Source organism: Moschus berezovskii, chromosome 2 (assembly GCF_049115385.1).
Source record: "Moschus berezovskii isolate FMDL1 chromosome 2, NW_MosBer_1.0, whole genome shotgun sequence".
Taxonomy (NCBI): domain Eukaryota; kingdom Metazoa; phylum Chordata; class Mammalia; order Artiodactyla; family Moschidae; genus Moschus; species Moschus berezovskii.
This window is the reverse complement of record NC_142461.1, coordinates 61,967,898-62,039,986: the sequence shown is the minus strand read 5'-3', so window position 1 is coordinate 62,039,986 and position 72,089 is coordinate 61,967,898. Positions and strand designations below refer to the sequence as shown.

General features: G+C 39.0%; 2 pseudogenes; both read left to right on the top strand.

The window, feature by feature from the left end:
• Positions 1-12,975: 12,975 nt before the first annotated feature.
• LOC148778537 (serpin B6-like) lies at positions 12,976-36,042 on the top strand (annotated as a pseudogene).
• A 265-nt stretch (positions 36,043-36,307) lies between these two features.
• On the top strand, positions 36,308-62,667 carry LOC129538540 (immunoglobulin superfamily DCC subclass member 3-like; annotated as a pseudogene).
• Positions 62,668-72,089: the final 9,422 nt, after the last annotated feature.

Below are 72,089 nucleotides of genomic sequence, written 5' to 3'. Positions count from 1 at the left end.
TCCAGCTTTATTGAGGTATAATTGACAAAATGGTGAGGTATTTAAATTGTGTATCATGATGATTTGATGTACATACACATTGTGGAAGAACTCCTCTTATCTACTTAATTAACACATACATCACCTCAAGTTTTTGTGTGTATATGAAAACATTTAAATTCTACTCTCTAGAAAATATCAATTATAAAATATAATGTTTTCAATTATAGTCTCAATATTTTTTTATTATTTTTATTTTTTTATTTTTTATTGGAGGCTAATTATTTTACAATATTATATTGGTTGGTTTTGCCATACATTGACATGAATCCACCCCGGGTGTACATGAGTTCCCCCTCCTGAACCTCCCTCCCACCTCCCTCCTCCCTTTATCCTCCCTCTGGGTCATCCCCGCACACCAACCCCGAGAATCCTGTAACATGCATCTACTCTGAACTGGCGATTCGTTTCTCATATGATAATATACATGTTTCAATGCCATTCTCCCAAATCAGATTATGTTTCAGAAACTACGATATAAAGGTGCTGATGTCTCAGACTTTGACAGGATATCCAAAAGGTAAAGCAAGTGTGAAGTCTTGCCCATCTGGAAAATGGAGCTGAGATCGTTGCTAACTCCCTGACTCAGTCTACTCAAACCACATGAGGAACTGGAATTGGACTGAATCTGTAAGTAGTTGGGAAAGAGGTATTGACTTGAAGTTCAGGTGGAGATCTTGGGGAAAGAAGACGTGTTTGAAAGAATCTCTGAAATTTAAAATACTGTACTCTTTATGACTAAGGATGCAGAAGCACCTAATCCTTTAAAAATGCAAATGGCAGAAACACTGCCAACACAGAAACTTGAAAACACATTCTAGCAAGAGAAAGAAACCACAGCAAACTAATTCTGCAATATGAAAGCATAATTTTTTAAGAGTGACATTTGCAGGAAGGCTTAACTTTCGGGGATATATCCTGATTTCTCTTGTGAAGAAGCTGTGGTTTGGGGACAGAAGGCAGGTTCCAAAGTCCATTTTTTATTGACTGAATGGTTTTGGGCAACCTGCTTGATTTCTTCAGTCTTCCAGTGATACATGAAATATTTTTTGTACAATGTAATTTATGAATTATAAGAATGATTAATCATAGTATAGGACATGTAGACAGTTTATAAAGTTCACTTGAAATTACTAAACTTTTATCTTATTTTCTAGCTGTATGATATGTCAGTATTTTGAAATGTCAGGAGTTAGGGTACGTAGCCATAGCTACAAGCACAGTGTGAATATATCAGTTCTTCCTTATTTCTTAACACTGAGAAGAGAGAAGATTAAGGACAGACATTTATTTCTCCACATGCCTGATTTTCACAAGGAGTCAATACCATCCTCTAGTGCAGTAATAAAAAGAAAATCAACATGACATTCACAATTTACTAGGCAAGTCAAAATACCTTCCTAGGGGGCTTTCAATAATGAAATACAGCCATTTACTTCATCCATTTCAAAAATCAGATTGAAGGCCTAAGGGAAAATTTCCTTGAAGAATTCACATTTTTCATGTTGCATATATTTAGAATACAATAATTCTGCACGTGGAAGCAATTTTTTCTTGAGTGTCATAAAAAGGGGATGAGAATAAAATGACCATTTTCCAGTTTGTATGAGCCTTAAGAGTTCCAAGTTCAGCATCTTCTAATTCACAGTTTCTAAGGTCTATTTACAAAGACATTCATCTCTCACTGCAAGATAAGTGGCTTTTTAATCTGCTCGTGTGGTGGTTAAAGCTACTTCTAATTATTCCCATCTTGTTAGTCATGGTTGAAAATAGGTTCAAAAACAGGCACTATCATTGTTTTTTCCCTTCATTTGAGTGAGTTCCATGGAGTCCTACACATAGTAGGTATTATCTACATGTCTACCCAAGCTGTGAAACTAGCAACAATAGAAGACAAAAAAATGAACATTCTTTACTATTTCATTCAGTCCTTCTTGTGGAAGATTCAGATCAAATAAGGTGCCTCTGAAGTAACCTGCTTTCACATTCTTTGTTGTTTTGTGTTAATCTCTCAGTCGTGGCTGACTGTGACTGCATGGATGGTAGCCTGCCAGGCTCTTGTCTATGGAAATTTCCAGGGAAGAACACTGGTGTGGGTAGCCATTCCCTTTTCCAGGAGATCTTCCTAACCCAATGATCAAATTTTTTTAGAAAAGGAGAAAGCTTTCTTAGAAAGGGGAAAGCTTCTGTGTTTAAAACTACAAAATCATTGTAGCTGATGTTGGACAACTTCATGTTAGCAGAGAGAGGAAGGAAGATGGCTGTTTTCTTCTTTTCTGGATTTGTTCACAACTGTGCTTTGAAGAAAATTCTGATTTTTGAAATGTTAATCATCATCAAATGTAATGAAAGAAAAAAGTCATGGTGCCTGCCCTTGATATGCTCATCGATATGACTGAATTATCTTGCTTATCCCAGAGTTAAACTATTTTATAATACTATATCTAGAACAAAAGATACACATACACAATCCTGGCATTTTACTGCATGCTAACTTCTGTTATCTGTATGGAAAGAGAACAAAACATATCTAAAATTTGAATTATGATTTTTTTGTCTTTTTTCAGTTAATTTTTTATGGTGATGTCTAAACTGTATTGCAATTATCATTTCTTCACATGCATTCACCATAATCTTACCTATAAACAAGGTCAAAGTAAAAAACCACTCCCTCGCCTCTGACACATGCTTTCTTACTCCTGTGGAGCCTGCTCACACCCTTTTTCATCTCTCTAAGGAGAGTCCTCTTCTCCAGTTAAAAGCCTTAATTCTGAACACATTTAGGTAAAATGAAACGATATAAAAGACTTCAGTCAAAAGAATCCCCCTTCCCTCATCTGTCTGAAAACCCAGATCTGCTCCCCAGAGGTGGCCAGTTTTTATTTTGGAACACTGAATAAATGATTACTAATTTCATTGTGTTTCAAGCATTTCTTCCTTCATTCATTCACTCAGAAATATTACTCAAGTGACAATTACATGGCAGCCATTATGCTAGGCACTAATCATTTGAACCTGAAATAAACCACAGACAGATGGTGACTAAATGCTATAGAGCAGGGTTTTTCTAGCTGCCTCGGGCGAAGGATGAGATGGACTGACACTATTATGTACATTATGCCATGTTGAACTAGAAAAATGAAATTAAAGACATAAAAATTACAAGCAATTATTGAAGTCAACAAACATCCAATCATTCTGTCAGTTTGCTGTGAAAGGTTTTAAATGCTACGGAGCAGGGTTCTAAAGCCTTATTCTCCATTTTTTTTTCCCCTCCAAGACAGGCAACAGGACATTTCTGCACTAGCAAAGGGCAAGAACTACATTTGAGAAGCATTTATATTGGTTCCAGAACATAAACATCTGTTCTGTTCTGTTCTGTTCTGTTCCGTCGCTCAGTCGTGTCCGACTCTGTGCGACCCCGTGGACTGTAGCCTACCAGGCTTCTCCATCCATGGGATTCTCCAGGCAAGAATACTGGAGTGGGTTACCGTTTCCTTCTCCAGGGGATCTTCCCGACCCAGTGGAGGCCAATTTCCTCTATTTCCTCTTACCTGTTAGAGTCAAGGATATTTCTTCCATTGCTCCTCAGGGTGTTGAGGGCTCTCCTCCCTTTAGAAGATAAACTTGCTAGTGGTCTTCCTTGGCTATTAAAAGGAAGGATGTATTCAAATAGGCTTAGCAAGGTCTCCTAGCAAAGCCTAGCATTCAGTTTCTGGGACTTCATAGGCAGTGGAGGTAAACATGTTTAATTAGCTGCAAATAATGTGTTTATGCCTTTATTGGTTTATTCATGAATTTAGCAATTACTTGTGGATTTTCTAACGAAATTTGCTTAAATGTCATCTCCTTTTCCTCAGCTTCCAAATTTGTCTCTGTATCTCCAATCTTTCTTCTTCTTATGGCTTCATTATACTATATACATACACCACCATGCAGATTAGCCACGTATAAATATAATTGTGTATTTCTTATTCTCAGTTTTATATCTCTTAACCTCTTCCTTTATGAATTGATATATTCACAATCTAACCTATTTAAATCCCTATTATTCTCTGCTTCTACCTCTTGACTTTGTCATCTGCATTTTTTTATTTTAAGAATGACATTACTTACTGTAATCATAATTAAATTTTCTGCACTTTTTAAATATTTAATTTGTAACATGAAAATCACTATGTGATGATTTATTGTTATTTTTTTAGAAATAATGTTTATGATAAAGCCAAATATATTCCTAGGGCTGCATTTTCTTTTTCATAAATCCAGTGCACAACCCCTGTGACAATCAGAATATTTGGACTGCCTTTTCCCTCCGCTGAAAATGTGACACAGCTTGGTTTGCTTTACTTGAGCAACAGGTTTCTTGTGTCTTTCTTAGTTTACTTGTTAGTTTCTACCTGAGTTACTTTTTCAACTTTGTTTCTCTTTATTGTTGTTCAGTTGCTAAATCATGTCCGACTCTGCAACCCCAGGCACTGCATCACACCAGACTTTCCTGTCCTTCACTTTCTCCTGGAGTTTGCTCAAACCATATCCGTTGAGTCGAAGATGCCATACAACTCTCTCATCCTCTGTTGCCCCCTTCTCCTTTTGCCCTCAATCTTTCCCAGCCTCAGGGTTTTTCCCAATGAGCTGGTTCTTTGATTCAGGTGGCCCAAATTATTGGAGCTTTAACTTCAGCATCAGTCCTTCCAGTGAATATTCAGGGTTGATTTCCTTTAGGATTGACTGATTTGATCTCCTTGCAGTCCAGGGACTCTCAAGAGTCTTCTCCAGCACCACAGTTCACAAGCATTGATTCTTTGGTGCTTAGCCTTCTTTATGATCCAACTTTCATATCCATACATGAGTACTGGAGAAACCATAGCTTTGACTATATGAACACTTGGCAGCAAAGAGATGTCTCTGCATTCGAATATGCTGTCTAGGTTTGTCATAGCTTTCCTTCTAAGGAGCAAGTATCTTTTAATTTCGTTCCTGCAGTTACTCTCCACAGTGATTTAGGGCATAAGAAAATAAAATCTGTCACCTTTTCCACTTTTTCCCCATCTATTTGCCATGAAGTGATACGATCTTCATTTTTTTTTCAAGAGGGTATTAAATCTTTTATTGATTACACATGATAATGGATGATACACAAGCTTCATTCCCATCTATAACTTTATCTGGTACCATAATTCAATTTAGATATATTGCATATGATGTGCCAACAATCATTAATAACCAAAAAAAGAAAAAACTCCATGACTTTTCATGGGTGACCCTTTTAATGGTGAACTCCAGGTAATGTTGAGTTTTAAGCAGCTTCTTCACTCTCCTCTTTTGCCCTCATCAAGTGGCTTTTTAATTCCTCTTCACTTTCTGCCATTAAAGTGGTATCATCTACAAATCTGAGGTTGTTAATATTTCTCCTGGCAATCTTGATTCCAACTTGTGAGTCATCCAGCCTAGCACTGCCCAAAATTTCCTGTTGGCTCAGATGGTAAAGAAGCTGCCTGAAATGTGGGAGACCCAGTTTTAAGCTCTGGTTTGGAAAGATCCCCTGGAGAAGGGATCGCAACCCACTTCAGTATTCCTGCCTAGAGAATTTCATGGACAGAGGATCCTGGAAGGCTCTAGCCCATGGATTTGCAGAGTTGGACACAACTGTGAGCAACTTTCTCTAACTCACACCCTAGCACAATCTACATATTAGTTTTTTTCTTTTTTTAATTCATCACATAATGGATATCTGGCAACATTAGTTATGTTATATACTTTACTGAAATCATGCCATTTTTATCCTAACAAACATGTTTCATGCAACTCTTTCAATTTGTATCCTGCTGCTGCTAAGTCGCTTCAGTCGTGTCCGACTCTGTGCGACCCCATAGATGGCAACCCACCAGGCTCTACCATCCTTGGGATTCTCCAGGCAAGAACACTGGAGTGGATTACCATTTCCTTCTCCAATGCATAAAAGTGAAAAGTGAAAGTGAAGTCTCTCTGTCGTGTCCGACTCTTCGTGACCCCATGAAGTGCAGCCTACCAGGCTCTTCCATCCACGGGATTCTCCAGGCAAGAGTACTGGAGTGGGGTGCAGTTGCCTTGACCAAATAAGATACTAGCCAGGATTACTGACTCTGGCTACGCTGAGCTCTCCTCACTAAAATCTGTGATTATAACTTACATGTTTCACTTTGTGACAGGTACTTTGGTTAGCTGCATCTTCAAGTATCCTCCTAAGAAAGGGTGCATGAACAGATATATCCTTTGTAATTGCAACATTGTGAATACATATTTTAGGAAGCTTATGCTCAAGTTTACTTTCAAATTTTTTTCCTCAGACTTTCGTAGGCCCTTTATTGCTGGTGGTTTATGGGCAATGGGGACAGAAACTTTTCAATAATTCTAAATGTTATTATTATAATACCTTTGTTTTTCACTCAGAAACTCTAGCAATCTCTTAAGGATTTTCTTGTGAAATTCAGCTCCCAAAGTTATTCATTAGATGTGAGGGCATGTGTGCTAAGTCACTTTGGTTGTGTCCTGCTCTTTGCAACCCTATGTATTGTAGCCCACCAGGCTCCTCTGTCAAGGGATTCTCCAGGCAAGAATACTGAGTGAGTTGCCGTGCCCTCCTCTAGGGTGTCTTCCCCATCCAGGGATCAAACCCACCTCTCCCTCATTGTGGGTGGATTCTTTACCACTGAGATACTGCAGAAGTCCATTCATCAGACATCTTATAACAAATGTTTCACATTCCTCGACCATGCTAAAAGTTTTAGGACATCATTTTATTGTGGTAAATTTCATAGCAATATGTTTAACTGTGGATCATTAAGAAAAAATTTATCCTCACTGGTATTCAGCCCTTTAGATCTGAAGTCTTACCAGTTGAGAAAGACTTATGACAACAGATATATTATTGTATCTACACATGAGTTATTTAAACTACTAGAAATTATATTAATTATTTCCTCTGTGTTTTTTCTTTTATCTCCTCCCCCTTTAAATTCATATGTTGGAGTCATTGCAATCCTTGAATCTCTCCTTTTGTCTCATATTCTGCTTATTTTCTTTTTTTCTAAGTATTTTTGCAAAGACTACTCCTTGTTGTGTGCGTTCACTGAAGTCCCTGTTCTTTAATCCCGTGTTCAGCTAGAGTTTTGGCAGAGATGTCACTCTGTGCCATGCAGCTCAATGGGTATTGACAAATGCATAATGTTGGATGTCTACAATGGTACTGGGGAGAATAGTTTCGCCTCCCTAAAAATCCCTGCCGAGCTATGTATTTTAAATGGTTATACTCAATTTTATCTCTACCCTGATACAAGGTTTGTGTGCTTTTATCTCAGCCTTTTCATATTAATGATTTCCTTCAAACATACATTGAAACTTGTATGTCCACTTTTATGTTATTTTATTTATTTATTTTTAGTGAAGTATGTTGAAGTATATTATTATATGTTACTGGTGTACAGCATAGGGATTCACAGTTTTAAAAGGCTATACTCAATTTATAGTTATAAAATATTTTCTATATTCCCAATGTTGTATAGGTAGCTTATTTTATATGTCCACTTACTCTTTAGAGTGAGAGAGTAGGAATCCTACACATGGAAACTGTGATATGACAGAACACATATGGACTGAGCTTTGGATGAGTGGTTGTTTGTGCAGGGATCCTGGAACTGTCAGAAAATGATGTATCTAAGTTGGGATTACAAAAAATACAGTACCTATTTCAATTTAGGTGGGATGGATCAGTTACCTCCCAGATATAGTCTATTATCAAGCTGGGACTTGTGCTTCCAAATTTTGTTGAAATCTCATCTAATGAGGAACTACTTTCTCATTGTTTCACATATATAAATTTATAAATTTTTAATTATTGCTATTTCAATAGCATCTTGGTAACCATGAGAGAGTTTTATGTGCAAAGTCTGCCATGTAGTAAGTAAAATAATATAGCCTATACCAATTTGCACAATACTTAGCACTCATCGTATGCATCCCGCATTATCGATATGTTTGCTACTATCTTCTATTTTCTACGTGTATTCAAGACTGAAAGTACTTATAAATTAAGACTTGTGGCTTATATATTAAAACTATATTTGTCATCTAGTGAAGGTAAAAATATTATGGGAGTTGTTATCAAGCACCTTTATACACTCTGTCATCTAGAAGTTTACCTTTATGTGGCATGTCTTATTTTTTTAAAATAAATAATTCATTATTAGAATTACTTATCCATATTTTATATGGGAAAGAAGAGTATAATTAGGATGGGATATCTGCTGTTAGTCTTATCAGAGTTTCCATGTACAAAATGAGTGATACTAATCTTGATACTTTCAAAACTTTCTGTTTGTCCTTCAATATGTTACCAATAATGAGTCTAGGTGTATATCTCTTTGGTGTTCATAGAACTCCTTTGTTGTTCAGATTGGTTATTTTTATAAAATTTGAGAAATATTCAGCCATTATGTGTCCAAATATATTTTTTACTTCTTTAATTTCTCCTCTCTTTTTGTGCCCCTATTATGCTTATGTGGATGTCTCTGGTGGTTTTCACATTTCTCTGAGTTTCTGTTCATTTTTCTTCACTTTGTTTTCTTTCTTGTCAACTAAAAATATATTACTCAAAACTTGTAAATAGAGAGTTGTTTTATTTAGTGGGAATGTTAAGGACTCCGAACCCAGAGCGCAACATCTCAGAGCCTGCAGGCATGCCAAGTCTATTCAGTCGTGTCTGACTCTATGGACTCTAGCCCAGCAGCCTCCTCTGTCCAAGGGATTCTCCAGGCAAGAATACTGGAGTAGGTTGCCATGCCCTCCTCCAGGGGATCTCCCAAACTAGGGATTAAATCTGCATGTCTTATATCTCCTGCACTGACAGGTGGGTTCTTTATCACTAGCGGCACCTGAGAAGACCAGCATCACAGTAGCCCAAAGACAACTATTCTCAGGAGGTAAGAGAGGGAGTTAGACTATACACAAGTTTGCAACAAAGGAAGCAGGTAGTCTAAACATTGAAGATTATTGTCAAGTAGTAAGGAAAACAAGGTATCAAGTGAAGGAATTTAGCATTCTATGTATGGGAAGATGGAAGCCTCTGGGCTCACTGAATTCATTCCTTTCATATGCATCTCAGCTATCTGGGGACAAATCCTGTTTCCTGTCACTGTAAGGGGTGGCAGATGTGGTGGATAGGTGCCTCTTACATCCCACACCCCCAGCTCCTTAGCAAGCACCCTGGGGGTAATGGTGGCATTCGCTGGATTGCAGACCTTGTGTTCCCTTTTGGGAGCCCTCATTCACATCAGGGCTTCCCAGGTGGCACTAGTGGTAAAAAACCTGCCTGCCAATGCAGGAGATATAAGAGATGCAGGTTAAATCCCTGGGTTGGGAAGATCCACTGGAGTAGGAAATGACAACCCACTCTAGTGTTCTTGCCTGGGAAGTCCCATGGACAGAGGAGCCTGGTGGGCTACAGTCCATGGAATCGCAAAGAATCAGACATGACTGAAGTGACTTAGCACACATTCACATTAGGAGGCCAGAAATTGAAGATAGCTGTGGCTTTATTTTTGCCTCTTGATATGGCAGGCAGTATTTCATTTCACACTCTGTTCTTCAGAATGTATATTCTAGATCTTCATATTTGCAGACACTCTCTTCTTCCAGCTCAAATATGCTATTGAGCCTCCTAGTGAATTTCCCATTTTGATTAGCATATTGTATTTTTCAACTGCAGATTTTCTATTTGATTCCCTTTGTGATTTCTAGCTCTGTTGCTATTTTCCTTTTTATAAGACATTGTCATCACTTTCATTTAATTACACAAATACAGATTCCTTTATTTCTTTGAATATAGTTGTAAAAGCTGCTTTGACATCTTTGCTAAGTTCTACATTTGACACCCTCAAAGGAAGTCTCTACTGCATGCATTTTGTTTTTCTTATTTATGGATCACAATTTCTTATTCTTTGCATGTCTCTTTATTTTTGTTGAAAACTGGACATTTTCGATAATGGATTGTAGTCACTCTCTAGATTCCACATCCTAGCCCTCATCCCCACCCCAAGGGCTTGTTATTGTTTAAGAACTTGGCTGCAGCAGTTCAGTGAAGCCTATTTCCCTCACACTTTGCAACTTCTGATGGGCTTGTGCACAGTCATCTGACCATCAGGAGTAAGTGTGGTCTTAGTCAAATTCTCTCAAGAGAGTTCTGTCTCTGAACTTCCAGTGAAACTTATAGATGGTCTGCCTGTTTTGGTATGGAAACCCAGCTGTTCCCCTCCACACATTGCTAACTGACTGTCCTATTGTTTTTGAAAACACCCTGGGGATATAAATTGTTCCACAATCTAATCCAATTGAAGTAGCAATTTTGCATGAGCAGAGTGTTGCCTGTCTCTGAGACTTCTTCAGTCTCAGGAGGGGACTTCTTAGCTGTCTCTTTTCCTACTCTCTTTGCATAATTTTGAGCCAGTTTTACTACATCTTGCTTATTGCTAATACTATTTCAGAGCTACTAACATTTTCTTCTCTTCTTACCACTAAAATATTCCTTAAGCATAAACTTTGTAAGCTTTGTTCAAAATAAAGTCTACCCCCTTAAGAAGAGCTACAGAAATCTCTGTTCTTCCAGTACTCCTTGTCCTTGGGCAGAATATCTATGTCATTGCATTGGGTCTGAAGTTCTGGGACAAGGGTCTGCTGCTCCCAAATGGACCTGCTACTCTACAGGTGGAGCATTTCGTGGTGATGGGAGTCCCTGATCTTGGTTTGATCCTTTCATAATAAAACTACTAATGTATTATATAAGCAAGCTGGGGAAAACTGAATAAATTCCAAGTATTCTTAAATGGCTGCACCTGGGTTATAGCTTTTGCCCCATGAATGGGAGTTTAGAGGGTGAGGAAATTTGGATTCTCTTGGTTCTGAGGCAGGAGATAGATGGGCTCCAGGTTAGGCATTTTCAACTAGTCTGCTGTTTGCATTTCCTGAGGCAGGAGGCAAGTGGTCTTCAGACTAGATATTTATGACCAGCCTCCTGTCTGCACTTTGAGATAGAAATAACAACAGGAACAGGATAAATAACTGGACACTTTAAAATAACAGTAATGGCAGGGACAGAGAGATTCTAAACTCTGTTTGAATAAAAGATCAAGAGGTCACATATTTCCCATCCTAGTCTCCTTGGAGGTGAAGAAAGTGGGGGCACCAACCCATAATAGGTGATGCCAAGACCCCTCCCAATAGGCCTCTGAGCTGGACTTCGTCTTGGGAAAATGTTGTGCATGCATGATAGGGAAGATCGTAGGGCAGGGCAGGTGTGGAAAAAGAAACCAGATAATTGGTTAAAGGTAAGAAAGACCCAGAAGAACTGCCCTATATAAATGCCTCAACCATCTCTTTACTGTGATTCTCTTCATTAGGGGGGATTTACACCCTTTCTCTCCAGGTGTGTCTCTCTGCCTTACTTCTGTCTTAACTAAGCAGACTGTTTCTCTGTGTGCTTTCCCACTTGTGCTGTATCTCTAATAATAAACTTTGCCCCTGTTTTCGTTTTTTTTCTCCTTGAGAAATGCATTTTTCACTAGGAGTAAGAGTCAGGGAATTTTCCCTCTAGCTTCTAGCCCCTGATGGACTAGCAACTAGGATTCCTGGTTTTTATCCAGGCTACCCAAATCCAATTCCTGGGCAGGGAACTAAGATCTTGCTTCTAGCCACCACTCACTGCTATTTCTTCTGAGATCAGTCCCACTTACCTAGAATAGAACAATTGCAATATACTGCTGTAGAGAAGAATGAGAGATTTTGGCTGTCTATGCCTCCTGGAGGCAAAACATAGCTCTATATTAGGTGCTGGGAGAACAGGGTGTCCCTGGCCATAGTCAAAGTCATCTAGAGTAGAATTTCCTTCACACTGAGTTGGGTATGGGGGTGGGTGGAGGAGTAGATCATGGCTTAAATTACCCCTCTCTCCCAAACAAATTTTTACAATTCTTACACATATTTAGTAGATTTTCTTGATTAAACATTTCTTCATTTTCTATGTGTCCTTAGGAAAACTTTCAGATACTTTTCATCTTGTACTATAATTTTTACTAATTAAATGGTTGTTTCACTGGGAGAAACAGGGAGAGGGTAGCTCAGATGCTAAAGAATTCATCTGCAATGTGGGAGACCTGGGTTCAATCCTTGGGTCGTGAAGATCCCCCAGGGAAGGGATTCTCAACCCACTGCAGTATTCTTGACTGAAGAATCCCCATGGACAGAGGAACCTGGCAGGCTATAGTACATTGGATCTTAGAGTCAGACATGACTGAGTGACTAACACTTTCACTTTCACTTCACTGCGAGGGAGTTTGCTGAACTACTCACATGTCCATTCTGAAGTGAGAAAGCAAATTTTTGATGAAAGAATTTATTCTAAGGGCAGTGAGATTTTGGAAGAAAAAATAAAACAGATACTTACAGGACAATAGCTACAAAATTCTTTATAAAAGGCTGAGGACTAGAGCAAGTCTTTGAAGATGAGATTATGATATATAGACTACTGAAGTCAGCACACACAAAGGGTCATTAAAGCCCTGGGTACCTGAGTTTCTAAATATTTTCTTATTGGAAACCATTCACAGTTTGTCTTCTACATGTGAACCTTCAAGTTGCAAACTTTCAAAGACGCTAACATGTGTTCAAGTGTCCATTCACGTGTTTGGCTTATATTGTCAAGTATGTGCATCCTTTGCAAGTGGTTGTGCTTTTGTGTACAAGAGGAAGGACAAAGAGAGGCAAGAGGAAGAAGAAGTAACTGATGAACTAAAGAGATTCACCAAGCAGGAAATGGCAAGGAGGTTGTCTTTATTTGAGGAGGTGCTGTTAGTTTTTGAGACCTGACTGTAGAATGGTACGTGAAGCTTGCAACAGCCATTCAGAATGCAATCCGTTGCTACTTGCTACCATGTCACCTATGATGAGAAAAAAGACCCACAATCCAGATATCACCGGGTCATTTTTTTCAAGAGGGTCGATAGAATTGAATCCAGCAAGGAACCAGACAGAATCTGTGTTATCAAATCAGGCGTGAGTGGAATCGCAGCTTACCCTTTATCTCCTGTTTCTCAGAGTCCTTCAGCTCCACCGTCTCCCACCTCCCTCTTCCAGTTGGTAACTCATCTTGCCTGCTCACTTGATGCCAGCCCCTATGCTGGCTATTTTATTGTTCTACTATAATTTTCAAAGTATTTTACCATGAGATTATTTTTTTTTGTTTTTTGTATATTTTCTGTGTGAAAAGTACTATAAATTTATTATAGTATAGTACTATATAGCCAATTATGTTTGTTGGATACCTAGGTTAACACTGTTAGACTTACAAACAAATTAGATTTATGAATATGCTCTTGCAATGGAATATGTTTGTATGTAGGATATTTACCTTATATAAAATATCTGTAATACATCTAGAAGTAATAATTAGAATACTCCTAGAAACTTCAGGATGTTAGTCATAATTATTTTTATAGACTGTGAGAAAAAGGACACGTCATACTTAAACAGTAAGGAATGTATAGAGTACATATTTTATTCACATTTGAAGGTTGAGGATGGTGCACTTAAATAAAAATAGATGTCCATGTCTGACCACAATTCTGAGTTTGTGCGCTCTGTAGAGGTCATGAAAGACAGTGGGTCTCTCAGATAAAAAATGAGTGTAGATTAATTCATTAACATCTCATGATTAAAGGTGTGGAAGAACTCATAATATTTGCTTTCATTTTGATTGCAATACTTAGGATATAATCACCTATTATTTCAGTTACACAGGTGTTTTTCATGATGGTTTTGTATTTTGATTTTGTGAGTTTTCAGTTTGGAATTATCATCTTTTTTAATTTTATTGAAGAATAGTTGATTTACAATGCTGTGTTAATTGCTGTGCAGAAAAGTGATTCATACATATATTCTTTTTTATATTGTTATTTGTTCATCCTATATATAATAGTTTGCATCTGCTAGTCTCAAACCCCCAGTCCTTCCCTCCCCTTCCTCCTCGTTCCCTTTGTCAACCACAAGTCTGCTCTTTGTCTGTGAGATTGTTTCTGTTTCATAGGTAAGTTCATTTGTGTCATATTTTAAATTCCACATATAAGTGGTATTTGTGTTTTCTCTTTCTGACTTACTCAGTGATAATATCAAGGTCCATCCATTGTATTATCTCCTTTATCAGTTTGATAGAATATCTTCCCAAAATTTCTATTCTTTAATTATTACCACTAATTGGACACAAGAAAAGCTGATTTGTCCTACTGTCATGGTTTCTTATTCCTTTCTTTTTTCCTCTGGTAACCCTGCCATTGGCACTGCTGACTATGTGACAGCTGAAACTGAAAACATTCTTGGATGATATTTATTCAGTTCTTTGGATTTGGTTTACTTTTGGCTGAGTCCTGGCATTTTTAGAAATCCCAGTGGGCTTCTTCCACATGACTCCCTGAGGCAACCACAGTTACTGATTCCAAAATACCTACTCCTCTGTGTCAAAATCAATATTTGATTCTTCATCACAGACTCTGCTTCTTCACTAACTCCTATTGACTACTCTACTGCCTTCACTTGCCACTCTCCTAACAACAACAGAAATGCCTCCTGTAGCTACTTTTGAGCACACTAAAAGTAAGATAAATAAAGGCATTCTTTCTGTAGTTTCTTTGCCTGCTTGCAATAGAATTCTCTGGATGGCATCACTGACTCTGTGGACATGAGTTTGAGTGTACTCCGGGAGTTGGTGATGGATAGGGAGGCCTGGCGTGCTGTGATTCATGGGGTCGCGGAGAGTCGGACATGACTGAGCGACTGAACTGAACTGAACTGAACCATCTTATAGCTTTAACTTGTCTAAATTTATTGAGACTGTGAGATGGGACAACTGTAACCTCTCAAAGAACCATTGTCTCTAGATTCTTGACAACTAGAGAAAATGCTTCTTTCCATATGGTAGGACACAATTGATAGGTAGGGCTTTAGGTTCCTATAAGGCCTTCACTGATCAGAAATGTGAAGTGGTATGTTAGTCTTTGCAGATACAGTCTAAAACTTGATTCACATTAACTTTAAAACCTAAAGATGGTATGGACCCAGAATTGAACCAAGATAGCTCTAATTCTACAAGCAAGTGAATTTACTTTCCAATTATAGGAATGGGTTGACTGAAAAAACGAAACAAAAAAACCCAAAATATTTAAATTTACAGATGTCCTGGTAAAGAGCTGATCTCCCATGTGTTATCTTAATCTTCTGGCTTCTGGCAACTGTTGAGACTCTTTCAGCAAACAAAACACTAGACTGTACTCTAATTGAACAAATGGAATTAACTGACTAGCAAGTCTATTTTGGGTTGGTTAACATCCTGGAGAAGCTATACAATCTCCTTCTGGAACTAACTATTCACAAGGTGACATCTTCTGTCAGAGGTAAGAGTCATAACTACATTCCCCCTTCATCCTGCCACCATCCATGCAAGAGGATACAGCCTCACATTTGATCTTTCCTGGATTGGCCTTCTGTTGTTCTGAAGAACTGGGCCTGGGATCACTTCTAATCTTTCTTCTTGGGAAATATATTAGTCAATTCAGTCAATTAGTCAATTCATGAATTTGGTGGCTTAAACCACAGAAATGTATGCCTCAGAGTTCTGGAGGTTAGAAATTCAACATCAAAGTCCCTCCTGGATTGTTTCTGAACATATCTGTTGCAGACGGCCACCTTTGGGATATGTTCATAAAGACCTTTCCCTTGTGTGTAAGTGGGAAAAGGTCTATCTCTTCTTCTTCTGACAAGCATATCAATCCCTTGTTGATTCTGAGCCCACCTCTACTATCTCAATTAATCTTAATTAGTTCTCTCAAGGCCCCATCTTCAAATATTTTCACCTTAATTAGGGCTTCAATATACAGACTTTGAAAGTGAAAGTGTTAGTTGCTCAGTTGTGTTTGACTTTTTTCCACCCCATGGACTATGAGGAATTGTCCCGGAAAGAATACTGGAAGGAGTAGCCATTTCCTTCTCCAGGGGATCTTCCTGACCCAGGGATCAAAGGGGTTTCCTGTATTGCAGGTGGATTCTTTACCATGCAAGCCACCAGAAAAACCCAAAATATGGATTAACCATGCTTGACATGTTCTTTTTAGTGAAAGAAGACCATACATTCCTGCTAAGACACTTCAGTTGTGTACCAGACCCTATGGACTGTAGCCTGCCAGGATCCTCTGTCCGTGAGATTCTCCAGGCAAGAACACTGGACTGGGTTGCCATGCCTTCTTCCAGGGGTTTTTTCCCACCCAGAAATCAAAGTTGTGTGTCTTATGTGTCTCTTGCATTAGCAAGCAGGTTCTTTATCACTAGCGCTACCTGGGAAGCCCATATAGATTTTTTGAGCACACAATTCAATCTGTAGCAGGGTCATTGCCTGCACATGGAGGTTGGCTCATTTCTTCACTTTTCTAGTTTCTAGTCAGGCAGAAAATCACTTAAATCCATCTTTTGATTAATCAAATAACTAAAGGATCTCTCATTCCTGCCTTAATTCCCCTTTCCCAACTTTTATCTGAATTATTTTGCTAGTGCTGAGTAAGCACGTAGAAAAAGGCTGAGGGGAGGAGGTTCACCAACTAAAAGCAGCATGTTACTGCTGAGTAATACATAATCACATTAACAAATGTTGTTAATTCATTTTATTTCCTAGTGTTAGTGTCTGAAGCTATTCACCAGTTTTCTATGTATGGTAATGCAGCATGCTAAAATGCTTTTGTTCAATTTTGTATATCTGAAAATAGCAGTTTGATCATTATCTACAATAGCATCTTGGGTGGAATATAAGCACTTAATGACCAAAAAAAGTGATAACCAGTTTAAAATCTATAAACTCAACCACCCAGTAATATTTTAAATTGCAGTGTATCAAAATTTCAGATCATATTACAAGCAGATTGCATAACCACCATTATATACAAAACTTCTAGTCTTCAACAACACTGTGGAGTGTTCTGGTAACCACAGGAAGACTGGAACACTACACAGTGCTGCCTGCTTTGGCGATCCATAGATCACTACCATAAACAGTGGTAGGTGCTCAAAAGATGGGTATTGATGAGAATGGAACCTGGCATTAATATGTCTCTGATAAGAGAACATGAACTTCAGGTATACTTGGATGTAGGCAATTAAACTGGGAGTATCAACTCATTTCACTCACACATTTATTCAATACCTTGGGAACTGATTTCATTCCATCTACTAAATGTGTCTACTTAGTATCACAGAGCTATAATACAGTTTATTAGTTGGAGTCATTTTTTTGTTTTATTCTATAAATTGTTTTTAATCTCCAGTTTTACATTTTGTTTTAAAATATGCTAGAATTCAGTGATTAGAAATGGAAAATATCAGTAATACAAATGCATAACATTAAAGATGAGCATAAAGTTGATAATTGTGCAAATTTGCCTCAAGATATTCTATAGTTACCTTAGACTCATCTATTTGATCACACAAATTTACTAATTCAGGATGATTCTAGTACTACAAAAATCTGTGCTAAGTAGTGAAAATATAAAGACAATTATGTCTAATTTTTTAATGAGAATGCTATTATCAGACCTATTATATGTTATTTCTAAGCAAATGCTTCTAAAATCAAACAGAATATGTTTATTTTTTATGGTTTATAAAAAGAACTCAAAACACCAAAAAGAGAACTAAAAAAAACTGAAAGCACTTTTTGCCTGTTGGATTAAAGTTCAGTCTATAGATTAATATAAGTTTGGATCTGCATAGCAAAATAGTGGTTTATACTTAAATGCATTTCTTGACAATACATGCTCTTAAAAAAATAAAAAATTCAGTGTAGCACTTATAACTAAACATTGTGTATTTTTCCTTTGCATCAAAAATATTAAGAATTTTATTTAAGTGAATTTTGTAGAAAAATTGTAATATATTTTTCATGCTGCTGCTAAGTCACTTCAGTCGTGTTCGACTCTGTGTGACCCCATAGACGGAAGCCCACTAGGCTCCCCCTTCCCTGGGGTTCTCCAGGCAAGAACACTGGAGTGGGTTGCCATTTCCTTCTCCAATGTGTGAAAGTGAAAAGCGAAAGTGAAGTTGCTCAGTCGTGTCCGACCCTTAGCGACCCCACGGACTGCAGCCTACCAGGCTCCTCCATCCATGGGATTTTCTAGGCAAGAGTACTGGAGTGGCTTGCCATTGCCTTCTCTCTTCTGCCTTATTTTTCATAAGTATTATTTATTTATACAACTTTAACTATGTGAAAGGCATGATTTCATATGCTTTAAAATTTAATAAAATGAATACACTTAATAATATCATAAGACAGGTACCATTTTATTCCCATTTTAAATATGAAAAAAGGCAAACTCAACTTTCCCAGGTATTTCTGTTTCATGAAATAATAATATTTTTAAATCCATGTGATATTTATAAATGGAATAAACTACATTAAAAGCGGTGTGAAGCCACAATTATTAGGGAAAAACCTAGATTTCAGTTCAGTTCAGTTCAGTCGCTCAGTCGTGTCCGACTCTCCGCGACCCCATGAATCACAGCACGCCAGGCCTCCCTGTCCATCACCAAATCCCGGAGTTCACTCAAACTCGTGTCCATAGAGTCGGTGATGCCATCCAGCCATCTCATTCTCGGTCGTCCCCTTCTCCTCCCGCCCCCAACATTTCCCAGCATCAGAGTCTTTTCCAGTGAGTCAACTCGTCGCATGAGGTGGCCAAAGTATTGCAGTTTCAGCTTTAGCTTAAGTCCTTCCAATGAACACCCAGGATTGATCTCCTTTAGAATGGACTGGATCTGCTTGCAGTCCTAGGGACTCTCAAGAGTCTTCTCCAACACCACAGTTCAAAAGCATCAATTCTTCGACGATCAGCTTTCTTCACAGTCCAACAATCACATCCATACATGACCACTGGAAAAACCATAGCCTTGACTAGACGGACCTTGGTTGGCAAAGTAATGTCTCTGCTTTTTAATATACTATCAAGTTTGGTCATAACTTTCCTTCCAAGGAGTAAGCGTCTTTTAATTTCATGGCTGCAATCAGCATCTGCAGTGATTTTGGAGCCAAAAAATATAAAGTCTGACATGGTTTCCACTGTTTTTCCATCTATTTCCCATGCAGTGATGGGACCAGATGCATGATCTTTGTTTTCTGAATGTTGAGCTTCAAGCCAACCTTTTCACTCTCCTCTTGCACTTTCATCAAGAGGCTTTTGAGTTCCTCTTCACTTTCTGCCATAAGGGTAGTGTCATCTGCATATCTGAGGTTATTGATATTTCTCCTTGCAATCTTGAATCCAGCTTGTGCTTCTTCCAGCCCAGCATTCCTCATGATGTACTCCGCATAGAACAGTCTTTGGGACTCTGTGGGAGAGGGTGAGGGTGGGATGATTTGGGAGAATGACATTGAAATACGTATGTTGTCATATGTGAAACGAATCACTAGTTCAGGGTCGATGCATGTTATAGGATGCTCGGGGCTGACATGCGGGGATGACCCAGAGGGAGGATAAAAGGAGGGGGGAGGTGGAAGGGGGATTCAGGAGGGGGAACTTATGTAAACCTGGGGTAAATTCATGTCAATATATGGCAAAACCAACCAATATAATATTGAAAAATAATTTGCCTCCAATAAAAAAGAAATTAATGAAAAAAAGTAAAAAAAAATAAGTTAAATAAGCCGGGTGACAATATACAGCTTTGACATACTCCTTTTCCTATTTGGAACCAGTCTGTTGTTCCATGTACAGTTCTTACTGTTGCTTCCTGATCTGCATACAGGTTTCTCAAGAGGCAGGTCAGGTGGTCTGGGATTCCCATCTCATTCAGAATTTTCCACAGTTTATTGTGATCCACACAGTCAAAGGCTTTGGCATAGTCAATGAAGCAGAAATAGATGTTTTTCTGGAACTCTCTTGCTTTCTCCATGATCCAGCGGATATTGGCAATTTGATCTCTGGTGCCTCTGCCTTACCTGCTTGAACATCTGGGAGTTCACGGTTCACATATTGCTGAAGCCTGGCTTGGAGAATTTTGAGCATGACTTTACTAGCGTGTGAGATGAGTGCAATTGTGTGGTAGTTTGAGCAGTCTTTGGCATTCCCTTTCTTTGGGATTAGAATGAAGACTGACCTTTTCCAGTCCTGTGGCCACTGCTGAGTTTTCCAAATCTGCTGGCATATTGAGTGCAGCACTTTCGCAGCATCATCTTTCAAGATTTGAAGTAGCTCAACTGGAATTCCATCCCCTCCACTAGCTTTGTTCGTAGTGATGCTTTCTAAGGCCCGCTTGACTTCATATTCCAAGATGTCTGGGTCTAGGTCAGTGATCACGTTATCGTGACTATCTTGGTCATGAAGATCATTTTTGTACAGTTTTTCTGTGTATTCTTGCCACCTCTTCTTAATATCTTCTGCTTCTGTTAGGTCCATACCATTTCTGTCCTTTATCGAGCCCATCTTTGCATGAAATGTTGCCTTGGAATCTCTAATTTTCTTGAAGAGATCTCTTGTGTTTCCTATTCTGTTGTTTTCCTCTATTTCTTTGCATTGTTTGCTGAGGAAGGCTTTCTTATCTCTCCTTGCTATTCTTTGGAACTTTGCATTCAGATGCTTATATTTTCCTTTTCTCCTTTGTTTTTCGCTTCTCTTCTTTTCATAGCTATTTGTAAGGCCTCCTCAGACAGCCATTTTGCTTTTTGCATTTCTTTTCCATGGGGATGGTCTTGGTCCCTGTCTCCTGTACAATGTCACGAACCTCTGTCCAGAGTTCATCAGGCACTCTATCTATTAGATCTAGTCCCTTAAATCTATTTCTCACTTCCACTGTATAACCATAAGGGATTTGATTTAGGTCATATCTGAATGATCTAGTAGTTTTCCATACCTTCTTCAATTTAAGTCTTATTTAGATGACCTCAAATACCCATATGTCATTCTTGGATAATTCATGGATTCTCTGAACTTCTCAGCTCCAAGTAAGATAGTGTGAAAAAAAACGAAGCTCTCAGATTTGGCATTCTCTGCTTTCTTCTGGAATGTTAGACATCAGATGGTAGGCATTCAGTTTGTAAGAATATATTTCTGCCCTTTATTTTTAATTGACAGATATTAAATGTGTAAGTGCTATATTTAACTAGAAGGAAGATTTGAGAATGTTCTATGAAGATAAGGAATAGTTGCCATGTCAAAAGAGAATTTCATTCAAGGTACACAGTATACACATCTAATGAGAGTCCTCACTGTTTATGTCCAAGGAATCCACAACAAAAGTAATAACATGCGCACACAAAAACATCCACATACAGAAAAATAGAAATGGTACCTACCACCACAGGACAATAATCCGAAGTTTAAGTTTTCTACTGGCCAGAAAGAGTTGATTTTCCACAAACTATCATCTAGCATCGTAATGATTTAAAAGAGGGACCAAAAAAAAAAAAAAATCAAGCAAAAGGAAAAGACATTTGAAGTTTTATTTGGGGTCTGTGTTTCATTCATATATGGGTTTCCCGGGTAGCTCAAAACAGTAAAGAATCTGCACACAATGTTGGAGACCTGGGTTCCATCCCTGGGTCTGGAAGATCTCCTGGAGAAGGGCATGACAACTCACTCCAGTATTCTTGCCTATAAAATTCCATGGATAGAGGGGCCTGGCAGGCTACAGTCCATGTAGTCACAGATTTGGATACAACTGAACGACTAACACTATGGTCACTATAGTGTTTCATTTAACCAAAAAAGAGCAAATAATACATATGGTGGAGTCTTTAGGGTTTTCTGTGTAGAGGATCATGTCATCAGCAAATAGTGAAAGTTTTACTTTTTCTTTTCCAATTTGTATTCCTTTTATGTCTTTTTCTGCTCTGATTGCTGTAGCCAAAACTTTCAGAACTATGTTGAATAGTAGTGGTGAGAGTGGGCACCCTTGTCTTGTTCCTGACTTTAGGAGAAATGCTTTCAGTTTTTCACCATTAAGGATAATGTTTGCTGTGGGTTTGTCATATATAGCTTTTATTATGTTGAGATATGTCCCTTCTATTCCCACTTTCTGGAGGGTTTTTATCATGAATGGATGTTGTATTTTGTCAAAGGCTTTCTCTGCATCTATTGAGATAATCATATGATTTTTATTTTTCAGTTTGTTAATGTGGTGTATTACTTTGATTGATTTGCGGATATTGAAGAATCCTTGCATTCCTGGGATAAAGCCCACTTGGTCATGATGTATGACCCAATCAAAAAATGGAACAAAGAACTAAACAGACATTTCTCCAAAGAAGACATAAAGATGGCTAACAAACACATGAAAAAATGCTCAACATCCCTCATAATCAGAGAAATGCAAATCAAAACCACAATGAGATCACATTTCACACCAGTCAATGGCCACTATCCAAAAGTCTACATGCAATAAATGCTGGAGAGGGTGTGGAGAAAAGGGAACCCTCTTACACTGTTGGTGGGAATGCAAACTAGTACAGCCACTATGGAGAACAGTGTGGAGATTCCTCAAAAACCTGGAAATAGAACTGCCATATGATCCAGCAATCGCACTCCTGGGCATACACACCAAGGAAACCAGAATTGAAAGAGACACATGTACTCCAATGTTCATTGCAGCACTGTTTATATAGCCAGGACATGGAAGCAACCTAGATGTCCATCTGCAGATGAATGGATAAGAAAGCTTTGGTACATATACACAATGGAGTATTTTTCAGCCATCAAAAAGAATGCATTTGAATCAGTTCTAATGAGGTGGATGAAATTGGAGCCTATTATACAGAGTGAAGTAAGCCAGAAAGAAAAACATCAATACAGTATACTAACGCATATATATGGAATTTAGAAAGATGGTAACCTTAATCCTGTATACGAGACTGCAAAAGAGACATAGGCATATAGAACAGTCTTTGGGACTCTGTGGGAGAGGGTGAAGGTGGGATGATTGGGGAGAACGGCATTGTAGCATGTATATTATCATATGTGAAATGAATCACCAGTCCAGGTTCTACGCATGATATAGGATGCTTGGGGCTGGTGCACGGGGATGACCTGGAGGGAGGATATGGGGAGGAGGGAGGATATGGGGTAGAGGGAGGTGGGAGGGGGGTTCAAGAAAGGGAACACATGTACACCCGGGGCAGATTCGTGTCAATGTATGGCAAAACCAACCAATATATTAATGTAAGGTAATTTGCCTCCAATAAAATAAATAAAAAGAAACAAAACAAACAAAAAACACATATGGTGAACAATGTATGGAACTCTCAAATTATTTTGTCAAGTGATGATATGCTGCAAAACTCTGGTCATACTTCTGTTCCTCCCATTGGTTAACTGCTGGTTTGGATGTTATTTACTTTCACAAAATATACAAAAAATGCTTTTCCACATTTGGGGGATTTTATTAGACAAACAAAAATTTGAAAATTGCTGTCTTAAAAAATGCAGAACAGAACTTAATTAGGAGTAACCCTAATAAGCAGAAGGACAAACTTCTCTCCATTATTAAGTCAGGTTTCTATTTTGACTGAAACTAGTTTGGAAATGATTTAAATTTGTATAGGGAGATGGACATGTTTTGTTTGTTTTTCATATCTGTGTATGTATAATCAACCAATGTATTATATGAGAGATATATATAGGAAATATTTTAAAATTCAAGTCTTCAAGCATTATTTGTTTCCTATCTTGAGCAAATCATTAAGGATACCCATTTTATGCACTGTTCTTGGTAAAATAGAAAGTCCCCATCCTCTGGGAACTTATAACCACACAGATGAAAATCACAGAGATAATTCACTCTAATATTTATCAGGGTATAGTAGACAATGTCTAGTGCATAGATGGTCTGTATTGGGAGACTGTCTTAATTAGTAACTTTGTGATGTCTGAAAACATAGCCTCCACTCCAAACTCATGGGAGAGGAAACTTGAGGATTTTTAAAATATTCTTGAAAAAGGTGAACACTGAGGTGTTAAACTGTTTGTTGATGGATAGGCAGGAGTTAATCAGGTGAATATGAGAGGAAGATGATTTCATGCAAAAGTGAAGAGAACAGACGTGGGTACATGAAGACATTGGCATACACATAATATTACAATGTTATATCACCTATGAATTTCTTTTTACATAGCTAAGCATCTCTCTTTCTTTGAATGTGATCTTATATATATTTGAATCTTTTGAATCTGTCATAATTCACTCATGTTACAACACAGTTTGTGTTAATATCCATTATTCAACTTGACAATCAAAGTATACATATGACTCTCAGAATTCCTCTAAGTTTATCTACTTGGTTGCCTATAAGCCAACTTCAAAAGGAATTGCTTCTCTACCAACAAGATCATTATCATTACTAGCACATACAAAATACTTTTTTTGTGAGAAGTGGCAAGGAAGTACAAGATCAATGATTGGTGTATATATTAAACATAAATATTTATTTATTGATGGTACATCTTATTTTTATATATAAAAATATTCTAGCAACTAACCTATATTTTTAACAATTTAATTCTTACTTCTTCCAGTACACAGGAAAGTAGTTATCAGAAATCAGATAACAATATTTTCCTTTGCCAACACACATCAATTTACTTTTTGGTGAAAGATGCCATGCATAATATAAATTATTACTTAGGAGTTGCTCATACTGTGTGGAGGAGAAATTCTAAAACTCTTAGTTTTCTCTAAGGAGTTAAAAGTTAATAGTGTGGATTTGGACAAAGATAATCTTAAGTTTAAATTTTTCTTCTGATACATTCAAGATGGGTGACATTGGATAACTTAATTTTACTTATCTCAGTTTCTACACTGTATTCCCATCATTAATGATAGTTTTTGTAAGATTTGAACAGTTATAGACATATACAAAGCTTTTAGTTTATAATCTGTATATAGGATAGACTTCACACACTGTGGGCTGTGTGTGGATATGTATAGGCTCATGTATATATATGCTTGCTGCTGCTGCTGCTGCTTAATCAATTCAGTCATGTCCAACTCTGTGTGAACCTATGAACTGCAGCCTTCCAGGCTCCCCTGTCCATGGGATTCTCCAGGCAAGAATACTGGAGTGAGTTGCCAGGCCCTCCTGATCCAGGGATCAAACCTGGGTCTTCTGCATTGTAGACAGATTCCTTACCATTGACCCACCAAGGAAGCACATATATGTGCTTCAGTTCAGTTTCAGTTCAGTTCAGTCGCTCAGTCATGTCCGACTCTTTGCAACCCCATGAACCACAGCACGCCAGGCCTCCCTGTCCATCACCAACTCCCGGAGTTCACTTAAACTCATGTCCACAGAGTCGGTGATGCCATCCAGCCATCTCATTCTCTGTCGTCCCCTTCTCCTCCCGCCCCCAACCTTTCCAAGTATCAGAATCTTTTCCAGTGAGTCAACTCGTCGCATGAGGTGGCCAAAGTATTGCAGTTTCAGCTTTAGCATCAGTCCTTCCAATGAACACCCAGGATTGATCTCCCCTAGAATGGACTGGTTGGATCTCCTTGCAGTCCAAGGGACTCTCAAGAGTCTTCTCCAGCACCACAGTTCAAAAGCATCAATTCTTCGGCGATCATCCTTCTTCACAGTCCAACTCTCACATTAATACATGACCACTGGAAAAACCATAGCCTTGACTAGACGGACCTTGGTTGGCAAAGTAATGTCTCTGCTTTTTAATATACTATCTAGGTTGGTCATAACTTTCCTTCCAAGGAGTAAGCGTCTTTTAATTTCATGGCTGCAATCAGCATCTGCAGTGATTTTGGAGCCCAAAAAATAAAGTCTGACACTGTTTCCACTGTTTTTCCATCTATTTCCCATGAAGTGATGGGACCAGATGCCATGATCTTTGTTTTCTGAATGTTGAGCTTCAAGCCAACCATTTTACTCTCCTCTTTCACTTTCATCAAGAGGCTTTTGAGTTCCTCTTCACTTTCTGCCATAAGGGTGGTGTCATCTGCATATCTGAGGTTACTGATATTTCTCCCCGCAATCTTGATTCTAGCTTGTGCTTCTTCCAGCCCAGCGTTCCTCATGTGTATGTGAACCGTGAACTCCCAGATGTTCAAGCAGGTTTTAGAAAAGGCAGAGGCACCAGAGATCAAATTGCCAATATCCGCTGGATCATGGAGAAAGCAAGAGAGTTCCAGAAAAACATCTATTTCTGCTTCATTGACTATGCCAAAGCCTTTGACTGTGTGGATCACAATAAACTGTGGAAAATTCAGAAAGAGATGGGAATACCAGACCACCTGACCTGCCTCTTGAGAAACCTGTATGCAGGTCAGGAAGCAACAGTCCGAACTGTACATGGAACAGACTGGTTCCAAATAGGAAAAGGAGTACGTCAAGGCTGTATATTGTCACCTTGGTTATTTAACTTATATATGTGCTTACCCATAATATATTAAGAACAGAAAAAAAATGAGAAAAACTATAGAGAAAAGCATGATATAAGGCCTGACAAAGAAACCACCAAATACATATAGAATGAATAATGAATTTAAATCCACAAATAAAATAAGCAACATCAATTTTTAAAAATAAAAATATAAATGAACTAGTGTCTTATAAAAAGAAACAGCAAGAATTTTATCTGTTGTGATTTGTTTGTCCTCTTCTTGTTTAACTTTTCCTTTAATCTCTAATCCAGACTCTACAAATGACATATTACCATTCATGCAAGGAAGGTGTAACTAAAATTTGCAATCTAGATGAAGTGGCATGAAATATGCAAGTGGTAGGGAGTGGAATGTACATTGTCACCATAAACACTAAGTCCATCAAAATTATCAAACTTTGAGTTGTCTGTGATTACTTGTTTGGCAGTTGTGACTATATAATCGTAACTGTTACTCTAATGCTTCTCAGGTGACTCACTGGTAAAGAATCCACCTTCCAGTGCAGGAGATGTGAGTTTGACCCCTGGTTCGGGAAGATCCTCTGAAGAAGGAAATGACAACCCACTCCAGTATTCTTGCCTGGGAAATCCTAAGGACAAAGGAGGCTGGAAGTTTACAGTCCATGGGGTCTCAAAAGAGTTGGACATGACTTAGCCACTAAACAACAACATTGCCATTATTATATATTATTCCATTAATCAGAATATTTCAGTATGTCTGAGGTCTGTTCTTTTAACAATAGTTCCAAATGATTCAATACAAGTCACCAAAGTGACTTGAAAAGTCACTTTCAAAATGATTTGAAGAACAATGATGTAAATTTCATCCAGAAAATAGATCTATAAGTCCTATGTGGTACTAAGGAAAACTATTTTCACAGAATTTGTTAGCTTCAAGCTGTATAAAATAAATTCACTGATATGTAAATTGATTTGTTACAGCAGAGAACAATTTAGAAATCCTGAAGCTGAGTGGAGAGGGACTGCTTGAGGCAGACACATTAAAGAACACACAATGACAGAAAATTTTAAATATTGTAAACTTGTAGTTGAATGGAAATATTCAGCACAGGGACAAACTATCCTGTGTAAATTTGGAGCCCCTGAGAAATTTATTCAATATAACTTTTTACAAGCATGCTTTGTTTTCAAAAATATGCAACTTTCCCATTTTTTATATTTGCTAAAACTTTAATGGAAAGACAATACTTAGCAGTCTCAGCTTTCAAGGTGCTTATAAATTGAGAGGTAAGAGTCATCAACAGTTAATTTGAAAATCAAGCTGCTGATTAGCAGTACAAGACAACAGGAAAACAGATGTCATAAGTAGTAAGTGATTAATTGCCCCTTGAATTACACTGACAGTATTTGATAGAGGACTTCAAAGAAATAAGTTATCTGATGACCTTGAGTCATTCCAAGGTGAACTTGTGCCAAGGGCCTCTTGGTTTTAAAAGTAGGCAGAAGGAAACAGCACTGCAAAGCCCTCCAAAGGTTTCTATAAGATTAAAAAAAAATTAATTCTTTCTATGTGATTGGTGGGGCTTCCCTGGTGGCTCAGACAGTAAAGAATCTAGGTGCAATGTGGTTGGAACTATACTGTATGCTATATACACTACATTATACATGTATACATTTATATACATTTATTTAATCATTACAACCTGGGAATTACATACTAGCACCTAGTTTACAGATGAGAAAAGCAAGATTAACAAAGTAACTAGTTATCCAAAGTCATATAACAACTGAGTACAAGATTTAAATCTTGATTGGTGATTCCAAATCTTGTTCATGGCACATTGCAAATCCTCCTGAAATGCAGGCACTGCAGGAGACAGGCGTTCAATCCCTGGGTACAGAAGATCCCCTGGAGGTGGATATGGCAACCCACTCCAGCATTCTTGCCTGGGAAATTCCATGGACAGAGGAGCCTGGTAGGCTACAGTCCATAGCATCACAGAGTCAGACATGACTGAAGCGACTTAGCATATCTGAATATCAGGTATAATACCTCACTTAATTGGAAGAAATAAGAATGTGGAAACAGGTGATTATGTCAGACCAACAAGTTTTAATTATAATTCCAGTCGGAGTGCATTTTGATACCACCAGTTTTAGGAATTTAGAAGTTTCGATTTTTCTCTCTGTGTCCTGTCTTCTAACAGACTTAGTTTTCTTTTTGGCCACCGATTTTAACTATTGTTGCAGTTACCTAAAGGTTCTATCTGGGTTTAACTTTGCTGAAATGCTTAAGTTATATTTTTGTGGCAAACAATTATGGCATTTCTTTACAACATTACAAGATTACTTGAAATGAAATGAAACAGGGAGACTTACTTAATAGCAACAACAGCAAAAACTTGACTGAAGAAATAAAAATTCATTTTTCATTTTTTTTAAGGTTTTTTATCTGGACCACTTTTTAAAAGTCTTTCAGTTCAGTTCAGCTCAGTCGCTCAGTCGTGTCCGACTCTTAGCGACCCCATGAACCGCAGCACGCCAGGCCTCCCTGTCCATCACCAACTCCTGGAGTTCACTCAAACTCATGTCCATTGAGTCGGTGATGCCATCCAGCCACCTCATTCTCTGTCGTCCCCTTCTCCACCCACCCCCAATCCCTCCCAGCATCAGAGTCTTTTCCAGTGAGTCAATTTGTCGCATGAGGTGGCCAAAGTATTGCAGTTTCAGCTTGAGCATCAGTCCTTCCAATGAATACCCAGGATCAGTCTCCTTTAGAATGGACTGGTTGGATCTCCTTGCAGTCCAAGGGACTCTCAAGAGTCTTCTCCAACACCACAGTTCAAAAGCATCGATTCTTCGGCGATCAGCTTTCTTCACAGTCCAACTCTCACATCCATACATGACCACGGGAAAAACCATTACCTTGACTAGACGGACCTTGGTTGGCAAAGTAATGTCTCTGATTTTTAATATACTATCAAGGTTTGTCATAACTTACCTTCCAAGGAGCAAGCGTCTTTTAATTTCATGGCTGCAATCAGCATCTGCAGTGATTTTGGAGCCCCAAAAAATAAAGTCTGACACGGTTTCCACTGTTTCCCAGTCTATTTCCCAAGAAGTGATGGGACCAGATGCCATGACCTTCGTTTTCTGGATGTTGAGCTTCAACACTCTCCTCTTTCACTTTCATCAAGAGGCTTTTGAGTTCCTCTTTACTTTCTGCCATAAGGGTGGTGTCATCTGCATATCTGAGGTTATTGATATTTCTCCCAGCAGTCTTGATTCCAGCTTGTGCTTCCTCCATCCCAGCGTTCCTCATGATGTGCTCTGCATATAAGTTAAATAAGCAAGGTGACAATATACAACCTTGACGTACTCCTTCTCCTATTTGGAATCAGTCTGTTGTTCCATGTCCAGTTCTAACTGTTGCTTCCTGACCTGAATACAGGTTTCCCAAGAGGCAGGTCAGGTGGTCTGGTATTCCCATCTCTTTCAGAATGTTCCACGGTTTATTGTGATCCACACAGTCAAAGGCTTTGGCATAGTCAATGAAGCAGAAATAGATGTTTTTCTGGAACTGTCTTGCTTTCTCCATAATCCAGCGGATGTTTTCAATTTGATCTCTGGTGCCTCTGCCTTTTCTAAAACCTGCTTGAACATCTGGAAGTTCACGATTCACATATTGCTGAAGCCTGGCTTGGAGAATTTTGAGCATGACTTTACTAGCGTGTGAGATGAGTGCAATTGTGTGGTAGTTTGAGCATTCTTTGTCATTGCCTTTCTTTGGGATTGGAATGAAGACTGAAGACTTTTCCAGTCCTGTGGCCATTGCTGAGTTTTCCAAATTTGCTGACATATTGAGTGCAACACTTTCACAGCATCATCTTTCAGGATTTGAAATAGCTCAATTGGAATTCCATCACCTCCACTAGCTTTGTTGAATTTATTACAATTTTGCTCCTATTTTGTGTTTTTTTTTTTTTTGGTGGGGGGCCATGAGGCACATGGGATTGAACCCACAACCCCATTCATTGGAAGGTGAAGTCTCAATCACTGGGCCCCAAGGGAAGTCTCAAGAATGAATTTTTCTTATTTTCTTTTGTGATTTTACTTAACTTTTTGTGCTGGAAATTATATTTAGTTTTAACAAGCCAGTTTTATCTAGTGTAAGAGAAATGAATGTTTTGGTACTCTAGGACTACAGATTGTGGTCAAAAGTTTAAAACAATGTCCTCAAGTTTCATCCATGCCAAAGACATTAAGCTAAATGAAACAAGCAAGTCAGAGAAGGACAAATACTGCTTGATTCAATTATCTGGGGTATCTAAAATAGCCAAAATCATTAAAACAGAAAGCAGAATGGTCATTTCCCAGGGATGAGGGTGGTGAAGGAAACAGGGAGGTGGATTTCAGTCATGCAAGATGAAAAGTTCTAGAGCTCCATGGAACAACATTGTCTGTATAGTTAACAATATGTTAATGCATGCAGAGTTAATGCATATATTGCGTTCACAACTGCATGGTATTGTTGCAAGCACAGCAATAATGAAACAGGAAGTCAAATGGCCTGAGCACAGCACTTAGCTGTGTATTTGAAGGAATTATCTTGCTTTTCCCTCTAGTGGGAAATTGTGAAATCTTTGACTAAATAAATACCCAAATGGATTTCTGTTTATTGTCTTCTTGGGAGCTCAAATGTGCAGTCTGTTTCTTCTTATCTTCAGCTGCTTTTTTATGTGTTTGTTTAAAGTCATATACAATTTAATGAAAATAAAAATACCTAATTTCAGAACTATGGGGAAGTGTTGCCAGGATGTTTAGTTTAGAATAGTAAAAGCTACAGGCTCAGTACTACAAAGAGAAATGCTGATACTTGTTTTACTTTTCAAAATTTGCCCAATTCTCTTTTCAAATCTAACATTAACTCCAGAAAGTGTAAAAAACAATGTGTCTTTATAGGTTATTATAAAATATTGAGTATAGGTCCCTGTGCTATACAGTAGGTCCTTGTTGTTTATCTATTTTATGTATAGTAGTGTGAGAAGGCAATGGCAAGCCACTCTAGTACTCTTGCCTGGAAAATCCCACTGACGGAGGAGCCTGGTAGGCTGCAGTCCATGGGGTCGCTAGGAGTCGGACACGACTGAGCGACTTCACTTTCACTTTTCACTTTCACACATTGGAGAAGGAAATGGCAACCCACTCCAGTGTTCTTGCCTGGAGAATCCCAGGGACGGGGGAGCCTGGTGGGCTTCCATCTATGGGGTCACACAGAGTCGGACACGACTGAAGCGACTTAGCAGCAGCAGCAGCTGCAGTGTGTATACGCTAATCCCAAACTCCTAATTTAACTCTCCTCTCTTTACCCTTTGGTAACCATAAGTTTGTTCTCTATGTCCATGAATTCGTTTCTGTTTTTTAAATAAATTAATTTGCATAATTTTTTAGATTCCGTATACAACTGATACTATGTGATATTTGTCTTTCTCTTTCTGACTTACTTCACGTACTATAATAATCCCTAAGACCGTGCGTGTTGCTGTAAACAGCAGAGTTGATATAGTTTTAAAAGAAGATAGTCTCAGAATGGGTCTGTAAACCCATTCTAGGTTTATCTCCCAGTTCTTAAGCATATAGTTGGATAAATGTAGTATCTAGCCGAATCCTTACCTTGGCTCCAACTCGTGAAGTGAAGCTACTTAAATTCATAAATGCCATGCTTAAACCTACAGAGCTCTGGCAACCTACAAAGATATTCAATGAAAGAGAAATTACATCACTGGGAAAATAGGGAATAAAAGATTGATGGCAATTCCCAAAGGCTATCTAAGGACCATCATATAGCTAGGAACTTCAGGAATCTATCTATAAAACAATCTAATAGTGCCATAAGATACCAAAAAGATTTCTAGACCAATCTCCTGACTTTTAATTATAAGGAAATGAATGAAACTTTTAACAAAGAGTGTATCCATTCATAATTACTGATTTTATTTCCTGAGAAATGAGTTGGGGCAGGAAATGTTTTAAGAAACGTTCTCACTAGCTCTTTTTTTTAAACGAGTATTTAACTCATATCACAGATCTAATAAGCAGAGAGCTGAGTTTCAAACCCAGGTCTTCTTGACTATGTCTTCATGCAATGCAGGAGACCTGGGTTTGATCCCTAGGTCAGGAAGATCCCTTGAAGAAGGGAATGACAACCCACTCCAGTATTCTTGCCTGGAGAATTCCAAGGACAGAAGGGCCTGGTGGGCTACAGTCCACAGGGTTACAGAGTTGGACAGGACTGAGTGACTAACACTTTGACTCTTTGACTCTAAAAATCTGAGCTTTACAGTGTGAAGCAGTGTGAAGCAAAATAGAAAATTCATTTTTCCTCTTAGTCTGTATTCTTATGTTTGGGGAGTAGGTAAGCATGGCACAGGGATGTACATTCACCCTCTTATGAGCGGGTCAGTGTGGAGTCTTTCAGTTGGACTTCTCCAAGTGTAAATGTGGGTGGGTGGGATGCTGTGGTTTCATCAGGATGTAGGTATGTGTGTTTTGTTGCTGGCATTGGGATGGTCAACAGGTTTCAACCGAGGAATGAGGGGGCAAAAAATAACTAGTATTCATGAAAACAATGATACCAACTAACATTTATTGAACATTTCCTGTGTGCAAAAGGAGAGGAAATCACTTCCTCTCCATATTGTCTGCATTAGTCATAGGTTACATGGCTTAGAAACTCTTAGAAGATAAGAGCCATAAGTAAATTTGTGACTCTAATGGTATTTTAACAGTATTCAGAGAAAGTGATTGTTGAGTTAATTCAGAGTAAGTATAAGAGGCATTCCACAAGACCAAAGCTGAGGATTCACATTTGTACTTATTTTTACTTAATAAAATTCCACTTTTCTTGGATGAATTTTGATTAAATAATAGAAGAATGAAAAGGTAGAAATACATCTCTTTTCCCTTATCTGTGCTCACGAAAGAAGACTCATAGGAGGCAATGTCTGAGAGCATGTGGCACCTATTTGATGTAGCAATTTGCCCCCTGCAATCAGTTGCTATGAAAAGTCAGCTATGATAATCTTTTCTCCTTCTTAGCAGTGTTAAATGCTGAAAAAGCACCTCTGCCTCAGTTCTCAAGACCTAAGGTAAGCCCTTCTTCCTTGTATGTCCTCTTTGAAGTCAGTATGCATTCTGCAAAAAAGAAAAATAATATGAGCTTTGGATTCAGAGAAAAACTGTCGTCTCAGTGGTTTAGTAAGAAAGTCGGCAGTTTGAGGAGGAAAAAATTCCCATGTGGCAGATTCACACGTGGCAAAGTCTGACAGAATGAATGAAAATCATTTCTAGAATTGTTCTACATGTTGATTTAAAAGGGACTTCATTTCACTTTTATTCTAATATAAAATATACTTTAGTGTATTTAGTGGGTAATTAGAATATGAAAAAAAAAAAGACACTGAGGGAAACATCTAAAGATAGAATATTTCTCTTTCTGATAAAAAATGAATTTGGAGGAAAGCTCAAACTCATTAAGAAGTGAATCTTGCTTTTAGGGGTGGGTAGAGGACCCATTCAGAGAAGGCAATGACAAGCCTCTCCAGTACTCTTGCCTAGAAAATCACATGGACAGAGAAGCCTGGTGGGCTGCAGTCCATGGGCTCGCTACTAGTCGGACACGACTGAGCGACTTCACTTTCACACATTGGAGAAGGAAATGGCAACCCACTCCAGTGTTCTTGCCTGGAGAATCCCAGGGACGGGGGAGCCTGGTGGGCTGCCATCAGTGGGGTCACACAGAGTCGGACACGACTGAAGTGACTTAGCAGCAGCAGCAGCAGCAGCAGCAACAGCAGCAGAGGACCCATTGATGATGATCAGCACTTTTAAATGAGTTCACCTTTAGGAGACTTTCTGATTTTCCACTAACCCACTTCCAGGATCTCTTTTTCAATTATCAGTCATGTAAGATAAGCATCTTAGCCTGGAACATGAGCAGGCGGTAGAGAATTTTCTTCTTTAGAATATATGCAGGTTTCCAGTTCAAATGGTAATATCTGCTTTTAAAGTTGTTTTTTCTTTTTTAATAAAGGAAATTACATTCTTGGTGCATATTTTAATACAAAGATTAATTGTATTTAATTTTGTGTTGTGATGGCTAATTTTATGTCAATCTGACAGCCACAGGTCCCCGAGGTTTGGTCAAACAGTACTCTGGATACGTCTATCAGGGTGTTTCTGGATGAGATAAGCATTTCAATCAGTGCACTAAGTAGAGGAGACTGCTCTCTCCACTGTGAGTCTCCTCCTCAACAACAAGACCTGAACAGAGCCAAAAGGGTGAGTAAGAAAAATTCTTTTTGCTCAAATGTTTTCACTGGGAAATCAGTCATTGTCTGTCTTTGCCCTGAAACTGAAACACTGGATCCTTCCCAGTTGGGTCTCCAACCTGCTGGCTTTCAGACTGAAGCAACACCATTAGCTCTCCTGGTTCTATAGCTTGGTGACTGCAATCTGTGGAACTTCTCAACTTCCATAATCATGTGAGTCAATTCCTTATTCCAAAAGAAGAAAAGTACACACACACACACATACTACTGGGTAATAATAATTGCATGTTTATAGAATTATAAGGCACACATTTTTATATACATATGTTAAATGTATATATTTTTATATATAAGTGTATTATAATATATTTTTGACTTGTACTGACACTGAGAAACAAGTTTTTCTCCCCCAAGAGCATCTTTTCTGACCTGGCCATGGTTTTCATGGGAGCAAATAGAAAAACTACAATCCAGGTATTAAGTAAAAGTGGAATCAGAGGTGAATATGTCCACCAGGATTTCTAGTTGCTTCATCAAAGTTCCCAGGACTGATGCACAGTACCTGCTTAGAACTGCCAAAAGGCTCTTTGAAAAAAAGTCTTATTATTTCCTCTCATCTTCCAAAGATTGCTGCTTCAAATTCTACCAAGCAGAGATGGAAGAATGACCTTAGCAACTTTACAGAGAAGTTCAGAAAACACAGACATACCTGGCTTGCCAAGAAATAAAGAGTGAAATTATAGAGTTGTCATCTGCAAATTCAGTTAATTCAGGGACTAATCTGATTCCTATGAAAGCCATCTAAATCACAGGAAACTAAGGTCATCAGTTTAACAAATTTCAGACCAAGGAAAAACCACTGAAAGTCTGCAAGAATGAAGGCAATTATGTGTAAGTGATGTTTGAGGAATCTACCTCTGACAGGACATATATAGAAGAACTATTTACCAAGAATTTAGTGCTTCTCTTAATTGGCAAGAAGCTGAATTGGTATAACAGGCTTCCAGAAAATAAAGACCAATTGTGAAGGGGTGGAAAAATAAGTTACTTATGAGAAATTCATAGAATTGACAAAACCAGATGTGATAGATGAAGAAGGCTTCCTCCTTAGACTTAAGTTAGAGAAGAAACATGACATGGAGGATGCTCTTCACATCCTGGGAAGGACTCATGTGGGGCTTCCCTGTGGTTCAGACAGTAAACAATCTGCCTAGGGAAGATCCTGGTTCTATCCCCTGGGTTGGGAAGATCTCCTGGAGAAAGGAATGGCAACCCACTCCAGTATTCTTGCATGAAGAATTCCATGGTCGGAGGAACTTGGCAAGCTAGAATACACAAGGTCGCAAAGAGTCGAACATGACTGAGCGACTAACACACAGCAGTTAATGATGTTGAGCACCTTTTCCTGTGCTAGTTGGCTGTTTGCATATCTTCTTCAATGGCTGATGCCTTCTAGCAGGCCAAGGCTACTTTTTTTGGATGTCATCAAAAAGAGACCTGTCCAAGGTCTTCTACCTGTCCAAGGTCCTACGTTGGTCCTCTGTGGAGGTCAATGAGGAAGGCATGGAGGCCATGGCCACAACTTCTGCCATATGTAAGAATCATCCCCAGGTTGTGTGCAGACTACCCTTTCTTCTTCTTTGTCCAGCACAGCAAAACTAATGAACTTCTTTACCATGGCTGATTTTCCTCCCTGTAAGAAAATAATTGGTGTAGCTGATAACCATTATCCTGTCTCCTACTGATTCACTTTTCCTCTGATACTTCACAATGTGTCTGCAACCCCAAATGACCTTTGGTGACAATTCAAAAATAAGGAACAAAAAAAATTGTAAATAATTAAATATAGCTGATTTCGTTTCTCTGGAGAGCCTTAATGCATGTGTAGATTCACTTAAAAAATAAATGTGTTTAAGTGTATACAGGTATTTATTTGCACACATTCATATATGCAATGCATTATGCATACCAAAATAAATATTTAAAACCATATCATATATTATATATAGAGGACAGAGCGCTAGAGAAAGGAAGAGATATTAAATGGTAATGACTAAAAAGTCATCAGAATCTGTGACAAAAGTAGAGAAGAAACAGGAACTTTTTAAATTCACCATTGTAGATTCCATTCTTAGTTTCACCTTTACTGGTAATTAAAATCCAGGTACGATGTTGGGAGTTTGGGCAGGGTGGCCGGAAGTATCTGTTTTAATTCTATGTAAGACATTGAAAAGAATTCAAATGTTGGATGATGATAGCACTGGGAAACTGAACAGTGAGAAAATCTTGGACAGTCAACATCAGTCACCATTTCGCCTTGGTGGCAGAATTCACAGAAGGAACAAGCTAGACATAAAAGAAATAAGAATGCAGGGCCTCCCCATCACCCACTGAGGTCAGAATAAGGTTTTGGTTCCAGAGGACTCCAAGATAACCAAAAAGGTTTCCATGCTTTATAATGCTACCTGGGAAGAAGGCAGTCCTGAAGCCTGGAATCAATGTTTGACTATTTGGGAGAATATCTAAAAGTTACATAATGTACTAGATTCCTGTGCTAAGTCGCTTCAGGCATGTCTGACTCTTTGTGACTCCATGGACTGTAGCCTGCCAGACTCCTCTATCCATGGGATTCTCCAGGCAAGAATACTGGTGTGGGTTGCCAATTTCCTACTCCAGGGGATCCTCCCAACCCAGGGATTGAACCCACATCTCTTACATCTCCTGAATTGGCAGGCAGGTTCTTTACCACTAGCAACACCTGGGAAGCCCTCCTGATGTGGCCAATTCAAAGTCATAATTTGACTCATAGTTATTATCTTTTCCATGAAGAAATCTTCTTTAATTCTACTTAGAACTGACCATTTAATTTATTTATTGTTGTTCAGTCAATGTGTCTGACTCTTTGAGACTCCATGACTGCGGCACATTGGACTTCCCTGTCCCTCACCATCTCCTGCAGTTTGCTTAGACTCGTGTCCATTGAGTCAGGGATGCCATCTAACCATCTCATTCCCTGTCGTCCAATTCTCCTCCTGCCCTCAATCTTTCCAGTATCAGGGTATTTTCCAGTGATTTGACTCTGCATCAGGGGGCCGAAGTATTGGAGTTTCAGCTTCAGCATCAGTCTTTCCAATGAATATTCATGGTTGATTTCCTTTAGAAAATAAAAAAATACTGGTTTGATGTCCTTGCTGTCCAAGGAGACTCCCGAGTCTTCTCCAGCACCACAATTGGTAAGCATCAGTTCTTTGGCGCTGAGCCTTCTTTATGGTCCAACTCTTACATCTGTACATGACTACTGGACCTTTGTTGGCAAAGTGATGTCTCTTTTTAACACACTGTCTATTTCTATTTAAGATGTATTAAAATTTTATTTATTTTAGTTAAGATATGCATCTTAGAATTCATATATATGGATTTTTATGTTTTAATAGCTTGTAAGTACTCTGTTGCTGTTATATTACATGTCTCGTGACTCTGACTCTGGAAATGTTTTATTTTTATTTTGCATTTGTTTTCATTACCCTTTCCAACACTTTACTGTAAGTCACAAAGAACAAACATTATCATATATATAATCTTCTTTACCTTAGCTATATGCTTCTAAAATTTTATTTTACAAAGAATTACATGAGTAGCTTAATGAAGCATATGTTGCTGGGCCCCACCTCCAGAGTTTCTGATTAAGTAGGTCTGGGCGATGCAGCTGTGAAACTGACGTTTCTGACTGTTGTCATCTTTGCAGCCATGCATTGAAAATGACTGCCCTATTATAATACCTGACAATTGGTAAGGTCAAAATTGAACTCCTAATAAATGCATAGAGAAATGATAATCTCAATATAACTTGTTCTTTGGATCTAGGCTTAGAAAACAAGATCAGCTTTCATTCTTGAGTAGAGAACCCTAACTTTTAAGATGAAGATATAGCTTTCTACCTTTTATATTTCTGCATGTGCCTTTTAAGAATAAATTCCTACATAACCAAAGGGATATCATCACACTTCTAACATTTCAATTAAATTCTGTTATCACCAAATGTCAATTCCATATTCACATTTCCTCATTTACTCTGAAAGTGGAGTTCAATGTCTTTTTAAAAAATTCAGGATTCAACAAAGGATTATATATTATATTTGATTATTGTCTCTAATCTCTAATTTTAGAACATTCCCCATTTTTCTCATCATATGATTCTTTTAAGGTTTCAAATCAGATCCCATTATTCTGTGTAATCAGTCATATTCTGTATTTGCCAGATTATTTACTCATGATCTATTTTGCATTAAACATTTTTTGACAAAAGAACTCTGCAGAGTTTTCTTTTTGATGTGAAGTACACTTTTTGCATTGTACCAGAAGACATATGATTTCAGATTGCCCCAAAATTGGTGATGCTAAATTTAATAAATTGCTTAAGCTGACAGACACCAGATACCTCCATTTTAAAACTATACTGTACCTTCATAGACTTTCCTGGTGGCTCAGATGTTAAAGAGTCTGCCTGCAATGCAGGAGACCCAGGTTCCATCCCTGGGATGGGAAGATACCCTGGAAAAGGAAATGGCAACACTCCAGTATTCTTGCCTGGAGAATCTCATGGATGGCAAAACCTGGCAGGCTACAGTCCATGGGGTCGCAAAGATTCAGAAACAACTGAGCAACTTCACATTCACACCTTCATAAGTACAATTTGTAAGCAGTTTATGAGGTGATATTTTGAGATAATAATATTGTCTTGTCCCCTAAATACTTTCACCAGATGATTTTGCATGCATGATGATGCTTGCCTAAGTATTACTTTAATCATTACAAAATGATAGCTTTCTTATTTCTGCATATGTTCCTTTTAGGTGTGCTCTCCTTGGTGTTTGGTGACCTGCTTGCTTTCTGGCCAAAATGCTTGAAGCTGGTACTATATTTTTCCTGCCACATACTCAAAATAAGCTACTTTTGCAATGGTTCAGTAACTTTTAGAAGGAAATAGTACTTAGAACAAATAACTGTGTTAGATGAAAATTCTAACATTTCATTGGTTAGAGTTAGATAAAACATGTATTTATTTTTACACTTATAAATATTTGAGTTCATGTTGGCATTTCTAATTCAAATTTGCCACTGGAAGATTTTCCCTTTCTTCACTTTTTAATTTTCTCTTACAGAGGGAATCTTTGTTCCTATGAATATTAATATATTTACCTACTTATTTCATATTACAATGTTCATAAAATAATTTCAGAATTACAATACCAGTATTACTTCTACAAATAAACCACCTAATTGAAGTTTAAGATTTCTCTATAGTTATGTTTGTCCTTAGAGTGTGTCCTTCTAAGGATATAAAATCATTTTGCCATTTAAAAAATTTAGTTGAGAGGAAGTTTTCACCTTCGAAATGTAGAGAGAGAAAGCAAACGCATTGCTATCACCTTTATAATAAGGAAAACCTGGACAAAATGCAAATCAATTTCTTTTCTAGAATCCATCAGAAAAATAAGGTTGAAAGGTATACAACTATCATGAAATCTGGAGAGAGACAGGAACCTTCAGGGAGATACAGGACCTGAAGATTTGCTTGTTTGGGAAAATACTGTCAGACTATGCAAATTTAAAAGGAGATTAAGCTAGAAATTGTTAATAAATAGCTAAAATCTAATTGATGGTTAGCAAAGAGATCTTGAACAAAGAGGAATTTGACCCTCTTATAGGCTTTTCATCACAAGGAAAAGTGGTAATGTTTTGAGAAATATTCTCTCATGATGATGGTTGAGAGTGGATATTGGCTCTGATCAATCTTGTCTCTTTTAACTATGAGCCAAAACCTTTACTTTGTAGAAGAAAGGGAAAATAAAAATGGTAGTTTTTATTTAAGACAGTAATGAGGAAGTTAGAATAAATTCCATGATACTGATTAGAATTAGAAATCAGCATGCAGTCTAGGTTATTTTATCATACATACATAAAGGGAAATAAATATAATTGTGTCTACATGGGTTGTTATACACACAATTTATATGTGTTTTTTCTGTTGTGATGGTCTAGATACAGATAATATAATCAGTCAGTTCAGTCACTAGTCCTGTCCGACTCTTTGCGACCCCATGAATCACAGCACACCAGGCCTCCTGTCCATCACCAACTCCCGGAGTCCACCCAAACCCATGTCCATTGAGTTGGTGATGCCATCCAACCATCTCATCCTCTGTTGTCCCCTTCTCCTGCTCCCCTCAATCTTTCCCAGCATCAGGGTCTTTTCAAATGAGTCAGCTCTTCACATCAGGTGGCCAAAGGATTGGAGTTTCAGGTTCAACATCAGCACTTCGAATGAACACCCAGGACTGATCTCCTTTAGGATGGACTGGTTGGATTTCCTTGCAGTCCAAGGGGCTCTCAAGAGTCTTCTCCAACACCACAGTTCAAAAGCATCAATTCTTCGGCACTCAGTTTTCTTTATAGTCCAACTCTAACATCCATACATGACCACTAGATAATACATAGCCTTATCTAGGCAGACCTTTGTTGGCAAAGTAATGTCTCTGCTTTCTAATATGCTATCCAAGTTGATCATAAGGAGTATGCTTTCCTTCCAAGGAGTAAGCATCTTTTAATTTCATGGCCACAATCAACATCTGCAGTGATTTTGGAGGCCAGAAAAATAAAGTCTGACACTGTTTGCACTCTTTCCCCATCTATTTGCCATGAATTGATGGGACCAGATGCCATGATCTTATTTTTCTGAATGCTGAAGTTTAAGCTAACTTTTTCACTCTCCTCTTTCACTTTCATCAAGAGGCTCTATAGTTCTTCACTGTCTGCCATAAGGGTGGTATCATCTGCATATCTGAGGTTATTGATATTTCTCCCAGCAATCTTGATTCCAGCTTGTGCATCTTCCAGCCTAGCAATTCTCAGGATGTATGCTGCATATAAGTTAAAAAAGCAGGGTGACAATATACAGCTTTGACATACTCCTTTTCCTACTTGGAACCAGTCTGTTGTTCTATGTCCATTTCTAACTGTTGCTTACATACAGGTTTCTCAAGAGGCAGGTCAGGTGGTCTGACATTCCCATCTCTTTCAGAATTTTCCACAGTTTATTGTTATCCACACAGTTAAAGGCTTTGGCATAGTCAATAAAGAAGAAATAGATGTTTATCTGGAACTCTCTTACTTTTTTGTGATCCAGCGTATGTTGGCAATTTGATCACTGGTTCCTCTGCCTTTTCTAAAGTCAGCCTGAACATCTGGAAGTTCAGAGTTCACATATTGCTGAAGCTTGGCTTGCAGAATTTTATGGATCATTTTACTAGTGTGTGAGATGAGTGCAATTGTGCAGTAGTTTAAACATTCTTTGGCATTGCCTTTCTTTGTGATTGGAATGAAAACTGGCCTTTTCCAGTCCTGTGGCCACTGCTGAGTTTTTCAAATTTGCTGGCATGTTGACCGCAAGCTCAACTGGAATTCCATCACCTCCACTAGCTTTGTTCATAGTGATGCTTCCTAAGGCTCACTTGACTTCCCATTCCAGGATGTCTCACTCTAGGTGAGTGATCACACCATCGTGATTATCTTCGTCCTGAAGCTCTTTTTTGTACAGTTCTTCTGTGTATTCTTGCCACCTCTTCTTCATACTTTCCACTTCTCTTAGGTCTCTACCATTTCTGTCCTTTACTGAGCCCATTTTGACATGAAACGTTCTCAGTATTCTTGCCTTTAGAACCAAAAGAACAGTATGAAAAGGCAAAAAGATAGGACATTGAAAGATGAACTCCCCAGGTTGGTAGGTGCCCAATATGCTATTGGAGATCAGTGGAGAAATAACTCCAGAAAGAATGAAGGGATGGAGCCAAAGGAAAAACAACAGCCAGTTGTGGATGAGATTGGTGATAGAAGCAAGGTTTGATGCTGTAAAGAGCAATATTGCATGGGAACCTGGAATGTTAGGTCCATGAATCAAAGCAAATTGGAAGTGGTCAAAGAGGTGATGACAAGAGTGAACATCAACATTCAAGGAATGAGAGAATTAAGATGGACTGGAATGGGTGTATTTAACTCAGATGACCATTATATCTACTACTGTGGGAAGGAATCCCTTAGAAGAAATGGAGTAGCCATCATAGTAAACAAAAGAGTCCAAAATGCAGGATTTGGATGCAATCTCAAAAATGACAGAATGATCTCTATTTGTTTCCAAGACAAACCATTCAATATTATGGTAATCCCAGTCTATGCCCTGACCAGTAATGCTGATGAAGCTGAAGTTGAACAGTTCTATGAAGACCTACAAGACCTTCTAGAATTAACACCCCCCAAAATGACCTTTTCTTTATAGGGCCTGGAATGCAAAAGTAGGAAGTCAAGAAACACCTGGAGTAACAGGCAATTTTGGCCTTGGAGTACAGAATAAAGCAGGGCAAAGGCTAATAAAGTTCTGCCTAGAGAATGCACTGGTCATAGCAAACACTGTCTTCCAACAACACAAGAGAAGACTCTACACATGGACATCACCAGATGGTCGACACCAAAATCTGATTAATTACATTCTTTGCAGCCAAAGATGGAGAAGCTGTATACAGTTAGCAAAAACAAGACCAGGAGCTGACTGTGGCTCAGATCATGAACTCCTTATTGCCAAATTCAGACTGAAATTTAAAAAAGTGAAGAAAACCACTAGACCATTCAGGTATGACCTAAAGCAAATCCCTTATGACTATACAGTGGAAGTGAGAAATAGATTTAAGGGACTAGATCTTATAGAGTGCCTGGTGAACTATGGATGGAGGGTCATGACATTGTACAGGAGACAGGAATCAAGACCATCCTCAAGAGAAATAAATGCAAAAAAGCAAAATGTCTGTCTGAGGAGGCCTTACATATAGCTGTGAAAAGAAAGCAAGTGAAAAGCAAAGGAGATAAGGAAAGATATACCCATTTGAATGAGAGTTCCAAAGAATAGCAAGGAGAGATAAGAAAGCCTTCCTCAGTTATCAATGCAAAGAAATAGAGGAAAACAATAGAATGGGAAAAACTAGAGATCTCTTCAAAAAAATTAGAGATACCAAAGGAACATTTCATGCAAAGATAACACAATAAGAGTGAACAAAACCTGGGTCACAGATTTGGTTTCTAAACACGAAACACTATTCATCATACAGGTAACACTATTCTGAAGTAAGTCAGAAAGAGAAAAACAAATACGTTAACACATATTTGTGGAACCTAGAAAAATGGTATGCTGCTGCTGCTAAGTCACTTCAGTCGTGTCCGACTCTGTGTGACCCCATAGATGGCAGCCCATCACGCTCCCCCGTCCCTGGGATTCTCCAGGCAAGAACACTGGAGTGGGTTGCCATTTCCTTCTCCAATGCATGAAAATGAAAAGTGTAAGTGAAGTCATTCAGTCGTGTTGACTCTTAGCGACCCCATGGACTGCAGCCCACCAGGCTCCTCCGTCCATAAGTGATCTTATTTACAGAAAACAAAAGTATGGACACTAAGGCGAGAAGGGGAGGGTGAAATGAATTGAGAGATTGGGATTGACATATATACATTATTGATAGTATGTATAAAATAGTTTACTAATGTAGCTAATGTTAACCTAGTGTATAGCACAGGGAATTCTACTCAACAGGAAGGAAATCTTAAAACGTGAGCACATATGCACACATATAGCTGATTCTCTTTGTTGTACAGAAGAAACTTAACACAACATTGTAAAGCAACTATAGTGAAAGTGAAAGCCATTCAATCATGTCCGACTCTTTGCAACCCCATGGACTGTCCATGGAATTCTCCAGGCCAGAATATTGGAATACTGGAGTGGGTAGCCTATCCCTTCTCCAGGGGGATCTTCCCAACCCAGGGATCGAACTCAGGTCTCCAGCATTGCAGGTGGATTCTTTACCGGGTAAGCCACAAGCAACTATACTCCAATAAAAATTAATTTTAAAAAAGGAACAGAACTCAACAAAATGGCTAATTCTAGCAATAAAGCTGGAGAAGGCAATGGCAAGCCACTCTAGTACTCTTGCCTAGAAAATCCCATGGATGGAGGAGCCTGGTAGGCTGCAGTCCGTGGGGTCGCTAAGGGTCAGACATGACTGAGCGACTTCACTTTCACACATTGGAGAAGGAAATGGCAACCCACTCCAGTGTTCTTGCCTGGAGAATCCCAGGGACGGGGGAGCCTGGTGGGCTGCCATCAGTGGGGACACACAGAGTCGGACACGACTGAAGTGACTTAGCAGCAGCAGCAGCAGCAATAAAGCAGGAAACACGAGTCAGACACACCTAGTTCTAGAATGTAAGGAAGGAAAAAAAATAAAGAAGGCATGTGAAACAGCTTCCAGTGGCTGAAAATGGAACAGTCTGAGTAGCAACATAAATAATAATAGAAATATGATGAATTACAATCAAAATAACAAAGCAAGTATCAGGGAGTTCATGCTGATATAAATAAATGGTAGCATAAATAAATAAATGAATGGGGAGAGGGGACACATTGCTTACAGAAGAAGTTACAGGATACTCGGGGCTGGTGTGCGGGGATGACCCAGAGGGAGGATAAAGGGAGGAGGGAGGTGAGAGGGGTGTTCAGGAGGGGGAACTCATGTACACCTGGGGCGAATTCATGTCAATGTATGGCAAAACCAACCAATATAATATTGTAAAATAAAAAAAAAATAAATTAAAAAAATAAAAATTAAAAAAATTAAAAAATAAAAGTAAATAAACAAAAAATAATAATAAATAAAACATTCTAAAGCTCTTAAATTTGGGAGGAGGTAGATAAAGATACTGATTAATTTTAGACATTGTTAACTTGTTTGTACATTAAAATATCTAGGGCAGCCACTAAAAGAATAAACATGTAAGACATAATTTTCAAACTGGTGGAGGGAAAAAATGAAAGAATAAATATATTAAAAGTAAAAAAAAAAAAAGAAGAAGAAGTCCAGATTATGAATGGTGAATGAGTGAGGGATACAGAAAGTGATTACAGTTAATGCTGCAGGAAAAAATAATTGTACTGTAAAATAATTGTAAAAAGTGTGGGAAACTATGATAGGACAAAAACTATTTGAATAGAATCCAAATATCTCCTCAAATCATTTGTTTATTGATATACCGACTCAATGGACATGAATTTGAGCAAATTCTGGGAGATGGTGAAGGACAGGAAAGTCTGGTGTGCTGCAGTCCATGGGGTCACAAAGAGTGGACAGTACTGGAAAACAACAATGTTGATTTTAACAGCTAATTATTATGTCCACTTATTGTTTGGTAACCATCCCTCTAAAAGGTGAAATTTAATTCTCTCCCCTTGGATGTCAATTGGATTGTATCTCACTTGTAATAAACAGCTTCTGGCAAGAGAAATAAGGTTTGTTTGTTTGTTTGTTTTTTCAATAGAAAAACTTAGTAAGTACCACTTTGGCCAATAGTCAATGTTAAGATCATCAGAATTAACTCATACTGAGTTCATATACCCCTGTTTGACACAGCGTGGAGGACCCTTAACATTTATTCTTCCTCAAAGTCCATAGACTCAGCTGAATCATGACAAAACCTTAGACAAACCTAAACTGGGGGATATTGTAAAAAATAGATGGCTACTACCTTTCAAAACTGACGAAGTCATGAAAGACAAGGAAAACCAAGAAAGCATCATGTGTCAACCTTGAATATGGAGTTGTAAAGACCAACTGCAATGGATACATGGACTGGGATTTACAGAAAAAGGGCATAAAGAGAAAAACCAGTGAAATTTGAATAAACTTAATAGTATTCTGACAATGTTACTTTCACAGTTTTTGTAAATATACTAACATTATATGAGATAATGTTAGGGTAAGTGGGGCAAAATTAGTACTACTTTTGCAGTTTCTTGGGTTTCCTGGGTGGCTCAGATGGTAAAGAATCTGCCTGCAAGGAGGGAGATCCAGGTTCACAGTCAGTCTACGGGGTCAAAAGAGTCAGACACAACTGAGTGGCTAACACTTTCGTTTTCTTTTCTTTTGCAGCTTCTCTGTAAACCAAAATGATTTCAAAATTAAATGTCTAAAAAAATAGCAAAAACTGTGGTGGGTCACTTTTTTTTTTTCTTTCTGTAGTTAATAATATCTGGGTTATGTACCTAGGTCTCTTATTTTCCAATTTCATTTTCATTTTTGAGATTGTAAATAATTTGTTTCAAAATTCAGAACTACATAAAGCAATAGTGTATACATTGTGTGTTTAGTTCTCTCATTAACTCTGTTCTCATCTATCCCTTCAAAATAATGATTTTTATTCATTTCTAGTTGACCCTTCAAATATTACATTTTTCTTTTAATTACTATTTTGTTTAACTTTCTGGTACCTTGATATTTAGAAAAATCTAATTTTATAGTTTTATGTTTAATTAAAAAATTATTAACTATGCTGGAGCCCAGTTTTTATCAGTTAAGTTCAATCACTGACTCTGTGATCCCATGGACTGCAGCACGCCAAGCCTCCCTGTCCATCACCAACTCCCAGAGCTTACTCAAACTCACGTCCATCGAGTCAGTGATGCCATCCAACCATCTGTCGTCCCCTTCTTCTCCAGCCCTCAATCTTTCCCAACACTGGGGTCTTTTCCAGTGAGTCAGTTCTTTGCATCAGGTGGCCTAAGTATTGGAGTTTCAGTTTCAACATCAGTACTTCAATGAATATTCAGGACTGATTTCCTTTAGTATTGACTGGTTTGATCTTCTTGCAGTCCAAGGAATTCTCAAGAGTCTTCTCTGGCACCACAGTTCAAAAGCATTAATTCTTCAGTGCTCAGCTTTCTTTATAGTCCAACTCTCACATCCATGCATGACATTCTTCCAGTTTTTATATTGTTTTGTCTATTTATTGGCTGTCCCATGCAGCATTTTACTTGTACTGAGTCATATCGGACACCCTGCAATCCCACAGACTATAGCCCTCCAGGCTCCTCTGTCCATAGAATTTTCCAGGCAAGAATACTGGAGCAAGTTGCCATTTCCTACTCCAGGGGATCATCCCAAGCCAAGGATTGAACCCACGTCTCTTGCGTTGGTGGGTGGATTCTTTACCACTGTGCCAACTGGGAAGCCTCCTGTCCCTTGAAATGAAGGATCTTGTTTCCAGGACAAGGGTGGAACTCATGACCTCAGCAGTAGAAGCACAGAGTCTGAACTGCTGAACCACCAGGGACGTCCCCATGGATAATTTTATACAACTTTTTATAAAACAAAGTTTCCCTTGACCTTTGATTGGAACGGTCATCTTCATTAGATTTCTTAGGATGGATTAACAAACAATATTCTATAAATTGTTGCATGTTTAAAATTGTTTTTCTACAACTTGGATGATTTAAATCAGTTTGTCTGGAGATGACATGTATTTTTAATTAAGTTCATTTTTCATTTATCTTTTCTTTCCCTATTTTATTGTCCCTCCTACAGGCATATCACAACATGGCACAATGCAGAACAGCCAGTTTCTCCTTGAAAAATCATTGAACTAATTACTTTTATTTTATTTTTGTTGTACTGAATCATGTCCTGCGGGATGAATCTCTTATGTTGTTACATAAAAGCTTTTCATTATGCAAGAGTTATTATGGATGACTTCCCTGGTGGCTCAGAGGTTAAAGCGTCTGCCTCCAATGCGGGAGATCCGGGTTCGATCCCTGGGTCGGGAAGATCCCCTGGAGAAGGAAACGGTAACCCACTCCAGTATTCTTGCCTGGAGAATCCCATGGACGGAGAAGCCTGGTATGCTACAGTCCACGGGGTCGCATAGAGTCGGACACGACTGAGCGACGGAACGGAACGGAACGGAACGGAAGATGAGGGTGAGCATTGTACAGCCTGTCTATCATTCTGCCTCCTGTATTTCAGTTTTTGTTTATCCTTCTTTCTCTTCATTTCTCTACATTCTTTTATTTTAAATATATATATTCCTGGGACTTCCCTGGTGGTCCAGTGGCTAATAATCCACACTCCCAATTCAGAGACCCCAGGTTTGGCCCTTGGACAGGGAACTAAAATTCCACATTCAGCAACTAAAAAAGATTCCATGTGCTGCAAATAAGACCTGGCACAGCCAAATAAATAAATAAAATGAAAATACATATACATTCCTTTTGTTTCATCCTTACTGTTTCCTCCAAACCTTTTGGATTTAGAAATTTATCTTACCATGGTTCTTTTTGCTTATTTTAATGCTTAAAAGATATTCCTATGTTATTAATAATTTGAGATTTCCTATAAATATTTACTACAGAAATCAAGCAAAGGTACAATGTCTCATTAATCAATCAAAGGATTAATTTTAAAAAAAACGCACAACATTGCAAATCAACTGTACTTCAATAAAAAATTTTTAAAGATAAGTGTTAAAAAAGAAAAAAGGGGAGGTGAAGCCATTCACGTGTTTTCATTGAACACATATATATCCTTCTGAGACCCAACATACAGCATCTTTGTTGGCACCTATGAAAAAAATTTGTTTAATTTCTTTAGTTGATGCATATTTATATATCCAGTCGCTGAAAATTTTAATGTGATTTCTTAATATGTTCTAGATCCAGGGAGTATGGCAGTGAACAAAAACAAAAGTTAATCTCATAAAGAAAAGCAACACACATCAAGAAGGGAACCAAGTGAAGTCAATACTGAAAGCAGAGCATTTGAGAGGCACAAACTATGTATTAATTTCCCCTGAAAACTCCTATTTTTATAAAAAAGGAGCAGAGGAAAAAGCTCAAGAGTAAACTAGGGTCCTTCAGTAAGAACATTTGTAAGGAAAGTAGACACCATGTATTACCAAACCTCACGTTGGGTGAGATTCATGAAGAACCTTCATATACACTGATTGGATAATAAAAAATATGTAACAACCTCTCTTTACACACTGTCATATATATCAATTGGTGAATCAGTATACTTTACATGGGCACATTAAATCAATTATATATAACATGCTTTGTATGATATACGCTATTTATAACATTATATGTTTATAATGCACATACATATAATATGTATGTATATAATATATTTCAATATGCATTCTTATTTTGAAATAATAACAGCTTTGTAGAAAGTTGCAAATATAATACAGGGACATATGCCATGCCCTTCATCCAAGTTTCCCCAAGTGTTACATCTTTTTTTTTTTTTTTTTGAACAATCAAGTTATTTAGTGTATTTTTTTTATGTAGTTAATTTATTTTTTATTGGAGGAAAATTATTTTACAATATTATATTGGTTGGTTTTGCCATACATTGATATGAATTTGCCCCGGGTTTACATAAGTTCCCCCTCCTGAACCCCCCTCCCACCTCCCTCTATCCTCCCTCTGGGTCATCCCTGCATGCCAGCCCCGAGCATCCTATAACATGCATTGACCCTGAACTAGTGATTCGTTTCACATATGACAACATATGTGTTTCAATGTCATTCTCCCAAATCATCCCACCCTCACCCTCTCCCATAGAGTCCCAAAGACTGTTCTATACATCTGTGTTTATTTTGCTGTCTCGTATACAGGGTTATCATTTGCATCTTTCTAAATTCCATATATATGTGTTAGTATACTGTATTGGTGTTTTTCTTTCTGGCTTACTTCACTCTGTATAATAGGCTCCAGTTTCATCCACCTCATTAGAACTGATTCAAATGTATTCTTTTTAATGGCTGAATAATACTCCACTGTGTATATGTACCAAAGCTTTCTTATCCATTCGTCTGCAGATGGACATCTAGGTTGCTTCCATGTCCTGGCTATTATAAAGAGTGCTGCAATGAACATTGGAGTACACGTGTCTCTTTCAATTCTGGTTTCCTCGGTGTGTATGCCCAGGAGTGCGATTGCTGGATCATATGGCAGTTCTATTTCCAGTTTTTTGAGGAATCTCCACACTGTTCTCCATAGTGGCTGTACTAGTTTGCATTCCCACCAACAGTGTAAGAGGGTTCCTTTCTCTCCACATCCTCTCCAGCATTTATTGCATGTAGACTTTTGAATAGCAGCCATTCTGACTGGTGTGAAATGGTATCTCATTGTGGTTTTGATTTGCATCTCTCTGATTATGAGGGATGTTGAGCATTTTTTCATGTGTTTGGTAGCCATCTTTATGTCTTCTTCGGAGAAATGTCTGTTTAGTTCTTTGGCCCATTTTTTGATTCGGTCATTTATTTTTCTGGAATTGAGCTGCAGGAGCTGCTTGTATATTTTGGAGATTAATCCTTTATCAGTTGCTTCATTTGCTATTATTTTCTCCCATTCTGAAGGCTGTCTTTTCACCTTACTTATAGTTTCCTTTGCTATGCAGAAGCTTTTGATTTTAATTAGGTCCCATTTGTTTATTTTTGCTTTTATTTCCAATATTCTGGGAGGTGGGTCATGGAGGATCCTGCTGTGATTTATGTCAGAGAGTGTTTTGCCTACATTCTCCTCTAGGAGTTTTATAGTTTCTGGTCTTACATTTAGCTCTCTAATCCATTTTGGGTTTATTTTGGTGTATGGTGTTAGGAAGTGTTCTAGTTTCATTCTTTTACAAGTGGCTGACCAGTTTTCCCAGCACCACTTGTTAAAGAGACTGTCTTTTCTCCATTTTATATTCTTGCCTCCTTTGTCAAAGATGAGGTGTCCATAGGTGCGTGGATTTATCTCTGGGCTTTCTATTTTGTTCCATTGATCTATATTTCTGTCTTTATGCCAGTACCATACTGTCTTGATGACTGTGGCTTTGTAGTAGAACCTGAAGTCTGGCAGGTTAATTCCTCCAGTTCCATTCTTCTTCTTCAAGATTGCTTTGGCTATTCGAGGTTTTTTGTATTTCCATACAAATTGTGAGATTATTTGTTCTAGTTCTGTGAAAAATATCTTTGGTAGCTTGATCGGGATTGCATTGAATGTATAAATTATTTTGGGTAGTATACTCATTTTTACAATATTTATTCTTCCAATCCATGAACATGGTATATTTCTCCATCTATTAGTGTCCTCTTTGATTGCTTTCAGTAGTGTTTTATAGTTTTCTATGTACAAGTCTTTTGTTTCCTTAGGTAGATATATGCCTAAGTATTTAATTCTTTTTGTTGCAACAGTGAATGGAATAGTTTCCTTAATTTCTCTTTCTATTTTCTCATTATTAGTGTATAGGAATGCAAGGGATTTCTGTGTGTTGATTTTATATCCTGCAATGTTACTGTAATCATTGATTAGCTCTAGTAGTTTTCTGGTAGCGTCTCTAGGGTTTTCTGTGTAGAGGATCATGTCATCAGCGAACAGTGAAAGTTTTACTTCTTCTTTTCCAATTTGGATTCCTTTTATGTCTTTTTCTGCTCTGATTGCTGTAGCCAAAATTTCCAGAAGTATGTTGAATAGTAGTGGTGAGAGTGGGCACCCTTGTCTTGTTACTGACTTTAGGGGAAATGCTTTCTGTTTTTCACCATTGAGGATAATGTTTGCTGTGGGTTTGTCATATATAGCTTTTATTATGTTGAGGTATGTCCCTTCTATTCCCACTTTCTGGAGGGTTTTTATCATAAATGGATGTTGAATTTTGTCGAAGGCTTTCTCTGCATCTATTGAGATAATCATATGATTTTTATTTTTCAGTTTGTTGATGTGGTGTATTACGTTGACTGATTTGTGGATATTGAAGAATCCTTGCATTCCTGGGATAAAGCCCACTTGGTCATGATGTATGATCTTCTTAATATGCTGTTGGATTCTGATTGCTAGAATTTTGTTACGGATTTTTGCATCTATGTTCATCAGTGATATTGGCCTGTAGTTTTCTTTTTTTGTGGGGTTTTGGGATTAGGGTGATGGTGGCCTCATAGAATGAATTTGGAAGTTTCCCTTCCTCAGCAATTTTCTGGAAGAGTTTGAGTAGAATAGGTGTTAGCTTTTCTCTAAATTTTTGGTAGAATTCAGCTGTGAAGCCATCTGGACCTGGGCTTTTGTTTGCTGGGAGATTTTTGATTACAGTTTCAATTTCCGTGCTTGTGATGGGTCTGTTCAGATTTTCTATTTCTTCCTGATTCAGTTTTGGAAAGTTGTATTTTTCTAGGAATTTGTCCATTTCTTCCAGGTTATTCATTTTATTGCCATATAATTCCTGATAGTATTCTCTAATAATCCTTTGTATTTCTGTGTTGTCAGTTGTGACCTCTCCATTTTCATTTCTAATTTTATTGATTTGGTTCTTCTCCCTTTGTTTCTTGATAAGTCTGGCTAGTGGTTTGTCAATTTTATTTACCTTCTCAAAGAACCAGCTTTTGGCTTTGTTGATTTTTGCTATAGTCTCTTTTGTTTCTTTTGCATTTATCTCTGCCCTAATTTTTACAATTCCTTTCGTTCTACTGACCCTGGGGTTCTTCATTTCTTCCTTTTCTAGTTGCTTTAGATGTAGAGTTAGGTTATTTAGTTGACTTTTTTCTTGTTTCTTGAGGTGTGCCTGTATTGCTATGAACTTCCCCCTTAGCACTGCTTTTACAGTGTCCCAGAGGTTTTGGGTTGTTGTGTTTCCATTTTCATTCATTTCTATGCATATTTTGATTTCTCTTTTGATTTCTTCTATGATTTGTTCGTTGTTCAGCAACGTGTTGTTCAGCCTCCATATGTTGGCATGTTTAATAGTTTTTCTCCCATAATTGATATCTAATTTTACTGCATGTAGTCAGAAAAGATGCATGGAATGATTTCAACTGTTTTGAATTTACCAAGGCTAGATTTATGGCCCAGGATGTGATCTATCCTGGAAAAGGTTCCATGTGCGCTTGAGAAAAAGGTGAAATTCATTGGTTTGGGGTGAAATGTCCTATAGATATCAATTAGGTCTAACTGGTCTATTGTATCATTTAAAGATTGTGTTTCCTTGTTAATTTTCTGTTTAGTTGATCTATCCATAGATGTAAGTGGGGTATTAAAATCTCCCACTATTATTGCATTATTGTTAATTTCCCCTTTCATACATGTTAGTAATTGTCTTACATATTGCGGTGCTCCTATGTTGGGTGATAAATATTTATAATTGTTATATCTTCATCTTGGATTGATCCTTTGATCATTATGTAGTTTCCTTCTTTGTCTCTTTTCACAGCCTTTGTTTTAAAGTCTATTTTACCTGATATGAGTATTGCTACTCCTGCTTTCTTTTGGTCTCTATTTGCATGGAATATCTTTTTCCAGCCCTTCACTTTCAGTCTGTATGTGTCCCTCGTTTTGAGGTGGGTCTCTTGCAGACAACATATATGGGGGTCTTGTTTTTGTATCCATTCAGCCAGCCTTTGTCTTTTGGTCGGGACATTCAACCCATTTACGTTTAAGGTAATTATTGATAAGTACGATCCCGTAGCCATTTTCTTTATTGCTTTGGGTTCTAGTTTATACACCCTTTCTGTGTTTCCTGTCTAGAAAAGATCCTTTAGCATTTGTTGGAGAGCTGGTTTGGTAATGCTGAATTCTCTCAGCTTTTGCTTGTCTGTAAAGCTTTTGATTTCTCCTTCATATTTGAATGAGATCCTTGCTGGGTACAGTAGTCTGGGCTGTAGGTTATTTTCTTTCATCACTTTAAGTATGTCTTGCCATTCCCTCCTGGCCTGAAGAGTTTCTGTTGAAAGATCAGCTGTTATCCTTATGGGAATCCCCTTGTGTGTTATTTGCTGCTTTTAATATTTGTTCTTTGTGTTTGATCTTTGTTAATTTGATTAATACGTGTCTAGGAGTATTTCGCCTTGGGTTTATCCTGTTGGGGACTCTCTGGGTTTCTTGGACTTGGGTGATTATTTCTTTCCCTATTATAGGGAAGTTTTCAACTATTATCTCCTCAAGTATTCTCTCATGGTCTTTCTTTTTGTCTTCTTCTTCTGGGATTCCTATGATTCGAATGTTGGAGCGTTTAACATTGTCCCAGAGGTCTCTAATATTGTTCTCATTTCTTTTAATTTGTTTTTCTTTTTTCCTCTCTGTTTCATTTATTTCTACAATTCTATCTTCTAGCTCGCTTATGCTGTCTTCTGCCTCTGTTATTCTACTGTTTGTTCCCTCCAGAGTGTTTCTGATCTCATCTATTGTATTATTCATTGTATATTAACTCTTTTTTATTTCCTCTAAGTCCTTATTAAACCTTTCTTCCATCTTCTCAATCTTTTTCTCCAGGTTATTTATCTGTAACTCCATTTTGCTTTCAAGATTTTGAATCATTTTCACCACCAAAATTCGAAATTCTTTTTCATGTAGATTCCCTATATCTTCCTCTTTTGTTTGTGTTGGTGGGCATTTATCTTGTTCCTTTACTTGCTGGGTATTTCTCTGCTTCTTCATCTTGCTTATAATGCTTTGCTTGGGGTGGCCTTTCCCTCTTCTGGCCGTTTGTGGAGTTCTCTTTATTATGTAGTTTCCTTGCTGTGTGTGGGGTTGGACAGGTGACTTGTCAAGGTTCCCTGGTTATGGAATCCTGTGTCGGTGTTCTGGTGGGTGGAGCTGGATTTCTTCTCTCTGGAGTGCAATGAAGTGTCCAGTAATGAGTTATGAGATGTCAGTGGGTTTGGAGTGACTTTGGGCAGCCTGTATATTGAAGCTCAGGGCTAGTTTCCTGTGTTACTGGAGAATTTGCGTGGTATGTCTTGCTCTGGAACTTGTTGACCCTTGGGTTTAGCATAGGTATGGAGACGTTTGATGAGCTCCTATCGATTAATGTTCCCTGGAGTCAGGACTTCTCTGGTGTTCTCAGGATTCGGGCTTAAGCCTCTTGCCTCTGGTTTTTGGTCTTATTCTTGGAGTAGTCTCTAGACGTCTCTATCTGTCATTTCCTAGGTGGTTCCCTCTGTTTTAGCTTCTGTCTGCTGGTCTCTTCAGTGTCTAATTTCCACCCTGATACTAGGGGGTGGATGGACACTTTTTAAGGCTCAGTTGTTCAGTCCTGTTCTGGGAAGGGAGGAACGCTGCAGTCGATTATCTCTGGCGTCTGTGGGGAGTGCTCGCAGCGTCTCGGCCACACTGGGTTTGCCCCCGCTCACAGCACGTATGCTGTCCCAGTCTACACTGCACCGGCTCTAGGTTGCTCTGCCGGGAACTGTCCGAGGCCGGCACCGGGTTGTATGCAATTCCCAGGTCTGAGCGGCTCAAGTTCAGGTTCTCAGGTACTCCACAAAGTCGCAGACTTGGTTGGGCCTGCGTTTTGTGCCTTCCCCAGTCCGAGCAGCTCAGGGGACCAGGTGTTTGGCGAGCGCGGTCTCTGCGACTTATCGCCTCCCCAGTCCCCGCCACTCAGTTTTCTGGGTGTACAACCGGCGCACCTTCTCAGGGGAATATCGACCGGCCCGAGCCCAAGAAGTCCTGAATAGCAACAAGCCTGCCTGCAGTTTGTATCGGATGCCTTTCTGGGGCCGCGGTTGCCCGCTCCGGCTCTGGCTGCACTCCCTGCCTGTCTCGGGGGGAATGGGGGATGGGCCAGCCACAGCCGGCTCACTCTGCTCAGTCCTTTATTCTGTGAGCGGGGCTGGCCGAGTTTTAGGTTAGAGCTTTCCGCCTTTTCGTGGGAAAGCTATCCCACAGTCTGCTTTGCTCTCCCCAGTTCTCTCAAATTGTTCTCGCGGCATTCAAGCCCAGTCCTCTCTCTAAGCAGTTCAGCCGGCTCCTCCCTGCCCAGCGCCCGCTTGCTAATGGCGTATGCAGGCGTCTGCGCTGCTTCTCCGCTGGGAGTTACCGTTTGGCGGGTAATCTGTGGGTTTTAAAAAATCTTAAAAAAAAAAGAGGGTTATGTGGCCCTCTGAGCTTCCAGGGCTCGCCACAGAATCGCCAGTGATAATGTTTCCTGGTGTTTGGAAACTTCTCTCTTTTTAAAGCCTCCCTTCCCGGGACGGAGCTCCGTCCTTACTTCTTTTGTTGCGTTTTTTATCTTTTATGTTTTTTCCTACCTCCTTTCGAAGACAATGGGCTGCTTTTCTGGGTGCCTGACGTCCTCTGCCAGCATTCAGAAGTTGTTTTGTGGATTTTACTCGCGTTCAAAAGTTCTTTTGATGAATTTGTGGAGGAGACAGTGGTCTCGCCGTCCTATTCCTCCACCATCTTGTCTGCTGTCCTTAATGATGCACTTTTAAAGCCCTCTTTCATGGTCTGGCATTTTTCCTCACCACTCAAGGGTTTCATTCCTCCAAACTTCATTCTACTTTCAGGTGCCCAAGGCTGATGGTTTTCCCTGTTGCCTAAGGCCACTGCCTTCCAATTGCCACCGTGCCCGCCGATCATGCCCACCCAGTGCGCCCGCAGAGTCTGGCCCCGGGGAGGGCGCGGGCTTCAGGGACACTTCCTCTCCCCGGGGTCCTCTCCACTGCTGCCGCTCCCTCCTTCTCTGAGCTCCTGTTGCTCGGCCGGCGCCTGCCACTACCCGCCGCTGGCACCCGAGCTAGTCCAGCCCCAATTCCCGAGCCCGCGGAGTTGGAAGACAGACACTGGCGCAGCGAGCGCGGGCGAGGGCCAGCCGGGCTGCTCCAAGTGTTACATCTTGTACAATTAGAGTACAGTATCAAATCCAAGGATTTGACTTTGATGGATTGCATGTTTCATTGTCTTTTTACTACATGCATAAGTTCATATAATCACCACCACACTATATCAAGATTCAGAACCATTCCATCACCACAAATTTTTCCTCGTTATCTTTTTTACTAATTTTTATTAGAGTACAGTTGATTTATAATGCTATGCTAGTTTCAGGTGTATAGCACAGCAAATCAGTTATATGTATATCTACTCTTTTCTAGATTCTTTTCCCATTTAGGCCATTACAGAGTATTGAGTATAGTTCCCTGTGCTATACACAGGCCTTTATTAGTTATCCATTTTATATATAGTAGTATGTATCTGTCAGTCCCAATCTCCCAATTCATCCAAACTCCCTTTCCCCAGTTTGGTAACCATAAGTTTGTTTTCTACATCTGTGACCCTCTCATGTTACCTTTTTAGCCTCATATACACACTTCTCCCACAACATTCCATAACTCTCGGCAATCACTAATTCCTTTGCCAGTTCTACAATTTTTTTTTAAGAGAATGTTATATAAATATGCTTAAGTAGTGTGTGACCATTTTGAGACTGACTTTTTTCACTCAACACAATGCCCTTGAGATCCTTTCAAGTTGGTAATTCAATTTTATTTCTAAGTGAAATTCCAGAGTATCACAGATGTTTAACCATTAATTTATGGGTTATTTTCAGTTTTGACCACTCCAAATAGGCCTTATATGAACACCCATGTGTAGGTTTTTATGTGGACATAAGATTTCATTTTGCTGAGATGATTGCCCAGTGAGTCTGAGTGAGTGATTGTTGCTCAGTCATGTCTGACTCTTTGCGACATCATGCACTATAGCCTGCCAGGCACTTCTGTCCATGGAAGTCTCCAGGCCAGAATACTGGAGTGGGTAGTCATTCTCTTCTCCAGGGGATCTTCCCAACCCAGAGATCGAACCAAGTTATCCCACATTGCAGGCAGATTTTTCCCCATCTGAGCCACAAGGGAAGCCCAAATGATTGCTGGGTCACTTATTAAGTGTAAGTTTAACCTATTTTGTAAGGGACGGTCCAAATATTTTCCAGAATGGTAGTATTATTTCACATTCCCACCAGCAATGTATAAGAGATCGAGTTTCTTTGTATCCTTGCCAGCATTTGATACTTAGTCACTGTTGCTAATTTTAGCTGTTCTACAAAGTGTGTGGTGATATTCCATTGTGGTATAAAATTGCCATTCTCTAATGGCTAGTGATGTTGAACATCTTTTCTTGGGCTTATTTACCATCTAAAAATTCTCTTCAATAAAATATCCCTTCATGGCTTTTCCCATTTCCAGCTGGATTAGGTTTGTAATTTTGCTAAAGTTAGATTCTATTTTTTAATTAATAGATTATGGTTTTGGTGTCATATCAATAAACTCTTCATCAAGTTCTAAACCTTAAATGGATTAAGTTTTTAATTTTTATAAAATCAGATGTCTATTTTTTCATTAATGGATTATGGTTTTGATGTCATGTCTGGGAACTCTTCAACAAGCCCTGAGTCTAGAATATTTTCTCTATGTTACCTTATCTCTTAAGTTTTATACTTTTATAGTTTTACACTTAAATCTATCATTCATTTCATGCTAATTTTTTGTATAAGTTTTGAAGTTTAAGCTGAGGTATAATTCTTTAGTATGAATATGCATTGCTCCAGCACAATTTGTTGAAGTGTTTTTCACCTTTGTCAAAATCAGTTGATTGTAAAGTGTGGAACTGTTTCTGAATTCTCTATTCTGCACAATAGATCTGTCTGTCCACCCCGAGTCCTGTCTGGACTACTGAAGCTATGTAAGAAATCTTGAATAACTGTTAATCTTCTTTACCAGAATATTGGCTATTGTAGTTCCTTTGACTTTCCATAGAAATTTAGAGTAAACTGTCCTATGGGGGGGAAAAAAGCAGCAAATTTGCTCACATTTTGATAGGATAAACTTGTATTATGATTTTCAAAGAATTGACATCTTTACTTTGTTGAATCCCTTCAATCCATGGCATGTCTCACCATTTATTTAGGTTCTTTTTGAGGCTAATATATTTCATCATTTAGATAGTTTTTGTTTCCTTCATTAGCATTTTATAGTTTTTAGTTTACCTGCATGTGTTTTGTTAGATTTAAACCTCTGGGTTTCTTTCTTTCTTTTTTTTTATTTTGAGTTGTAAATGATATTGCATTTTTATTTTTGGATTCCACAAGTTTATTGCTAGTATATAGAAATGCAATTAATTTTAGGTTACTGATTTTATATCTTGGGGTCTTGATGAACTCAATTATTAATACTTGAGATATCTTTCTTCAAAATACATACCTGATCACCGGGGTGGGTGCAAGAGGGCACAAGGGCCCGCGCTCTCCCTGCGCCCTCAGCGCTCCTAGGCAAGCATGTGGCCCCAGCCCCCAGCCCCTCGGGCTCTGCTCTGGCACCGACCCCACAGAACACTGTGAGCCTGCGATAGACCCCAGAGCTGGGCGTCGCCGAGTCTAGCAGACCCTGAGCCCCACTGTTGCTCCGCGCACCGCCCCCGGAGCTGCCGCCCCGGCTCCTGCTGCTGATGTTGCTGCTCTTGCCTGCAGCGACTGAAGGTCTTGGCCACTCTGCTGAACTGGCATTTGCTATGGAGCCAAGCGTTGATGTTGCAGTCCCTGGGCAGCCTGTTTTAATGCTGGGCTGCGAGGTGGAGGGGACTCCTCCGGTGCTAATCACCTGGAAGAAGAATGGGGTGGAGATGCTGGACAGTCCCCACTCCTCTGTGCTGGCCAATAGGTCCTTGATGATCCGCCACTTCCTGCTGGATGGAGGAGGCAGCCCTTCAGATGAGGGGGACTCAGAACCGCTTTGGGCTGGTGGTCAGTCGGAAGGCTCGAATCCAGGCTGCAACCATGTTGGACTTCCGTATGTATCCTCAGGTCACTGGGGGTGAGAAAGGTGGTGTGGCCTGCTTCCAGTGCCAAATCCATGTGCTCCCCAAACCCCTCATCACTTGGGAGAAGAACAAGGTCCCCAATGACACAGACGAAGAGAGGTACACGTTGCTGCCCAAGAGGGTGCTGCAGATAACCGGCCTTCGACAGCAGCCGGTGAAGGACAGCGGCGTCTTCACTATGACAGGCTCGGGCTCCGGGGCCAGTGAGGAGACTACAATCCTCGTGGGGCCTGAGAACCTTACCCTGACTGTGTACCAGACTGCCGTGCTTGAGTGTGTCGCCCATTGTGCCCTGGAGTTCCCTGCATGAACACCCCATCGGGGTGGAGGGCATCCAGGTGCCGGCCATGGGGAGTTTCATCATCTCAGACATGACTGTCCAGTGCCCAGGCGTCTTTATATCTACGCAGCCAAAAGGCCCAGCACCTGGATGAGGAGAAGGGCCCAGGGCCAGCTGGTGGTGCAAACCCCAGCAGAGTTTGTCCAGCACCCCCAGCCCATCTCCTGGCTGTCTGGGTCTACAGCCAAGTTCACCTGCCAAGCCCAGGGTGAGCCGTCCCCTCATGTGATGTGGATGGAGAATGGACAGGTGCTGGGTCCCAGAGGCCATATCATGCTCAATAATAGCAACAGCACCCAGACCATTTCTGGAATTGCCCGGAAAATGAGGCCATTTACCAGTGTGTGGCCGAGAACAGTACCAGCTCCTCTTAAGCCAGTGCCAAACTGAATCTGCTGTGGGTTGAGGGGCTGCAGGAGGTCTCTTGTTGTCCACTGAGGTCCGTATATCCTGGACTGAGCCCCTGAAGACCAAGGAGATTATGGGTCTATACATCAAGAGGGCTGCCGACTCCCCAGAGCTGGAGCATTAGGAAGTCATCAGCAAAAGCACCTTCCAGCACCTGGTGAGCCACCTGGAGTTTTCCACTGCCTACAGTTTCTACATCAAAGTCTATACACCTTGGGGGTGGGGGGTGTTCAGCCTTCACTCCCACCCTGGCCAGCACTCTAGGTGAACTGAGACCCACCCCCAACTGTGAGGAGGGGTCCTGGGCAGCTCCACCCTATAGTTGCTGCAGGAGCCCTGGAACCCACTGGCCTAGCAAGAGGGCGGCTTCAAGATGTCCTTCACAGGCCACATACTGCTGCCTGGAACTGTCTTCTCTTATAGCCTAAGCCAGCTTGACCCCACTGCATTGTACGGTGTGAAGCTGATTGCCTACAGCCAGCATGGGGATGGCACTGCCACAGTCCGCTTTGTGTCTTTGAGGGGAGCATCTGAAAGGGCATCCCTGAGCCTACTATGTGACTGTTGGAAAGAGGAGGCCACCAACTAGACATCCACCATGAGCATTGTTATCGGCATCCACATCGAGGTCACCTGAATCATGTTTTATGTCCTCTTCCTCTTGTTTGGCCAAAGGGGCAGGGTCCTCTTGTGTAAGGGTGTGGAAAACCACCTCTCCCCAACTTAGGACCCCTGGAGCCAGAGGGACCCTGGTGTCCTAGCACTAGATGGGGTGGGACAGGGAGAGAGGAGCCAGCTGGGTGGGCCAAAGCAGGAAATATGTGGGCACGAAGGAACTGGAACAGCTGTTCCCCCAAGGCCCTGCCCCTGTGTGAGGAGACCCAGCTCTCCATGCTGTTGCTTCAAGGGTTCAGCCTCCTGGAGGAGATGACGTCGAAGGCCAAGGCCCCCACTGCCCTGCCACCCTAGGACATAGGCCCTGGCCTCCTGGTGGAGGACCAGCTTCCCAACCAGCTCCCTCAGGACAGCAGCCAGTGTCCAGCAGGTTCTGGAGGGAGCAACCCCCCATTCTCAGGTCAAAGGCAAGATTTCTCCTTTCATGTGGAATTCACATAGAGGCTTCCCTGCATTTCTGTCCTGACTGATCCTTCGATTGTCAAGACCTACAGTAACCTCAGCAAGAAACCCCTCCAAGGACCCAGAGTGGTTCCTGCATGAGCACCCACCTTGGGCCAAGGCCCCCTTTCACTTCTGCTTGTACTCACATGACTTGGAACTGAACTAATGTTTTCCTTTAAAAAAAAAAAAAAGAACAAACATAAAATCCAAAAAAAAAAAGAGAGAGAGAGAGAGACAGGAAGGTGATTTAGGCAAAAATATGCCCCTGCTGTGGCTGGGTGCCTGACACTGTCACCCTCCGTGACCTTATTTTCTCAGGATGGAGTTTTGCTCTTTTGGTTTTCAGCGCCTACCTCAGCTGGAATAAATGTCCTTGGGGGAGCATGGTTGTGGCCTCAGCCCCCTGCTCCACAGAACCCTGAATGCACTCCTGCTTCAAGCCCCTTTAGGGGCATCCCTTCTCTCCCTACATTGTAGTCTAGAGTTTAAAAAAAAAAAAAAAAAGCATGTCCCAATTTCCAGGTGTAAAAGAAAATGTCTACCTTGAGGGTCACTGGCCCCCGGTCGGCCTGTGTTATATCACTGGACCTTCCCTCCTGGCTCCTCTCCAAGGGTGGGCATATTGGAGCCTGCAGAAATAAAAATGGGAACCCTCTTACACTGTTGGTGGGAATGCAAACTAGCACAGCCACTATGGAGAACAGTGTGGAGATTCCTCAAAAAACTGGAAATAGAACTGCCATATGATCCAGCAATCACACTCCTGGGCATACACACCAAGGAAACCAGAATTGAAAGAGACACATGTACTCCAATGTTCATTGCAGTACTGTTCATAATAGCCAGGACATGGAAGCAACCTAGATGTCCATCTGCAGATGAATGGATAAGAAAGCTGTGGTACATATATACAATGGAGTATTACTCAGCCATTAAAAAGAATGCATTTGAATCAGTTCTAATGAGGTGGATGAAACTGGAGCCTATTATACAGAGTGAAGTAAGCCAGAAAGAAAAACCCCAATACAGTATACTAATGCATATATATGGAATTTAGAAAGATGCAAATGATAATCCTGTATACGAGACAGCAAAAGAGACACAGATGTATAGAACAGTCTTTGGGACTCTGTGGGAGAGGGTGAGGGTGGGATGATTTGGGAGGATGGCACTGAAACATCTATGGTGTCATATGTGAAACGAATCACCAGTTCATGGTCAATGCATGTTACAGGATGCTCGGGACTGGTGTGTGGGGAAGACCCAGAGGGAGGATAAAGGGAGGAGGGAGGCGGGAGGGGGGTTCATGAAGGGGAACTCATGTACACCCGGGGCGGATTCATGTCAATGTATGGCAAAACCAACCAATATAATATTGTAAAATAATTAACCTCCAATAAAAAAAAAAAAAGAGAGAAAAAAAAAAGAAATAAAAATGGAATTGATCAAAGAAAATGTGAAAAAAAAAGGCTAAAAATAAGAGGAAAATTTGTTCCTGGAAGTATAAATTGTTGCTCCAGACTGTAAACTTCTCAGCATGCTACCAGTGCTCCATCTCATCTGCCCGTCCACTCCCATTTTGACCCTCTCAGCCCACTCATCCTTGACTGAGACCCCCAGGACCTTCTCTGAACCTGGGCCTTGGGAGGGTGGGCCATCACCCCACAGCCTGCCTACCTCCTGTCTTGCCCACAGAGCTTCTGGAGCAGACTGACCCCTGAAGTGTACTGTGTGTGCTGGTTGTGTGCGTGTGGGTGTGTGCGTGTGGGTGTGTGGGCCAGCCCTCTGTTCCCTGGGACACTTCCCGCTTGACCCACCCCCTGGGCAGTGGAGCAACCACTATCAGCAGTTATGGCCGGTGACTAATTTTCTACAAGGTGTGTTTAAGGATTTATGTTCTTGTGACTTCTTGTTTCGCTTTTCTGTTGTGTTGTTTTTTGAAAAACTTAGTTAAAGATAGGAAAAACTAAAGGGAAACAAATATGTATTTTTGGTTACACTCAAACATATTTTTAAATAGCAAAAATAAAACTTTTTTAAGAAAAAAATATATTCCTTAAGTATAGATTAGACCATGAAATCCCTGACTCCCAACACTCTAGGGACACCCACCCCAAACTTTAGTGAATTTGCTGAAGAAGTTACTCTCAGTGGCATTTTCGTGAAAGGCTGCAGTCTTGTACCTGTGGACTTGGGGAAGGGCATTGTCCCTTCTCCCCAATGCTGGGCCTGAGACCCGGTCACCTCAAACCTCCCAGGCAGTGCCCCTTGGTCCCTGCAGTGTTGTCTCCACACCCCCTTCCTCCTGGAACCCCCTGTCCCTAAGAAGGGTGGATCTGCGGGAGGGGGGATGGGGGCCACCTGGCCCATCTTGTGTTTTGTCACACTCATTTTGACTGAATAAAAGCCTTGTAGCCAAAGGCGGGGGCGGGGGGAATACAGCATTCCTTAGAGATGTTTATATGTAGACCAAATTCCTTCCTATCTAGGCAGCCACTTATATCAACCTGGCTAGGAAGGACAGAGATGTACTTTTCCTGTTCTACATGTGGCCTCCACTGATAACGTGGAGAAGGTAGCACTGTTCTCAGTAAACCTTAGTAGAAATTTAACTCTCCATGAGAGCCCCTCTACCATCCCTCCAAGCAGGCAGGAAAGAGGTTTTTTGTTACTCATGGGTGGGAGAGACCTATAGATTTCCTTTAGGCTGTCATCTTAGTTTGAACAGAGCGGTGAGCTTATTAAGACACTCCAAGATCTTTGGTGAGGAGAGTGCTGGCTCCTGACTATGCCTTCTCTGACATTACCCTGACCAGGAGTTTGGGACACCTTGTGAAATTTTGGTTTTCCACTAAGTTTTTGCTGATGGAATTGAGAGTGGGGTTCCTTCCTTTTTTTTTTCAATGTGCTGTTTTACTGGAGTAGAGTGGTTATTTCCAAAACTTTTTGCCCTGCATGTCTACCCTTTCTTGGCCTTTTGACAGAGAAAGCATGCTTTTCTTGTTTATTTTTTGTTTATTTTTCTTAAATCTGTTTCCATTGACATTTCCTGGTGGTTGGCTTCACAGTCTGGTATATACAAGACAAAGAGAAAACCGAAAGGACTTACTACCTTATATCATCCCACTGTTACCATATTCTTAGACAGGCTATCCACTTTCTTCACCATTCAGCATCTTTCTATGTTTGTTTTATATATAATAATCAGGAATTTCAGTTGCATTCATCAGGAGAAATAGGAAAAATATGTCTAATGCAGCTCACCAGAAGTCTGTAATATATTTTTAATCAAACTGTTTATAGAAAGAGAGGCCCACAAAACATTCTCTTGGAGCCCTGAACGACTGAGGGGGTGGCCCTGTACAGAACTGTGCAACATTGCTGTTACCTAGCAGCCAAATGGGCTGGTAAAAAACATATTTTTAGCACATAATGTCACCACAATTAGAACTGGGGCTGTCTTAGTAAGCACAAAGAGAAAATGGGTATTTAATAGGCAGCCTGCTGTGTCTGGTACAAACTCCTATAGTTTAACAACTTACTTTAAAATCGTGAGTGCTATAGGAGGCCCAATGTGCTTTATACACGCACACACACATGTGTATACATATACATAATTTATGTATACATATTTTAAAAATATACATATATTTTTGAGAAAATACACATACATAAAATAGGTTCATGCCATGCTGCCATGCGGAAGTTAAACTAAAATATTAGAAAAGTCCAAGAGACCCAATATATGTATTAGAGCAGCAAAGATGAAGTGCTGGCCTCAATCCAGAGTCTAGGGGACCTATTTGGAGAGATGCATGGTTACCTGAGCAAAGTTTAGTGAAGTAAAGCCCTTGGATTTTGGAGCCTCAGTAATCCCTACTTCACTCAGGTATAGAATAGTCGTAAAGGAAGCAGAGAATATCATTCTGAGCTTAGCAAACTATAGGAAAAATGAAAGGATTGGTAGAAATATTGGAAATTTGTAAGACATTTGATAAACAGTTTAGTTTGTATGCAGATCAATGAATATTTCTGACACCCTAAAGAAGTTCTGGAAATTCACCAAGAATTTTGGAAGGATGATAATAATAAATAAAAAATTTAATTAGCTGATGGATCTTAGAAGGAACTCTTTAATTAAATGATACTAGTAATTAGGTGCTTAAAATATTAGCCTTTATTGAATGACTACTCTATATACATTTTATTAATACATCAAAATACTTTCCAATATTATGCTTTCCCTAGCTATGCTATTAAAATTCTAAATAGACATAATATAAAGTAATGGAAAATATTTTGAAAACTTTAAGTTGAAAAGCAAATCTCCATTTTGTTACTGTACCCCAGTTCCTCAGTATCTCTCCTCCAGGATAAATGCTGTTTGTGGTTTTTCTCTATGTATCATTACAATAATAATCATATATGTGTGCATGAGTGTATTTCATTTTACTCAAATGGCAGCATAATCAGCATACAATCATTTGTATCTCTGCATCTTCATAATATACCTTAGAGATTTTTCTTACCGCAACATTGATGAGATCTCATTTTTTAAACATTTTACACAATCTTTTTTCATATTGATGGAAAACTTCATGTAGATAGTGTGAGACACATACACAAGAAAATGGACTTTCGCTTCCATCTCCACGTCCAGTTGCATTTGTTATATTAAAGCTTATACAATTATTGTGTTGTAATTCAATAACTTGATTACAATGTGGTTACAGAGCTTTTCACTAGTATGTTTTTCTACTTGTTTCTTCAGACTTGGTATGTGTTTTCATCACGGTTCATTTCCCTAGTATCTGATATGTAATACTGGAATATAATAATGACATCAACAGTCATTTACTCAGCATCAAGCACTAGAAGCATGGTGAAGGACTTTGTAAATGCTTGCTTATATAACCTGTCAAATAAATTTAACAAAGAGTAAAGTTTTTATTCCTTTTTTAGAGATGATGAAAACAAGATTTACAGAGGTCAAACCACTCTTTTCTAGATAAGCATTTATGTTTGTTGTACATCTTTCCTTTGAAAGTTTAAATCCTAAACTCTGATCTCTGTAATTTCACTGTATGTGTTTTTTGCATCATTTAAAAAACAAATTAATAAAATATTTAAGAGCCAGAATCAGTTTATGTCAAATCATGAAAACTCCATTTAAGCATGTCCTTTTCATAGCAGTAAATTTTTCTCAGAAAGGTCAAGGAGAAGCTTTTTCTATAGATTCACATGATATCCAGTTTATCTGGTTCCTAGCAATTCACACACAAAAAAATGTTTTTCTCCTCACACAGCACATTTCATTTTAAATACTATGCTTTTCATTAAATTTACATGAAGCTTGTGTATCTTGTTTAATGCATAAATCCAAAGTCTTATATGAAATCAATATGTCATGTGCTCTATTTTACACATGACATGAGTAGTTTTTCATTTTGTCATAACTTTTTATCATCCTGGAAAACATACATGGAATTATGTTTCTTTCAGCCAAGTATACTCTCTTTAGCCTGTGTCTTCTGCTAAGCAACTGGATAAGAATCAAAAAATCAACTACCTGAGGACCCTTACAAGTAATTTATAGATAAAAGTAAAAAATACGAGAACCAAGCTGTATGTGGGTGGGATTCTCATTTTTTTTTTGTTTGTTTGTTTCTTTTGCAGCTTTACTTTGAAGGAACTCTCCAGTCATGAGGCTGTGTAGCAGTGAGCATGCTGTCAGCTAAACCTCCAATTGAAATCCCATCTTTCTAGCCACAGAAATAAAGAAAAGGAAACCACATATTCCAAAGAGGGCAGGGGGTATCCATATTTTATTTTTATCTTTCTTCTTGTGTCCTTTCCAATAGTGAAACTCAACTAAGGAGTTTCATGACTTGGGTGGTGAGTGCTTGGGTAAATATATAACTATTATTTCATAATATTTATGTGTATATTTTTTCAAATAAGTACATGTGCATGTGTGTTTAAGTCTCTTTAGTCATGCCCAACTCTTTGCAACCCTTTGGACAGTAGCCTATCAGTCTCCTCTGTCCATGGGATTCTATAGGCAAGAATACTGGAGTGGATTGCCATGCTCTCATCTAGGTGATCTTCCTGACCCAAGGATTGAGCCCTAGTCTTCTGCGGCTCCTGCACTGAAAGCAGATTCTTTACCATCGAGCCACTGGGGAAGTCTCTAAATATACACATAAATATTTAGTTTTCAAACTATTATATCTATATATAATAAAAACCTACAGTCGATGTAGCAATTTTTATTTTTTATTTATAAACACACACATAAATATTAAAAATAAAAATTACCCCACTGACAGTAAGTTTAAATGTATATAAATATATTTGACAATTATAAAATAAAAGAGAGTGATAATAGTAAGGAGTCTTATATGTTTTTAAGACATCTGAATTTCATGCGAAGTACTAAAATATTAAGCCAATTAGGTTGCAAAAGGGAGGTGTATGTATGTTGTAATCCCTAAAGCAAAGAATGAAGCAGTAATACAAAGAAATATCACCAGAAGCTTAGTATGCAAATTAAAATGAAATGCTAAAACTTACTTATATAATTAAAAATAATAAAGTGGGAATAAATGGGCAAAAAAGCAGAAAGAAAAAAGAGAAAATGAGTAATAAAATGTTAGAGCTAAAGAAACTGATATAAATAACTGCATAGGAAGTAAATGATCTAAGTAGAGATCTAAAGACAGATTTTACCTGACTGTGTAAAGAATAAAAAAAGTACTCAACTATAAGCTGTATAAAAGAAACTCAGCTATAATATAAAGTCACATATATGTCAAAAGTCAAAGAAAATTTAAAACTACACACCATTCAAACAATAATCAAAAGAAGTCTGGAATAACTATATTAATATGAGAAATGGTAGGCTTCAGAACAATGACTATTACTAAGGATAACAAGAGACATTAAGCAATTATAAAAAATCCATTCTCCAATAACTGTCGTGGTTCCTAAATAGCATTTAACAACAGAGTTTCAAAGTAAATGAAATAAAAACTGATAGAACTAAAATAAGAAATAAATAATTCCACAATTATAGTTGGAAACATCAACATCTCTTTCTATAATCAATAGAGGAAGTAGATAGAAAAGTAATAAAAGTAGAGAAGATTGAATCAACATGTCAACAAATGAACTAAATTGTCATTTATATAGCATAACTATGACATCAAAATAGAAATTCTTTTCAAATACACCTGGGACATACACCAAGATAAATCATATTCTGGGTAATGAAAACCACTAATAAATCTAAAAGACTAGAAACTATTCAAAGTCTTTTCTTAGACTATAGTATATAATAGCATTAATACAAAAGTAATGTTTGATAAGCTTAAAATATTTGGGGATTAAATAATTTATGTCTATATCACTGAAGGGTTAAAAAGGAAGTAACAAGGGAAGTTATAAAATATTTTAAATTGATTAAAAGTGAAATCTCTATATAACAAAAAGGTGGAAAATAGCAGAAGTAGTGATTAAAGGGAAATTTATAACATGAAATAGTAAAAAAGAACGGTGTTAAATAAATGATCTAAGCTCCCAACTTAAAGAACTAGGAATAGAAGAATAAACTAAATTTAAAAAGAAAGAAGAGCGAATACAAACAGGAAAAGAAAATATTAAAAGAACAGAAAGGAATAAAATTAGGTGGAGGGGTCCAAGATGACAGCATACGAAGATCATGAACGCATCTCTTCCCATGGAAACACCAGATCTATAGCTAAATGTGAATTATTCCTCTCTGAAAAAGATCCAAAAAAAAAAAGGTGAATTGCTTCTTCACAAGAAAGGGATAAAGGATCACATCAAGACAAAGTAAAGACAGTCTCACTGTGAACCCCTGGTGCGGTGACACACCATATAAAATATGGAGGGATCTCACCAGTCTGGTGCTTTCCCTGGAGGAAAGAAGGGTTGATGCTTTTGGAATCTGTAGTAGAGAAATGAAGCCCCAAAATATCTGCCTTAGGAGACCAACAGAGCTAAAATTCAAGGGGCTTCCTTGATGGCTCAGTAGATAAAGAATCTGCCTGCAATGCAGGAGACACAGGAGACACAGGCTCAATCAATCCTTGGGTTGGGAAGATCCTCTGGAGGAGGAAATGGCAACGTACTCCAATATTCTTGCCTGGAGAAGCCCATGGACAGAGGAACCTGGCGGGCTATAGTCCACGGGATCGCAAAGAATCGGACATGACTGAGTGACTAAGCACCCACAGAAATACTTTAAGACATTGAGACCCTCTTTTTGAAGGGCTCACATGCAGTCCCACTTACTCTGAGATCCAGTGAGAAAATAGTTTGAAAACTTCTAGACTCCATGTGAAGGAAACTCATCCAAAAGTGTCTGTTGAGTATCAAGGGATAATTGGAACTCTCCTAGGAGACAGGGGTACTGGCAGATACCATTATTTCACTCTCCACCTGCCCTACTAGCGTAGCTAAGTGAGCTCAGAGGTAAAACCATTTCACAGCCTTGCCAAGACATAGAGGGGCAATGGATTGGGATGCTATCCCAATTGCCACCGATGCATTACTGAAACTCAAAGGTGTGCACAGTCAAGACGTTTTCCTGTTGGCTTTCTGAAGCTAGCGAATGTGCCTTGTCCCTATACTCTCCGGCTGCCTAGCTAAAACCACTGGACAGATACAATCCACACAGAAGATACTTGATTGCCTTGATTACTTGGTGGCCAAGGGGGTGACATTCTTGAGTTGCCCAGACTGTAGCAATCAGAAAGACAGTACTTGGCAGGCCTCCATCCCCAGGGTATCTCACACACAGCTGACTAAAACATAACTCCTGTTTTTCTGTAAAATAAATAAATGAAACAATGAAAGGTCTGTTTATATAGCCTAGAGCTGTAGCCTAAGGTATAGGCTTCAGCTTTCCCATACATCCAGGGTCTAAGGAGGCATTCTAGAGAATGTAAGCAGTAAGATATCATCCTTGTGCACCCCTGTGGCCTTACTACAGCTAAGAAAGTTTTCCCAGAAGAGTTTATATGTATGTGTCACAATTTTTTACCAGTGTCATCCAGAATACACCTCCAGATTTCCTGGACTGAAGGCCAGTAGGGATTATAATTGAAATCCCATAGGACTGTATATATATGGCTTTCAGTAGTCTGAAACTAGTTGCTGAATGTGCATCTTCTTGGTGAACTGACAGGTCTTAGTACACCCTCAAAGAGGTACATATCAGAACTAATAGGAAAGTTTAGATATTCACAAAGGTTTCTAAAAACAAGCAAGAGTAAAGGCAAGGTTGAGCAATAAATTTTATCTCCTACACAAGGTCACTCTTTCAGGAATAAGACAAGTAGCTGTTTTGCCTAATATATAGACACAAAAACAGAGAATCAAACAAAATAAGGTAACAGAATAACGTTCCCCCCAAAAAAAATCCCAAAAAAACTTTGGTAGAGATAAGTAACAAAAAATTGATAAAAAATTTAGAAGCAATGGTCACAGGGATGCTCAATAAACTTGGGATAAGATGGGACAAACACAGTGAGAACTTTAACAGAGGACAGAAAACATAAGAAAGTACAAAACAGATGTCGCAGAGCTGACAAATAAGTGAGCTGAAAAATAGAGGGGTTCAAACTCAGACTGTGTGAAGGAGAAGAACAGATCAGTGAAGACAAAACAATACAGCTAATTCAGAAAGAGCAGTAAAAAAAAAAAAAAAAAAAAAGATTTTTTTTGAAATAAAGATAACTCATGGGACCTATAAGATAGTATGCAGTGGAATAATATTAGCATTCAGTTCAGTTCAGTTCAGTCGCTCAGTCATGTCCGACTCTTTGCGACCCCATGAACCACAGCACGCCAGGCCTCCCTGTCCATCACCAACT